Source organism: Bubalus bubalis, chromosome 9 (genome assembly GCF_019923935.1).
Source record: "Bubalus bubalis isolate 160015118507 breed Murrah chromosome 9, NDDB_SH_1, whole genome shotgun sequence".
NCBI classification, from domain to species: Eukaryota; Metazoa; Chordata; class Mammalia; order Artiodactyla; family Bovidae; genus Bubalus; species Bubalus bubalis.
Genome location: NC_059165.1, coordinates 57,920,224 through 57,992,312, shown reverse-complemented (window position 1 = coordinate 57,992,312; position 72,089 = coordinate 57,920,224). Strand labels below are relative to the sequence as shown.

Sequence of the window (72,089 nt, the reverse complement as noted above, 5' to 3'; positions counted from 1 at the left end):
ATTGTCCCTTTTAGTTGATCTTCAGGAGGTAAAAGACTAAGCCAGAGACCCACACCTTTTTCCTTGAAATCTGTCTGTTTTAGAAGAGCAGTTTTTGCCGAAATTCATGTGAAAGGTTGTTTTCTCCTGCTTTCAAGACATTTTTGTCCCTTCCCCAATAAGGGAAATCTAGACTCCAGGTGGGAGGCAGGCTTCTGTTTAGGCAGCTGCTGGGTTAGTATGGAAGGGCTATACCTGGGGTAGTGATGTCTGTGTTTGGAAGGGAAAAGGGAGTGACATTTTTAGGCTGCAAGCCTCTTCTGGGAGAGTTGAGGACAGATCTATTTTTAGAGGCGTTCTCTGCCACCCACAAAGAGCTCAAAAGGTAACCAAGCACCTGGCAGTTTTCCTGTGGGGAAAGTTGTTAAGGGCTGGAGAGCTTCTGCGTATTCTGAGTCATGAAGTTTGACTTCATCATCAATCTGATGCACAGAGAGAACAAAACGCCCCCCACCCCCAACCGCCCCCAGCCTTGTTTTGAATCATATTTGGTTGCATGATGACAGCACACTTGGAGATGGCACAAATTCTCAAATCACAAAAGACTGGGCCTCAGACTCACAGAGAGGCCAAGGTGATGTGTGTTAACTCCAAATGGTAGATAGTGTAGTTCCAACATGGAAGGAATCTTGTATTGGGTATCAGCTCTGCCACTTCCAGGCTATGTGATTATGGGCATGTGACTTAACCTCTCTGAACTTACTTTCCTCATCTGCAAAGTGAAGCATCAAGTCAAATGATTTCTAAAGTCCTTTTAGCCCCAGTCTTCTATGACACACACACAGGCAAGATAATTTTCAGGCAACTTGTTCCCTCATCCATAGAAAAGATGGATATAGATTCTACCTCATGTATTTACTGTGAGTGGAAAAAAAAGATCAGTTCAGTTCAGTTCAGTCACTCAGTCGTGTCCAACTCTTTGCGACCCCATGAATCGCAGCACGCCAGGCCTCCCTGTCCATCACCAACTCCCGGAGTTCACCCAGACTCACGTCCATCGAGTCAGTGATGCCATCCAGCCATCTCATCCTCTGTCGTCCCCTTCTCCTCCTGCCCCCAATCCCTCCCAGCATCAGAGTCTTTTCCAATGAGTCAGCTCTTCACATGAGGTGGCCAAAGTACTGGAGTTTCAGCTTCAGCATCATTCCCTCCAAAGAAATCCCAGGGCTGATCTCCTTCAGAATGGACTGGTTGGATCTTCTTGCAGTCCAAGGGACTCTCAAGAGTCTTCTCCAACACCACAGTTCAAAAGCATCAATTCTTCGGCACTTAGCTTTCTTCACAGTCCAACTCTCACATCCATACATGACCACAGGAAAATCCATAGCCTTGACTAGACGAACCTTTGTTGGCAAAGTAATGTCTCTGCTTTTTGAATATGCTATCTAGGTTGGATAGCATAAGTTTCCTTCCAAGGAGTAAGCGTCTTTTAATTTCATGGCTGCAGTCACCATCTGCAGTGATTTTGGAGCCCAAAAAAATAAAGTCTGACATCGTTTCCACTGTTTCCCCATCTATTTCCCATGAAGTGATGGGACCGGATGCCATGATCTTCGTTTTCTGAATGTTGAGCTTTAAGCCAACTTTTTCACTCTCCACTTTCACTTTCATCAAGAGGCTTTTGAGTTCCTCTTCACTTTCTGCCATAAGGGTCATCTGCATATCTGAGGTTTTTGATATTTCTCCCGGCAATCTTGATTCCAGCTTGTGTTTCTTCCAATCCAGCGTTTCTCATGATGTACTCTGCATATAAGTTAAATAAACAGGGTGACAATATACAGCCTTGACGTACTCCTTTTCCTATTTGGAACCAGTCTGTTGTTCCATGTCCAGTTCTAACTGTTGCTTCCTGACCTGCATACAGATTTCTCAAGAGGCAGGTCAGGTGGTCTGGTATTCCCATCTCTTTCAGAATTTTCCACAGTTTATTGTGATCCACACAGTCAAAGGCTTTGGCATAGTCAATAAAGCAGAAATAGATGTTTTTCTGGAACTCTCTTGCTTTTTCCATGATCCAGTGGATGTTGGCAATTTGATCTCTGGTTCCTCTGCCTTTTCTAAAACCAGCTTGAACATCAGGAAGTTCATGGTTCACATATTGCTGAAGCCTGGCTTGGAGAATTTTGAGCATTACTTTACTAGCGTGTGAGATGAGTGCAACTGTGCGGTAGTTTGAGCATCCTTTGGCATTGCCTTTCTTTGGGATTGGAATGAAAACTGACCTTTTCCAGTCCTGTGGCCACTGCTGAGTTTTCCAAATGTGCTGGCATATTGAGTGCAGCACTTTCACAGCAACATCTTTCAGGATTTGGAATAGCTCAACTGGAATTCCATCACCTCCACTAGCTTTCTTCGTAGTGATGCTTTCTAAGGCCCACTTGACTTCACATTCCAGGATGTCTGGCTCTAGGTGAGTGATCACACCATCGTGATTATCTGGGTCCTGAAGATCTTTTTTGTACAGTTCTTCTGTGTATTCTTGCCACCTCTTCTTAATATCTTCTGCTTCTGTTAGGTCCATACCATTTCTGTTCTTTATCGAGCCCATCTTTGCATGAAATGTTCCCTTGGTATCTCTAATTTTCTTGAAGAGATCTCTCATCTTTCCCATTCTGTTGTTTTCCTCTATTTCTTTGCATTGGTTGCTGAGGAAGGCTTTCTTATGTCTTCTTGCTATTCTTTGGAACTCTGCATTCAGATGCTTATATCTTTCCTTTTCTCCTTTGCTTTTCGCTTCTCTTCACAGCTATTTGTAAGGCTTCCCCAGACAGCCATTTTGCTTTTTTGCATTTCTTTTCCATGGGGATGATCTGGATCCCTGTCTCCTGTACAATGTCACGAACCTCAGTCCATAGTTCATCAGGCACTCTGTCTATCAGATCTAGGCCCTTAAATCTATTTCTCACTTCCACTGTATAATCATAAGGGATTTGATTTAGGTCATACCTGAATGGTCTAGTGGCTTTCCCTACTTTTTTCAATTTCAGTCTGAATTTGGCAATAAGGAGTTCATGATCTGAGCCACAGTCAGCTCCCGGTCTTGTTTTTGTTGACTGTATAGAGCTTCTCCATCTCTGGCTGCAAAGAATATAATCTATCTGATTTCGGCATTGACCATCTGGTGATGTCCATGTGTAGAGTCTTCTCTTGTGTTGTTGGAAGAGGGTGTTTGCTATGACCAGTGCATTTTCTTGGCAAAACTCTATTAGTCTTTGCCCCTCTTTATTCCGTATTCCAAGGCCAAATTTGCCTGTTTGGCAACAAACTCCAGGTGTTTCTTGACTTCCTACTTTTGCATTCCAGTTCCCTAAAATGAAAAGGACATCTTTTTGGGGTGTTAGTTCTAAAAGGTCTTGTAGGTCTTCATAGAACCATTCAACTTCAGCTTCTTCAGCATTACTGGTTGGGGCATAGACTTGGATTACTGTGATATTGAATGGTTTGCCTTGGAGACGAACAGAGATCATTCTGTCGTTTTTGAGATTGCATCCAAGTACTGCATTTCGGACTCTTTTGTTGACCATGATGGCTACTCCATTTCTTCTGAGGGATTCCTGCCCGCAGTAGTAGATATAATGGTCATCTGAGTTAAATTCACCCATTCCAGTCCATTTCAGTTCGCTGATTCCTAGAATGTCGACATTCACTCTTGCCATCTCTTGTTTGACCACTTCCAATTTGCCTTGATTCATGGACCTGACATTCCCGGTTCCTATGCAATATTGCTCTTTACAGCATCAGACCTTGCTTCTACCACCAGTCACATCCACAGCTGGGTATTGTTTTTGCTTTGGCTCCATCCCTTAATTCTTTCTGGAGTTATTTCTCCACTGATCTCCAGTAGCATATTGGGCACCTACTGACCTGGGGAGTTCCTCTTTCAGTATCCTATTATTTTGCCTTTTCATACTGTTCATGGGGTTCTCAAGGCAAGAATACTGAAGTGGTTTGCCATTCCCTTCTCCAGTGGACCACATTCTGTCAGATCTCTCCACCATGACCCGCCCGTCCTGGGTTCCCCTAGGGCATGGCTTAGTTTCATTGAGTTAGACAAGTCTGTGGTCCTAGTGTGATTAGATTGACTAGTTTTCTGTGAGTATGGTTTCAGTGTGTCTGCCCTCTCATGCTCTCTTGCAACACCTACCATCTTACTTGGGTTTCTCTTACCTTGGACGAGGGATATCTCCTCACCGCCGCCCTTCCTGACCTTCAATGCCCCCACGCCCGAGGCAAGGGGTGGAGGCTGGGAGGGCTAACCCCACATCCAAGGAGCGGTGGCGGCGCGGGCACAAGAGGGCCTAGAGGAGCTATCCCACGTTGAAGGTCAGGAAGGGAAAACAAAGATAATAAATGTAAACGCTTGACAAACTCCCTAGCATAAAATCAATACTCAGTAAATGTTATTAAAGCAATGTTCATGTGAACAGTGACATCACAGGGAGTTTTGTTAGCCCAGTGGACAATAAAAAGTGTGCCTGAAGACTTTTTATGGTGACAAACAGCAGTGGGAATTTAAGCTGGTATTCTGGATGGCCTACAGATGAGTATACTGACCATATTTGCCAGTGGAATGACACTGGCTCAACAGGTAAAGCAAAGACTAGGTAAGAGAATATTTGGTGTTTCGAGAGTCAACAGCGAAGCTTCTGTTCCACCACCTGTAGACAGCCAGTTAGACCATTTAAAATCACAATCTGAGGTTTTGTGACCTGTTTTGTCATCGTCAATTCCGGAAAGGCTGTATTCCCAGGGTATCTGCCCACCTAGCACCACCATCCTACTGGAGCACTGCTGACACGAGGCAAGGATTTTGGCACACAAGGTGGCTTGTCTGTTCCATCTACAGGCTGTTGTTGCTGAAGATGTGGTGGTGCGGGCGAGACCCACGCAGGAATAATGTTAGAGAGGAGTTCCTGAATAATTTGGCCAGGATGTCAACACTGCTTAAAAACCAAGGTATTATTCCCAGGTCTGTATGTAATCTAATTTAGAACTAGAGATTCCCTCTTGTACTTTGCCTAAGGCCTGCTCTAAGTCGCCTGGGAAGTTTCCTCAAGACCTATAGGCACCAGCATGCAGGCCCACAAGCTGCTGCTGAGTTTAAACCAACATCAGTGTCTTCCAGAGGGACCGCCCCCCCCCCCCCCCCCCCCACCGCCGCAGGTCGCTTCTCTTTTTTGTCATAATTAGCACACACTGTTTCTCCCCTGACACACCACAGGCATAAATATGAGCTTTAGTATTCCCCTTGTGTAATGGTGTTTCTTATGATACTCCCTAAACACAGTAAGGAAACTACTAGCCTGGGAAATGTGAGAAGCCCTTTTCTTACCCTCCCAATCAGCCTGAGGGTTAGAGATTTAAGCATTTCCCTAATCACCTTGTTCTTTTTTTCAAGGAACTAGTTCATGCAATTGGTTGGTGCATTGTAAGATGAGGATCAGTCACTTGATTTCCTTGTGGATGCTTTGCTGTTCCTCATTCCTTTGCCACCCACAATGCCCCTAAATAAATTGTGAGCCATTTGTCAGGGGAGGGATCACTCCAAGATTTTGTGGGGTCACCTCCTATGGTTGCACAGACTGTATATTGCCCAAATGCAGGGTGGGGGTGTCAACTGCATAGAATACAATGGGATGGCCATTCCTGAAGTGGGGCAGTGCACAATTTGCACAGTCGAGTATAACAGTAAATACATGGACCAGCTGTAGCATCATTCATAGCAGGGAGGATTCCCAAAACTTAAAGCATATATTCTGTTCAGGACAGAGGGGTAGATCAGTTTAGCATCTTTGTAATTAAATATTAGTGAAGGCTCTTGGGAGAATTTTTCCATTGGTTTCAGTATCTTTTGTTTTGTTTAGCTCAGGTTTACTATCAACTGTATAACCAATGAAATCTTCACTATAATTGGATGCCAAATTAATGGTTCACCTATAAAATGTGTATTACTTCATTTTTGGGTCATCCTCATTCTTGATGTTATTTCAATCCTACAAGGGCCTACTATGCATCAGGCTCTGTTCACACAGAGACATCAGTGAACAAGAAGGCAAATTCTGTTTCATGTTGCTACTCTTGTCTTGCTTTTTCTTTCTCATCTACTCTAATCTATGAGTTCTTGCTATACCATAACCACTTAAATCCTTTTTAGATCAAGACAGTGTAAAAAATAAGTGAATACTGTAAATATTCATGTACCTAACAATAAGGCACTAAAATATACGAAGCAAAACTGACACAACTGAAAAGAGAGATAGACAATTCAGCAATAATATTTGAAAACTTCAGTAATCCACTTCTAATAATAGCTAGAACAACTAGGCAGAAGATTAACATGGAAATAGAGGGTCTGAATTAACTGTAAGCCAGCTAGACCTGACACCTGTAGAACACTCCACCCACCACCAGCAGAATATACATTCAAATAAACATGGAACATTCTCCAGGATAGACCATATGCCACAGCATTAAGCAAATCTCAATACATTTAAAAGGATTGAAATAAGGCAAAGTATATTCTTCAACTACAGTGGAGTGAAATCAGCAATCAATAACAGAAAGAAATTTGGGAAATGCACTATTATAAGGAATTAAACCACACATTTCTAAGTAACCAATGAGTCCAAGAAATCACAAGAGAAATTAGAAAATCCTTAGAGATGAATGAAAATAAAGCCATAACATACCAAAACTTATTAGCTGTTAACTAAAATAAGTAAATAACCACTCTTAGCATTTCTTATGGAAAAGGAAATGGCAACCCATGCCAGTATTCTTGCCTGGAGAATCCCAGGGACGGAGGAGCCTGGTAGGCTACGGGTCCATGGGGTTGCTAAGAGTCGGACACGACTGAGCACCTTCACTTTCACTTTTCACTTTCATGTATTGGAGAAGGAAATGGCAACCCACTTAGGTATTCTTGTCTGGAGAATCCCAGGGACAGAGGAGTCTAGTGGGCTGCTGTCTGTGGGGTCTCGCAGAGTAGGACATGACTGAAGCGACTTAGAAGCAGCAGCAGCAGCATTTCTTAATATCATTTTGCTGCTGCTGCTGCTGCTAAGTTGCTTCAGTCGTGTCCGACTCTGTGCGACCCCATAGACGGCAGCCCACCAGGCTCCCCCGACCCTGGGATTCTCCAGGCAAGAACACTGGAGTGGGTTGCCATTTCCTTCTCCAATGCATGAAAGTGAAAAGGGAAAGTGAAGTCGCTCAGTCGTGTCCGACTCTTAGCGACCCCATGGACTGCAGCCTACCAGGCTCCTCCGTCCATGGGATTTTCTGGGCAAAAGTACTGGAGTGGGGTGCCATTGCCTTCTCCGAATATCATTTTAGAGAATAAATTAAAAACTATTCTTTTATAGTTTCAAGTTCTAGGCAGAAAGCCTCAGTACTTGCCCATATTAGTGCTAAATTAATATTTGTTGAATGAATCAATCAGTTGCATTCTAGCGGCCGGAAGGTAAACTAAGGAATCAAGAGTATATCTCATGTTAGATTCCTACTTGACTAACCGTTTTCTTCTGACTTACTTTTTTGCATAAGACATTTACTTTTTAAAAGCTTTTATAAATTCTCATCCTCTTCACTCTTTCCCTTTCTTCCCCATTAGGTCTTCTGCATTACTCTGTGATTTAAACTTCCTACTCAAGTTCTTAGCACAGAAACTTTTTTTTGTTCTACTGTAAGCTAGGGATTGGACAACTGCCTGATTGTTAAATTCAGTCCACCACCTGCTTTTGTATGACTTGCATTAAGAATAGGTTTTACATTTTTAAATAGTTGAAAAAAAATCAAAAGAAGAATATCTTGTATTTCATGTGAAAATAATAAGAAATTCAAATTTCGATGTCTGTCAACAAAGCTTTATTGGAATGTAGCCACACCAATTTGTCCAGTGTTGTCTATGACTGTGTTCATGATACAATGGCAAAGTGGAGTAGCTGTGACAGAAAGCTTGTCACAAAGCCCCAAATATTTATTAGCCCATATTAATATTATTTTGTGTACTCCTGTTCCTAAGCTTTTGTATCAGCATATTCATGACTTGCTATGCCTTTCCCTCTTCCCATCATGACTAATCCTTATTCTCATTCCTTATTCTCATTCGAAAATCTTTCTCCTCAATCCTTACCTTATTATCACACCTGGTTACACACTTCTCTTCCCCAACTCTTGGCATTGTTTAATATAGGCCAACACAACTTGAGATTTTTATATTTAAAAATATGTCTTGAATATGTGTTTCCTACCCTCTCTATCTCATTGTGAAGACTCCAAGGTTCTTCTATGTCCTGTATTTCCCTCCACACACAGAGCAGTGCTCAAGTTTAGTTGTCAGACAGATCTGAGTTTGCATTTTGGTTCCACAACACCTTAGCTGAGCAAGTGATGTACATTTCTTGAATCTCTTCATTTGCTGAGGGTTATGGACCTAACAGAAGCAGAAGATATTAAGAAGAGGTGGCAAGAATACACAGAAGAACTGTACAAAAAAGATCTTCAGGACCCAGATAATCACGATGGTGTGATCACTCACCTAGAGCCAGACATCCTGGAATGTGAAGTCAAGTGGGCCTTAGAAAGCATCACTACGAACAAAGCTAGTGGAGGTGATGGAATTCCAGTTGAGCTATTCCAAATCCTGAAAGATGTTGCTGTGAAAGTGCTGCACTCAATATGCCAGCACATTTGGAAAACTCAGCAGTGGCCACAGGATGGGAAAAGGTCAGTTTTCATTCCAATCCCAAAGAAAGGCAATGCCAAAGAATGCTCAAACTACCGCACAGTTGCACTCATCTCACACGCTAGTAAAGTAATGCTCAAAATTCTCCAAGCCAGGCTTCAGCAATACGTGAACCGTGAACTTCCTGATGTTCAAGCTGGTTTTAGAAAAGGCAGAGGAACCAGAGATCAAATTGCCAACATCCGCTGGATCATGGAAAAAGCAAGGGTGTTCCAGAAAAACATCTATTTCTGCTTTATTGACTATGCCAAAGCCTTTGACTGTGTGGATCACAATAAACTGTGGAAAATTCTGAAAGAGATGGGAATACCAGACCACCTGACCTGCCTCTTGAGAAATCTGTATGCAGGTCAGGAAGCAACAGGTAGAACTGGACATGGAACAACAGACTGGTTCCAAATAGGAAAAGGAGTACGTCAAGGCTGTATATTGTCACCCTGTTTATTTAACTTATATGCAGAGTACATCATGAGAAACGCTGGATTGGAAGAAACACAAGCTGGAATCAAGATTGCCGGGAGAAATATCAAAAACCTCAGATATGCAGATGACACCACCCTTATGGCAGAAAGTGAAGAGGAACTCAAAAGCCTCTTGATGAAAGTGAAAGTGGAGAGTGAAAAAGTTGGCTTAAAGCTCAACATTCAGAAAACGAAGATCATGGCATCCGGTCCCATCACTTCATGGGAAATAGATGGGGAAACGGTGGAAACAGTGTCAGATTTTATTTTTTTGGGCTCCAAAATCACTGCAGATGGTGACTGCAGCCATGAAATTAAAAGACGCTTACTCCTTGGAAGGAAAGTTATGACCAACTTAGATAGCATATTCAAAAGCAGAGACATTACTTTGCCAACAAAGGTTCGTCTAGTCAAGGCTATGGTTTTTCCTGTGGTCATATATGGATGTGAGTTGGACCGTGAAGAAGGCTGAATGCCGAAGAATTAATGCCTTTGAACTGTGGTGTTGGAGAAGACTCTTGAGAGTCCCTTGAACTGCAAGAAGATCCAACCAGTCCATTCTGAAGGAGATCAGCCCTGGGATTTCTTTGGAGGGAATGATGCTGAAGCTGAAACTCCAGTCCTTTGGCCACCTCATGTGAAGAGCTGACTCATTGGAAAAGACTCTGATGCTGGGAGGGATTGGGGGCAGGAGGAGAATGGGACGACAGAGGATGAGATGGCTGGATGGCATCACCGACTCGATAGACGTGAGTCTGGGTGAACTCCGGGAGTTGGTGATGGACAGGGAGGCCTGGCGTGCTGTGATTCATGGGGTCACAAAGAGTCGGACACGACTGAGTGACTGATCTGATCTGATCTGATCTAGCTATGAATGTTGATGATTGTTGATGTTTCATACATCAGAGATGATGTATGAAAAGGTCCAAAACCCAGGAGGTGCTCCACAAGCAGTAGTAATTATCAGTGAATAATTTCTTTATTTGCAATAGCAAGACAATACCTTTGCCCTTAAGGAAACTCATAGTGATGTAGTGAGAATGAAAAGAAATAGTAAGTCAGTAGAAATGGCAATGCATTGTCCTGCCGGAGCCCTGAAAAAATTAACTGGAGATATTCAAGGCCTGAAATGAGATATTAGACCAGTGAGACTTTGTTTAAAATTTAACAAACCCTTCTTGGTTACTCATTGAGCTCAGTACTGCCTTGGACAGGTCTCAGGTGAAAAACAGAAGACTATATATCGTGGAGATTTTTGTTCAAATTGGGGTTCAGTTCAGTCGCTCAGTCGTGTCCGACTCTGCGACCCCATGAACCACAGCACACCAGGCCTCCCTGTCCAATTGGGGTAGGGAAACAGACATGAGCTGTGTTCTTACTTGTCCATAATCTTTCTTTTCTCTCTTAGGATGGATGATTCAGAACCAGCAGTTCACATAAAAAGTATTGCACATGGAAAGTATTACTGCTATTCTGTGGGGAAATAAGCTTCTAAGTGCAGCAATATGAAATTAATAACTTTCTGTGTGGAAACTCTCTTGACAACACCTCGAGATAAAGCCAAAGAGTGCAATTTTTACAGCCTTGGATTATCTTTTCTGTCTGCTCGGCTGGCAGCAGGCATGGATCGGTGAGTCAGAAATTCAGAGTTTTCCCTTCACTGTACAGTTTGCCTGCCAACTGCAGACCTTCTACAGCGGTGACTCAATTTCTCAATTCCCCAGCTCACCCAGCCATTGAATCAACACACATCACCTCAGTTTACTTACAAAAGGCTTCTTTTTTTTTTTTTTTTGCCACACTGTGCTCCTTTTATGGGAGTTTAGTTCCAGGGATCAAATCTGGGTCCTCGGCAGTGAGAGCATTGAGTCCTAACCCCTGGATCTCCAGGGAGTTCCCAGTTTACTTACAAAGGGCTTTGGGGGAACTCAGAGGAAAAAAAAAAACAAACGTCTTAATGGTTAACACAAAACATCTTGGTTCAGGATATCAGAAAAAGAGTAGGAAAGGGAGATTGGAAGCTGAATATCAACTCTTTTTTTTTTTTCTTTTGAGAGAAAATATTCCTGTGAGAAAACCCAGTATTTACCTTACGATAATATGTATGTCCACATGCAGGGAGTATATATTAATAGCTGTTGAAGGAGAAAGTAATTTAGGAAAGAAATAGATGAGAAGGACAGCAACTTCTTTTCCACAAAAGCCACAAAAGTGCTGCAGACACGCATGAAGATGGCAGCTGTTGCTCCAATAGCCATATGTTTCAGCACAGACATCTTCTTTTTTTATTCCTTCTTACATGTAAATTTAGAAAATCTGGGCAAAGAAGTCTGGATTTCTACTTTCCATTGATGAGATTTTTTTAAATTTCAAATTAGACTTTTTCCCCCCCTTATATAAGACCACAAGGTAGGATTATGTTTGGATTGATTCACTGTACATCATTACATTTGAAAGTTGTTTTTCCAGATAAAAAAGAACATTTGTGGGACAGACTAAGGAGCAGACCACTTGGAAACACTCAGATTGGCATTTTGTTGGATTTGGTCACTCTCCCACAGTGAAAATTTGTGAGACCAGTGCTTGGAAATAGGAACTGACTTCTTGGAGTTTGGATACTGGCAAGAGGCGCAAGAGATGCAGGTTCAATCCCTGGGTTGGGAAGATCCCCTGCAGAAGAAGGGAATGGCAACCCACTCCAGTATTGTTGGCCTGGTAAATCCCATGGACAGAGGAGCCTGGTGGGCTACAGTCCATGGGAGTAGCAAGAGTCAGACACGACTGAGCACACAAACAACTCACACGTGCACATGCACACACACAGAATTGGAAGTGAGGAAAAGAAATATACATAATTTTTGTTGATTGTGACTGGCTCCTACATACAGAGACCTCAGGGTAGGCTCAAAACACACAGTTGTGGTTTAAAACATGTAGTTACCTAAATTTGAATATTGGAAGATAAAACAATAGTGATAGTAGTGCCAACTCTAGACTGCCAACTTGGAAAGGCAATCAAGAAGAAACAGGAATAACAACAAGCTTCAGAGATCAAGTATTTTTCTGTGTTGGCCATGTGGGTAGAAGCAATTCCAGATGGCTGGGTATGATAGAAACAGCAGACCTCAAATGCCTGTTCCAGGATCAATAACTATACTGTGCTAGATGCTATGGGAGATACCAAAATATTTCAAAGATAAATAGTGTCATCTTTACAAAGTTTATAATTTGATTGTATGATAATGGTTAAGAAAGCTAGCTTGATGAGTTTATAACCCAACTTTACCCCTTACCAGCTCTGTGTTCTTGTGTAAAATATCTAATGTCTTCAAGCATAACTCCCCCCATCTGTGAAACATCAATAACTGTATCTCCTATATGGCCCTTCCGCTGCCTCCTTTCCGTTCTTCCACAAGGCAAACCTCTCACTTTCCTCACCGTCTTTGCATTTATGTTCCTCCTGGAAAGCTCTTCACAAGTCTACATCTTTGAAGTTTTGCCTTTCATGACACCTCCTCAGAGAGCTTTGGTTCAGAAAACATCGTGTCTATATCCACAGAGGCTGTTAAAACACTAAAGGACTACATAAAAATAGCGGATGCTATTATGATCACTCAGGGGTCAAGAAGTTTTCCAGGATTTAGGGTCAGCAAACTTTTTCGATAAAGGGCCAGATAGTAAGTAATTTAGGATTTGCAGGCCATAATAAACAAACGGGAGCGGCTGTGTTCCAAATAAAACAATTTATGGACACAGAAAGGTGAATTTCACATGCTTTCCACAGTCATTGAACCGGATTTAGCCTCTGCCCTGTAGTCAACTGACCCCTAGTCTACGGAGGATGGCAGACAAGAAGGAAGTGGATAAGAACTGAGATACTGCAGCCAGATAGATACTAGGGGTCAGATGGCTGCTGTGGGAGACTGTCAATCTCCCTGGGCACCAACGACCTCTAAAATGGGGCTGTGGCCTCTGTCTGGGGTGTGTGAGGAGGGTTCAAAGTAGCACGCAGAGAAAGCTTGGTGCTTAGAACCAGGCACCCATCACCAGCGTCGCCCTCTCTGCGGTGACCTGCGACCTGTTTTGGAAGGAACCGACTCCGACGCCTCAGCCTCGGGGAGCGGAACGACGGGCGGAGCCCACAGGGGGCAGCTGCACCGCCGGGCGAGGCCGGGCCTGACGGGCCGGGCTGCGCGAGTCGGGGGCGGGGCGGCGGCGCAGCGTCGTCGTCGTTGTCCCCGCCTCCTCCCCAGGGGCCGCGTCTGAGCCTCAGCGGCGGCGGCGGCGCTCACTACCCGAGGAGAGCGGCTGGCCTGGTAGCGGCGGCGGCCACCGAGACCCACCCGAGGCGCGTCCCAGTCGGCCTCCCGACGCCCCCAGGCCGCAGCGCCCGCGCCCCTTCAGCTTGCTCGCTCGTCCTCCTTCCCTGCAGCCGGCTGCGCCATGGCGTTGGCGTTGGCGGCTCTGGCGGCGGTGGAGCCAGCCTGCGGCAACCGGTACCAGCAGGTGAGCAGCGCCCAAGTGCCCCCCCCCTCCCCCGGCCCTCCCCGACCCCGGCCCGGCCCTGCCCGCTGGCCGCTTCAGGCCTCTTCTCCGGCCCCGCCTGTAGCCAACTCGACTCCGCGGCTTGCCAGGCCGCGCTGGGCCTGGGCCGGCCGGGCGGGCCCCGGGCTTGGATTCGAGGCGGCCGCGGGCCGGGACCGTCCCTCCGCGACGCGGGGCGGGAGTCGGACGGTGGAAAAACCTCCGCCCTGCAGTGTTTTCCGCATTTCCCACGGCGGGCGGGTCGCCGAGTCAGAACCCGACACCCTCCGGAGGCTTTGACCTGAGGGCATTCAGTTTGCCTTTTTCCACGTTGAATTTGATGTCACTGGAAAAGGGGGGGAAAAAAAACCACCAAACCAAAAACGTGAAATGTAAAGGAAATTAGGTGGAGAGAAGATTAAAATCGCTGCTGCTGCTGCCGACAGCTCTCCGCAGTGAGATGCGATTACTCAGGGTTTCAGAGCCTAGTCTGCTCGTCAAAACCCATTCCCCTCGCTTGCATTTAAAGACAGAAGTCAAAATGATACGAGGGACAAGTCCCAGTTCGCAGTAGATTTGGGAAACGCGATGTTTAACTAGTGATGCCCCTAAAATGTCGAACTACGTAACGTTGCAGGCTGCAGGGCGTGTGCTCGGCTGTGTGTTTTCCAAGCTTGGAAATGACGTTTAAAGAAATTGAATAGCATAGCTGGGGAGAAAATGTATAGAGGATGGGTGGATTATTATCTCGGGTATAATTTCTTAATTGAAGCCCTAGGGAAAAAAGCTGCTTGTTTTACTCGCCTATCTGTAGCCTGATTTCCCTCGGAAATTCGAGGGAGACATTTTGCAGGGTTTTTAGAGGTATTTAACACATCGTAATTGTGGGAATTGATCCAGGTGGCTAACTGATGTTAGCCACCAGGTTAACCTGATGGAACCGCAGGTATCTGCGTGCAGTTTTTTCAGATGCTTTCAGTTTAATTTGCATATAAATGGAATTGTGCTTTTATGAAATTAAATGTCCTATCATAGATGATCTACAGTTTTATGTTTTATAAGTGAGGAAAACCAATATGATTAAAACATGTAGATTAATCCTGGTGGGGCCAGTTGCTGGGTTTTTTTTGCTATCATCAGCTCTGTGTTGTAATTTCCTCCCTCCTACAGCCTGACTCCTCATATGACTAATTTTAAGAATTTAGCTTTTTGGTTTCATAAGCACGCTCAAATTGTGGCAATGCAGTCTAGTCCTTAGTTCTCTCACAGCCTGGGCTACGTGCTTTTTTGTATGACCTTGGGCAAGGCCCTGGGTTCCTCTCTGCTTTAGTAAAATACAAATGACAGGTATCACTTAACTGTCACCGAGGTGTTCACAGATCACATGTATCGCATATTGTGATCTAGTTCATTCTTTCATCCTGCCTAGGATAAAGCAAACAAGCAAAAAGCTGAGGCTTTTCTTTGTACTGCCATCTTCTTGAGCTATTAGGTAATGTTGACATACTGCTAGAAACAAAAAATGGTGAAGTATTAAAATTACGTATTTCTTGGTGTAGTGGTTAATAGCTTTAAATATGCAAAATTGAGGTATCTTAAGGACAGGCCATCTTTTTTACTTAAAAAAAAATCATTGTTTTGAAGAAATCTTCAAAAATAGAATGAAAAAAAGAACTGACATTCCTAGAAAATATGCAAAATACGAAAGCCAAAAAAAAAAAACACCCCAAAACAAAACCAAAACCCCACACCAAAAACCTATCACCTATAGATAACCAAAGTTAATATTTTGTGTATCTTTGTGTACTTACAGCTGTGTAAATATACACAAGGGTAGATCAGTGTACGTGTCCAGATAAGGAAAGTTAATATTGATTGAGCATTTACTCTGTGCCAGTCATGGTACTAAGTACTTTACATCCATTATTTCACTTAATCCTCACAGAACCCCTTTGAGACAGTGTTTGATGTTGTATAGATGACGTTAAATGACGAAGTCAAGACTCTCTGGAGGCACGGTAACTTGCTCAAGGTCACCGCTTCTAAGTAGTGATTACAAGGGTAAATACACATTCAACTACTTAAACACAGGCTTATGGCCCAAATATAAGCATGTACATTAGCAGATATATACATATACATTTGTATTGTCTTATGCACCCATACATACGTACACAGGCACATCTTTGTACATACATGGCAGTTTTATGGGCCTCTGATGATACTTTCACACACTTTGTGCATATGTGTACATCTGTGTTTACATACCCACATGTTCCGAAACACATTTGCCTTCTCAAGTTTTCATGTGTATGTATTGAGCACCTGTGTGTAAAAAGGCAGACACTATAGCTGTATAATGAGATGGGTTCATATTTTAACATCTGCATAGCATGCAATTGTATGGCTAGACCATAATTTAATCAGTTGCCTATTGTTGGTCTCTAAGGGTGTTTATAATTTTTTTCAATCACTAAAGTTTCTTTTACATCTTCAACTATTTCCTTAGTATAAATTTCTAGTGGGTGGAAATGCTTGGTCAGAGAATATACATATTTAAAAGGCTTTCGAATTATGGAATGTTGTTGAATTGTCTAGGCAGCCTGATAGCATGGTACTTTTTGGTTGTCACAAAGGGACCTCTGACTTCTATTTCATATGGTTAGTCAAATTGAGCTGGTCTTCTAATGAAGTAAATGTAGGAGAAAACTATGATTCATTCGTAATTGCAACCAGTGGTTTTGCCTTTATGGTCTTTTGATTGGTAGAGCAATATGTCCCTAATTGGAATTTAGCATCACCCCAGACTACACAGATAGTTGGGGCTCATAAATTTCCTGTGGCTTTATTTTTTTCTCTTTTTGCGATTTGAAACATGAGCTTGTGTGTCCATACCTTCTGAAGCGCTGTTTCAGGAAGCTCTAGGGAGGCCTAGTGTTGAAAACCTTGTTGTGTGCTGCCCTCTCTGAGGCCATTTACCCTGTTCATCCATTCCAAGCTACGTTTGCCTCACTGTAGTAGATCATGGGCTATGTCGTGCATCTTCCCAAATACTTACTTCCTGATATGTTTAGAGATATTTGGATTTAAAACCAGTGAAAGTAGGCAATGATGACACTGCTGTATCTGCTTAAAAACAGGCTGCAGAATGTTTGTTTTAGATGACTCCCTGCCTGCTAAATAAGTGAGTTGCTTGTGGCATCACTCATAAGTGTGTATTGTAGTCTGCTGGCGTTGTGGATCGGCTTTGGGTACGTTCTTTCAGTATTGTGAAGGAAGGTTTTGAGAAATGAGGGAAAGAATTTCATCTCGGGCAGGCCAAACATTTTGAGAAATGAGGGAAAGAATTCCATCTCGGGCAGGCCAAACATTTTGCATGTTCAAGTGTAAAATGACGTCATGATTCTGGAGGAAGGGGTGAATGGTGCCTCTGTGGCTCTTTTTTTAATTTTTATTTTGTTTAGTATACTCACGTTGTGCAGCCTTAATTTCACCACCATCCATTTCCAGAAAATCCTTACCCCCTTAAACAGTAACTGTCTTATTTCCCCCTCCCCAGCCCCCTGACAGCCACCATCCTGCTTTCTATCAGTGAATTTGATCACTCTGAGTACCTCATATAGGTGGAGTCATACAGTATTTATCCTTTTGTGACGGGCTTATATCACTTAGCATAATGTCCTCAAGGTCCATCCACATTGTGTCATGTGTCAGAATTTCATTTCATTTTAAAGCTAAATAATATCCATTGTATGTGTATACTATATTTTATTTCATCTGTCAATACATTTTAGCCATTGTGAATAATGCTGCTGTGAATAATGGGTAAATAAGTTTCAAAAGAGTCCAAGCTTTGAGTTCTTTTAGATATATACGCAGAAGTGGAATTGTTGGTTTACATGGTATTGCTTCCTTGGTAGCTCAGCTGGTAAAGAATCCACCTGCAATGCAGGATACCCCAATTTGTTCCCTGGTTCAGGAAGGTCCCCTGGAGAAGGGATAGGCTACCACTCCACTTTACTTGGACTTCCTTGGTGGCTCAGATGGTAAAGAATATGCCTGCGACGCGGGAGACCTGGGTTCGATCCCTGGGTTGGGAAGATCTGCTGGAGAAGGGAAAGGCTACCCTCTCCAGTATTCTGGCCTGGAGAATTCCATGGACTGTACAGTCCATGGGGTCACAAAGACCTGGACTTGACTGGGTGACTTTCACTTTCACTATGGTATTGCTATTTTTAATTATTTGAGAAACTGCCATACTGTTTTCCATAGCAATGCACTGTTTTATATTCCCACCAGCAATGCATAAGAATTCCAGTTTTGTCACATTCTCATCAACATGTATGCTTTCTGTTTGTGTTTTGTTTTTGTTTTTGATAAAGCCTGGGTGTGAAGTGGCATCTCATAATGATTTTGGTTTGCATGTCCCTAATGATTAGTGAAACTGAACATCTTTTATGTGCTTGTTGGCCATTGGTACATATTGGAGAGATGTGTATTCAGATCCTTTGCCAATTTTTGAATTGGGCAAATTCAAACATTCAAATTTTTTAATTGTTGGCTTTTTGTTACTGAGTTGTAGGCGTAATTTATTTCTTTATTAAAATTGTAATTGGTTTACAATGCTGTGTTAGTTTAAGGTGTATAGCATAGTGGTTTGGTATTTTCTCAGATTATAGTCCATTATAGGTTATTACAAGATAATGAGTATAATTCCCTGTATATGTATATTCTTGTTGCTTATTTATTTTACATATAGTAGTTTGTATCTATTAATCTCATACCCCTAGTTTGTACTTCCTTCCCTTTCCCCTTTGGTAACTACAAGTTTGTTTTCTAAATCTGTGAGTCTGTTCGTTTTGCATATACGTTCTTTTTTATTATTTTTCAGATTCCACATGTAAGTGATATACAATATTTGTCTTTATCTGACTGACTTCACTAAGCATATTATTCTCTAGGTTCACCTACTTGCTGCAGATGGCAGTATTTCATTCTTTTTTGTGGCGGAATAATATTCCATTGTGTGTATATATTAAGAAGGTGTGGGGGGTGTGTGTGTGTGTTTGTATCTCACATCTTCTTAACCCAATAGTTGATGAGCATTTGGGTTGCTTCTAGGAGTAATTTGTTAGTATTTATTTATATTGTCAACTTTTTACTTTGTAAAATTTCAAGCATACAAAAATTTAGTGTAATAAAACTTATGCACCCATCACTCAGCTTCAACAATCAACAAATAGTTAACTTTTTCATTTATACTGTCTATTATTTTGTAGCAAATTCTAGAAATCACGTCATTTCATCCATTAATATTTCTGTGTGTAACTCTAAAAGGCAATGGTATGATATTTTAAGCATATATTATCACATGAGGAAATACGTCATGAAAGCACTTTTGTATAATTTGTCATGAATGCAGAACCAGCATTTGTGAGTGACAGGAGCTGCAAATCTTCAACTCTCCGTTGTATCTAACTCTCAGTGAAGTACTCTAGGAAAATCTGGCATTGCCTAAACTGATGCCACCCATTGGTTTCCCTGCATATAACTTCAAATTACTTTATCCTGAACACTACCAATATTACATTACTCTACATTAAATTAGATTATAAAATAACCCTACCATGAGAGTGATATTGTATTTTGCTAATTAAAAGAGGAAAGACTTAGAGAAATTCAAGTGCCATTCTCTGATTTACTTGTTCTTAGGGCTTTAAAATGATTACTTCAGGTTCTTAATAATTTATTCTTATATTATCTTTGAACAGTATAACTTTTTAGTGGAACCATATTTTTATAGTAATGGATAATGCTCATTTAGATAAAACAACTTTTAACACTTTAATTAGAGATTGATGCAAAGAATCAACTTGGTGATCTCATCCTTATTCTCGTTACTTTTGCCAATATACCAGGCAGTTGGTGAATATCATGTATTGAATCTGTTGAATTTTACACAGTCCAGTTGTAATTAATTGCTTCTCATGGCTGTGTAGATAGATGTATAGTGTATGTTGTCACCTTCACCAACTGAGTGTTAACAGACTTCACTTTGCACGTCCTGCTATTACAATTAGACTCATTTTTTTTCCTGAATAGCACAATTTAAAGTTTTAGATACTAGCTCTCAGTATTGATCAAATTTAAGAACATTTCTAGTGAAATATTTTCTTACTGTATTATATATTTTCCCCTAGCAGTTTAGTATAATCTTTGACAGTTTTTCTTTTAAATTTGTGTATTGCAGTATTATCAGTTGGTAGTTAATCAGTGGCTTGAATGTGATTTGGAGGTCTTTCTGGAGATTGGATAGTCTATGAATAGAAACATAAAGGTTGATGGGACTTCCCTGGTGGTCCAGTGGTTGAGAATCTGCCTTTCAATTCCGGGGGCGCGTGTTGGATCCTTGGTTGGGGAACTAAGATCCTACATGCTGTAGAGTAACTTAGCCTGCACACCGAAATTCCTGAGCCTGCAGGCTACAACTAGAGCCCTTAGCCACAATGAAAGATCTCCCGATGCAGCGAGGATACCTCTTCCTGCAGCTAAGACCTCATGCAGCCAAATAAATCAAGTACAAAGGTTTAAGGAGTGGTTTCTGTTTAATAACAATTTCATTTTATTTGTCATTCAGTACTTAAATGTGGCAGTAACGTTGAACATTTCTTGTTACAGAATAGCACACAGATACATTCTTCATATTCTAGAGTCAAATAGTAACTTGTAAAGGAAAGCTTGACTTCCCTCCCATTCTTTTCCCCAGAGGCCTGACTGCTTTGCACGTTTGGTGTGTGTTCTTTAGGCTTTTTTCCTTTCCTTAAAAAAAAATGTTAAAAATATTAAAAAAAATAAACTTTACTTTTTGTAACATTTTTAGATTTTCAGAAACATTGAAGGTAGTATAGTTTCTGTATACACCAGACCCAGTTTTCCCACTAACATATTAGTATGGTACATTTGTTGACAATTAATGAACCAATTGGAGAAGGCAATGGCGCCCCACTCCAGCACTCTTGCCTGGAAAATCCCATGGATGGAGGAGCCTGGTAGGCTGCAGTCCATGGGGTCGCTAAGAGTCGGACACGACTGAGCGACTTCACTTTCCCTTTTCACTTTCCTGCATTGGAGAAAGAAATGGCAACCCACTCCAGTGTTCTTGCCTGGAGAATCCCAGGGACGGGGGAGCCTGGTGGGCTGCTGTCTATGGGGTCGCACAGAGTCAGACACGACTGAAGTGACTTAGCAGCAGCAGCAGCAGCAGCAGCAGCAGCAATGAACCAATATTATGTTATTATTAACTAAGTGAAAGTGAAAGTGAAGTTGCTCAGTCGTGTCCGACTCTTTGCGACCCCATGGACGGTAACCTACCAGTCTCCTTGGTCCATGGGATTTTCCAGGCAAGAATACTGGAGTGGGATGCCATTTCCTTCTCCAATTATTAACTAAAGTCCATACTTTATTAAGATTTTCAGTTTTTATCTATGTCTTTTTTTCTGTTTCAGGAGTCTGTACAGATTCCACATTACATTAGGTCATATCTCCATAGACTTCTCTTGGTTGTGACAGTTTCTTAAGTTTTCTTTGTTTTTGATGACCTTGACATTTTTAAGAAGTATTAGTCAGTTATTTGTAGGCTGTCCTTTCTTTGGGATTTGTTAGATGCTTTTCTCATGATTAGATTTGGGGAGGAAGCCACACAGAGGTAATCTGCTGTTTTCATCACATCATATCAAGAATGCATACTGTCAACATACTATCATCAACTTATCACAGTTGATGTTGACCTTGATCACCTGGCTAAAGTAGTGTTTGTCAAATCTCTCTACATAAAATGACTCCACCTTCCCCCTCCCCTTTTGTACTGTGCTTTTTGGAAGGAAGTCACTCTGTTCACTATGTACAGCTTATACTTAAGGATTGGGGAGTTAAGTTCCACCACCTCATTGAGGGTAATGTGTCTACATTAAGTTATTTGGAATTTTTCTGCATGGGACATTTGTCTCTTCTTCATTACTTTATTTATTCATTGATACTGGTATGGGCTCATTAATGTTATTCTTTGAATTATAAGCCAGCACTATTTTGTTAGGTTGTTCTAGCTTTTGCCATTAGGATCTCCTTCAGTTGGTACTTGTATCTCTTTGACAGAGCTCCATCTTTGTGGTTTTTAAAGCACTTCTTAACTTTTTGGCACCAGACTTACCATGTATAGTTCCTGAGCCATCCTGGAATCAGCTGTTTCTTCAAAGAACCCTGGTTCCTTTTATTGGAGAATGATGTTAGAAACCACGGTCTGTGTTCATTGCACCTGAAGACTCCTGCTTTTTTTGTTTTCTTTCCTTCCTTTTCATCCTTCCTTTACTCTTAGTGACGAGCACAGTTTTCTGTATATAGTAACTATTCATTAAATACCTATTGAATGACTTCAATCCCTGAGAATGTATTATGGTATGTAATATTAATTACATTAATTAAGAGAATAAGATAGTGGATAAATGGCATCATTTTGAGATGGAAGTGATCATGTCTTCCAGAGACTTGCAGGAAGCTTCTGAGAAGATGGAGCTTGAGCTTGGCCTTGAAGGACGGGTAAGAGGTAGGTGGGGAGACCAGGACTTGGGAGAAGGGGGTAGAGATGGACTTTCATGATTTGTTGTTTACCTGGGGAACTTGTTTCACTTGCTAGAAAAATCACCTATCACCTTTTCTGGTCAGGAATCGTCCTCTTCCTCTACCTGGAATGCTGCCTTCTTCCCAGTGCCCCTCTCAGTTTAGGTAGTCTGTCCTAAGGGGAGTTTGAGTTCCTCCCCTCTCTCTGTTTGGTTAGTTTCCCATGAATACTAGATTCCCCTTTCATGACACATTTTGTAACCACATTTTAAACCTTTTTTCTGTTTATTAGGTTGATACAAAAGTTAATTGTAATTTTGCATTGTTGGACTTTGCTGTTTGATATTGGAATACATTCTTAAATGTGATTGTTATAAATCATTTTAATGTACATTTTGCACTTTATATTTTTTTGCTAATGATACTGCTTGCTGTTTATTTTGTATTTATTTTAGACTAGGAAAATGATGTTAGACAAAATGCAAATTCAAGCTATTTTCTTATTTGAGTTCAAAATGAGTCATAAAGTATTGGAGACAACTCACAACATCAGCAACATATTTGACCCAGAAACTGATAATGAATGTGCAGTGCAGTGATAGTTCAAGAAGTTTTGCAAAGGAGATGAGAGCCTTGAATATGAGGAGCATAGTTTCCAGCCGTTGGAAGTTGACAACGACCAACTGAGAGCAAGCACTGAAACTGATCCTCTTTCAACTACACGAGAAGTTGCCGAAGAGCTCAGTGTTGACCATTATATGGTTGTTCAATGTTTGAAGCCAATTGGGAAGGTGAAAAAGCTTGATAAGTGGGTGCCTCATGAGCTGATTGCAAATAAAAAAATTGTCCTTTTGAAGTATTGTCTTCTCTTATTGTACACAACAACAGCAAACCATTTCGCTATCAGATTGTGACTTGTGACAAAAAGGGATTTTATGCAACCAATGATAAACAGCTCAGTGGTTGGACCTAGAAGAAGTTTCAAAGCATTTCCCAGAGTCAAACTTGTACCCCAAGAAGGTCATGGTCACTATTTGGTGGTCTGCTGCTGGTGTGATCCACTACAGCTTTCTAAATCCCAGCAAAATGATTACATCTGAGAAGTATGCTTAGCAAATCGATGAAATGCACCAAAGAGTACAATGCCTGCAACCAGCATTGGTCAACAGATGCTGGGCCCAGCAAGGGCCCAGTTTTACCGCATGACAATGCCTGACTGCATGTCACACAGCCAATGCTCCTAATGAATGAATTGGGCTATGAAATTTTGCCTCATCTGCCATATTCACCTGACCTCTTGTCAGCTGACTACCACTTCTTCAAGCATCTTGACAACTTTTTTGCAGAGAAAATGCTTCTACAAACAGCAGGAGGTAGAAAATGCATTCTGAGAGTTTGTCAAATCCCAAAGCACAGATTTTTATGCTACATGAATAAACAAACTTATTTTTCGTTGACAAAAATGTGCTGATTATAATGGTTCCTATTTTGATTAATAAAGGTGTGTTTGAACTTAGTTATCAGTTCAGTTCAGTCGCTCATGTCCAACTCTTTGTGACCCCATGGACTGCAGCATGCCAGGCTTCCCTGTCCATCACCATACTCCCGGCTTGCTCAAACTCATGTCCATTGAGTTGGTGATGCCATCCAACCATCTCATCCTCTGTCATCCCCTTCTTCTCCTGCCTTCAGTCTTTCTCAGCATCAGGGTCTTTTCCAGTGAGTCAGTTCTTCACATCACGTGGCCAAAGTATTGGAGTTTTGGCTTCAGCATTAGTCCTTCCAGTGAATATTCAGGACTGATTTCCTTTAGGATTGACTGATTTGATCTCCTTGCAGTCCAAGGGACTCTCAAGAGTCTTCTCCAACACCACAGTTCAAAAGCATCAATTCTGCAGCGCTCAGCTTTCTTTATAGTCCAACTCTCACATCCATACGTGACTACTGGAAAAACCATAGCTTTGATTAGATGGATCTTTGTTGGCAAAGTAATGTCTCTGCTTTTTAATATGCTGTCTAGGTTTGTCATAGTTATAATGACATATAACTATATAGAACTTAGTTACAATAATTTAAAATTCCTACAGTCCCAACCTGCAATTACGTTTGTGTGTATGTGCTCAGTTGTGTCTGATTCTTTGCGACCCCGTGGACTGTAGCACACCAGGCTCCCTTGTCCATAGGTTTTTCCAGGCAAGAATATAGCCCTGCAGTTACATTTGCACCAACCTAAATATTTTGTTTTCGTATCTTACATACAGTTCTTCTTACATATAGGTTAGAATCAGATATTACAGGCTTGTTACAAAAAACAGCAGTCTCCTGCTTACTTTTGCCTGTTTCTTAGCTCTTTCTTTTGCTGTTTTGTTATTATTTGTGAAGGTAAAAACCATAAGATATTACTTCTTCATTTCAGTTTTCAGCATTTTAAAAATTGACCACTAGGAGATTTAAGGGTTTAGCTCTGGTTTACCACAACTGCATATGCTCCCATTTCCTGTCTCTATATCTTTCTAGTATCAGTTCAGTTCAGTTCAGTTCAGTCGCTCAGTCATGTCCGACCCTTTGCAACCCCATGAATCGAAGTACGCCAGGCCTCCCTGTCCATCACCAACTCCCGGAGTTCACTCAGACTCATGTCCATCGAGTCAGTGATGCCACCCAGCCATCTCATCCCCTGTCGTCCCCTTCTCCTCCTGCCCCCAATCCCTTGCAGCATCAGAGTCTTTTCCAATGAGTCAGCTCTTTGCATGAGGTGGCCAAAGTACTGGAGTTTCAGCTTTAACATCATTCCTTCCAAACTGCAGATGGTGACTGCAGCCATGAAATTAAAAGACGCTTACTCCTTGGAAGGAAAGTTATGACCAACCTAGATAGCATATTCAAAAGCAGAGACTTTACTTTGCCAACAAAGGTCCATCTTTCTAGTATAGTTATAGCCATATTGTAGTTAGATCAATATTCAGTATTTACAGTATTTACAGTAATTTATTTTTTTTAATTTTATTTTTATTTTTAAACTTTACAAAATTGTATTAGTTTTGCCAAATACCAAAATGAATCTGCCACAGGTATACATGTGTTCCCCATCCTGAACCCTCCTCCCTCCTCCCTCTCCATACCATCCCTCTGGGTCATCCCAGTGCACTAGCCCTAAGCATCCAGTATCGTGCATTTAAAATAATAATGTTCACAGCTGAGATATATTGTATGCTGTGATTAGTTTTACTTGCTTAACAGTACCTTATTTTCCCTAAAGTTAACCACAATTTTTTTTGTTTGCCTAATTTTCTGAGTATATATCATAAATTGCTTATGGCATGAATCATCCTCAGACTCTCACTTAATCTTAATTTTTTGATATATTCAAACACATCAGGTATTTTATTGATTTCATTGTTGGGTGGGGGATGTGTGGCTCCTTTTGGGTTGTTTTTGGCTGCATGTGGGTATTAGTTCCCCAGCTAGGGATCAGATCCAGGCCTGTGCGGTGGAAGCATGGAGTCTTAACTGCTGGATTGCAAGGGAAGCCCCTCTTTCCTGTTTTTTGACCTGTACTATAAGACTGCTTTCAAGGTCTGCGGTTGAGTTGTCATCCTAAGACTTCCTTTTCCAATTTTTAGAATTGAAGTCCCCTGCCTTGATTCACACTTTTTTTTTTCTTGATTTATTGTCTCATTTCTATAGAACACACCCTCTAGTACTTTTCTGAGAAAGAATGCATGAGTTAAACTTTTTTGTTGTTGTTGAGACTTTGAACATCTAAGACTTTTTTTTTTAGTCTGTACCCTTACTTGATTTCTAGGCTTTTAGGTTGAAAATAGTTTCCTTTAGAATTTTGAAGCCATTTGTTCCATTGCCTTCTGGGTTCCACTATTAGGAAGACTGAAGCCAGTTGTGACATCTGATTCTTTAAATGTGACCTACTTTCTGTTTTTCTGGAAGCCTTTAGGAACTTCTTTTGTTCCCAGTGTTGTTAAATTTCACTGTGTACCTTGGTATAGATCTGTTTACGTCTGTCGTGCCAGGCACTCAGTGAGCCCTTCCTTTTGGTCTAAAAGCTGATGTCCTTCAGTTCTGGGAAATTTTAAAAAGTATTTGGTTGACTTTTTTTTCTCTGCTTTTTTTCTCCCCCTTTCTCTCTTTGGATCTTGACTCTTTTATACTGATTCTTAAAATTTTTTTAAACTCATATTTTTCACTTTTTTCTCAGCTTTCTATGGGATAGTCTCAATTTTATAACTCTTAGATAAAATTTTAATATTTTTTTAAAATTTTCAAAACTCTTTAATTGCCCCTTCCCCCCCCTTTTTTTAAATTTAATTTTATTTTTAAACTTTACATAATTGTATTAGTTTTGCCAAATATCAAAATGAATCCGCCACAGGTATACCTGTGTTCCCCATCCTGAACCCTCCTCCCTCCCCATTCCATCCCTCTGGGTCGTCCCAGTGCACCAGCCCCAAGCATCCAGTATCGTGCATCGAACCTGGACTGGCGACTTGTTTCATACATGATATTTTACATGTTTCAATGCCATTCTCCCAAATCTTCCCACCCTCTCCCTCTCTCACAGAGTCCATAAGACTGTTCTATACATCAGTGTCTCTTTTGCTGTCTCGTACACAGGGTTATTGTTACCATCTTTCTAAATTCCATATATATGCGTTAGTATACTGTATTGGTGTTTTTCTTTCTGGCTTGCTTCACTCTGTATAATAGGCTCCAGTTTCATCCACCTCATTAGAACTGATTCAAATGTATTCTTTTTAATGGCTGAGTAATACTCCATTGTGTATATGTACCACAGCTTTCTTATCCATTCATCTGCTGATGGACATCTAGATTGCTTCCATGTCCTGGCTATTATAAACAGTGCTGTGATGAACATTGGGGTACACGTGTCTCTTTCCCTTCCGGTTTCCTCAGTGTGTATGCCCAGCAGTGGGATTGCTGGATCATAAGGCAGTTCTATTTCCAGTTTTTTAAGGAATCTCCACACTGTTCTCCATAGTGGCTGTACTAGTTTGCATTCCCACCAACAGTGCAAGGGGGTTCCCTTTTCTCCACACCCTCTCCAGCATTTATTGCTTGTAGACTTTTGGATCGCAGCCATTCTGACTGGTGTGAAATGGTACCTCATAGTGGTTTTGATTTGCATTTCTCTGATAATGAGTGATGTTCCCCCCTTTTTTTTTTAGTAGCAGGAAATGGCAGCTCACTCCAGTATTCTTGCCTGGAGAATCCCATGGACAGAGAAGCCTGCCGGGCCACAGCCCATGGGATCACAAAGAGTCGGACACGACAGTGTCTGAGGACAGAGAATGGAGTTCAGCATATAGTAGATGCTCAGTAAATGTTAGAATCTTTCCTTTAGTAGCACACTGTCCATGTTTTATGGTTTTAATTTTTTTCTCTGAATAATTTCTCTGAAAATTTCTCTGAAATTATTGAAATGTTTTTCTTTTTAAAGTTTATGCTTTTCTGCATAGTTCTTTCATCTGTGTTGCATTTATTCTCCTTGCTTTGGTCTTTTATGATCTTTGAGTTAGAAGTAGGTGATCTTTGCCTGCTTGGTTAAAAGTACACAGTTGGTAGAGCAGTTTGGAAGCTCACTATGGGTGATGGAGCTTCTTGACAGGCCTTATTACCTTTTAATCTAACTAGATTGTTTCTTTGAGTGACAGTGTTTTTCTCTCTTCTGTCTGTCCCCAGAGCTTAGGCCTGGCTGCTACTATTCTAAGAGCTGATTGGCAGAGGTAGACTAGGAGATCTCAAGGTTTAGTAACTAAGTCTCTCACTTAATCACTCCTTTCCGACAATCCATTCTTTATCCAAATCTCTGGTGTCTCCGGTCCAGACTTCTACTGCCTCACACTCTCCAGAGAGTAAACCTCCAGTCTCTTAATGGGGATTCTGGGAGCTGTGTGTTTAACTGGGTCTCCAACTTCTCTTTCTGCTTTTAAATCTCATTTTCACTCTTACTTTCTCTGGTACCTGCTGCCACCAGTTCTTAAGCCTTGAGAGGGTACAGTGCAAGAGAGGTTGCTTTCCTGCTTTCTGGTTTAGGATTCAGGTTTCTTGGGTCTGCTGTGTAAGTTCTCACCTATCCTGCTTCTAACTTGCAGGATTTTATTGCTGCTTCCTCTCCTGTTAGTAAAGTTTTGTTAAATTTGAGGCAAAAAAGAAATTAAAAAATGACTGACATTTACATTTGAGAGGGTTTTGGAAGGGATAAAGGGGCTTCTTTGGTGGCTCAGATAGTAAAGAACCTGCCTGCAGTGCAGGAGATGCAGGTTTGATCCTTGGGTCGGGAAGATCCCCTGGAGGAAGAAATGGCAACCCACTTCAGTATTCTTGCCTGGAGAATCCAGTGGACAGAAGAGCCTGGCGAGCTACAATCCATGGGGTTGCAGAGTTAGACATGACTGAGCGACTAACACTTGCGCTTTTTTTGAAGGGATAAGAGACAGATCTGTGTGTTCAATTTTTAACTGGAACCTTATGGTTGTAATTACTTGTTTTGATTATCTTTTCTATGATAAGTTTTTGATTTAATGAGGTCAAAAGCATCAGTCATGGCCTGATAAAGTCTTTGAGTGATGTTGATTATAAAATGCAAGCAGTTACACACTTGCATAGTAGAACATTCTGTGGTGAGGTAAAAGGAAAGATATGAAATGCTTAATGCATTTCCCTCTTGGTTCTCATTGTTCTTCCAAGAGAAGGGAAACTCCAGACGAGGCCTAAATTACAGCAAACTCTTTTCCCATCCATAATCTCTGCCCCATTGTGCTCTACTCTAAGTGTCATCATCTGATAGTAAGCAAGCATAACTGAGAGAACTCTGGTAGCTCATGAGGCCAGCAGAGCCAGGAAGGCTGCAGTTAGCATGAGTCTCTGGATTCTGAACATGTCTGTCACTTTCAGGGTTTGTGTATTTGACTATACTCTTTAATTTAGACTCCATTTTAATTTAATTCCATTTTTTGATATACCAATTGGTTGTTTTTAGAACAGAAGACTTTCTAGGAATTACAGTGTGATCAATTACCAATTTTCCTTCATATGTACCACAAACGTTTATTGAATACCTAGTTGTACCCAATACACTATGCTAAATATTTTATTTCCAAAGATTGGAGAGGTTATTTCTCCTTTGTTTCTTATTTTTGTTGCATGCATGGTAGGTTGTTTCAGTCATGTATGACTCTTTGTGACCCTATGGACCATAACCTGCCAGGCTCCTCTGTCCATGGGATTCTCCAAGCAGGAACACTGGAGTGCGTTGCCATGCCCTCCTCCAGGGGATCTTCCTGACCCAGGGATCAAACCTGTGTCTCCTGCATTGCAGGTGGATTTTTTACTGCTGAGCCACCTGGGAAGCCCCATATGGCTTAATACCTAGCTTTGTATTTATTTGGTGATTTGTAAAGTAATATGAATACTTTTCGAAGAAGGCGATGGCACCCCACTCCAGTACTCTTGCCTGGAAAATCCCATGGACGGAGGAGCCTGGTAGGCTGCAGTCCATGGGGTCGCTAAGAGTCGGACACGACTGAGCGACTTCACTTTCCCTTTTTACTTTCCTGCATTGGAGAAGGAAATGGCAACCCACTCCAGTGTTCTTGCCTGGAGAATCCCAGGGACGGGGGAGCCTGGTGGGCTGCCGTCTCTGGGGTCGCACAGAGTCGGACACGACTGACGCGACTTAGCAGCAGTAGCAGCATGAATACTTTTAAATAAATACAAACTAGTAAGTTAAAATGGCATTAAGATTAGCTGTCATTTCTTTAGGTAGGTTTCTGTTAAAGTTACACCTCCATGCCTGATTTAGTCAGCATGTGCTAATAAAGTATCCATGCTGTGCCACTCCCTGTTAAGTGCTGGGGTGAATACAGTAGTGAACCATGCAAAGGTCCCAGTCTGCAGAGGGCTGACAGTCTACTCTATTAACTGTTAATCAAGCAAGGGTGCATGTTCCTGTGGTGCAGAAAGTGAGGTTCTGACAGTGGGTGTTTACAGAAAAATAAAGGTTTATTTACAGGTTTCAAGCGAGGAGAACTGGGTAGCTTATGCTCAAAAGATCCAAACTCCCTGATGGCTTTCAGGCAAGGCTTTTTAAAGATACGTGTTGGGTAGGAGGGTGGTTGGATATGTATGTGATTAGATCCTGGATCTCCTTCTGATTGGTTGGTGGTGAGGTAGCAGTGATATTTTGGGAATCTCAACCTTCTTGTTCCAATTGGTTTGGGGTCTACTACCACAGACTCTAATGTCATAGTCACTAAACTCTACTAGTTTCTGCAGAACAGCTCAAAGGTATGCATCAGATTGTTATCTATATTCCTTCAGGAGGAACTAGGAGTCCTTTGACTATTCTCCTAATCATTAAATGCTTGAGTCTGGTCTTTGGAACTTCGGGAAGATCTGGGAGACTAAAACCTTTCTACAAATAAGAAACAGGACGTAGAGAGGGGCTTTTGTATCTAGAAAGGCCCCACAGGGTCCCGCTTGTTCCATTCCCCCCATTTATTTGATAGCCCTAAATTCTGAGAGGAATAGAGGCAGGATAAGAAATAAAGTTTAGGAGAGAGATTAATCATAAACTGAGCAGAGGCACTCAGTTTTAGGGGGACTCAGTTTCATAAATCCTCTGCTAGTCTCCTTTTCTCAACCTTTCTGGAATTGTTAGTGTGATTTATCTGCAGAAACATGCACAAATCATAAGTGTGTCTTGTAGCTCAGTGAATTTTCACAAGCTAAACATGCACATTAGCTGGTACCCAGTTCAAGCAGCAGCATTACCAGCACTCCAAAAGCTCATTTCAAGTGCCCTTCCGGTTGTGCCCCTACCCACGGTAACGACTCAACTGGCAGATTAGATTTGCCTGGTTTTGATCTTTATTATATAAGGTGTAGTCACACAATAAAAGCTCTGTGTCTGGTTTCTCTTGCTCAGCATAATTATGTTTATGAGATTCACCTGTGATATTATATGTTGTTATAGTTTGTTCATTCATGTGACTGTGTGATATTCCATGGTGTGAAGTTAACATGATTTAGTAACCCATTCTGATGTTAATGGGCATTTGAGTAGTCTCCAGTATTATGAATAGTGTTTCTTTGAATAACCTGATAACATCTTTTGGTGAATGTATGTGTTTCTGTTGGGGTATATAACTAGAGTAGAATTGCTAGGTCATAGAGTATATATGAATTCATCTTTAGTAGATATTGCTAAACAGTTTTCTAAAGTGGTTCTACAATTTTACATTCCAAGTTTGAGAGTTCTGGTTATATATATGTGTGTGTATAAAATCTTAATGGAGACCAGAAGTGTTCTGTATGCCAAGTCCAGAATCCTTTCATTTCTGTTGTGAGTTTATAAGTAGGAACAAACAATTTTTTAAAATTGTTCTTGAAATCTAAATAGATGCCACTTATAATCCATATTCTTTTGGGACAAAGTTTTTTTCATAAAGCATTGCTTAATACATTAATTGATGAATGATTAAGAGTTCATTTTTTATTTCATAATGGTATTTTAGAGAGAAGACAACATGAGGATTTTAAAAACACAAAAGAATATTTACCATTCACGGACTAGATTTTATATAAATTATTTTAAATGTGTGCTTGGTTGCTCAGTCATCTCCTACTGTTTGTGACCCCATGGGCTATAGCCCGCCAGGCTCCTCTGTCCATGGGGATTCTCCAGGCAAGAATACTGGAGTGGGTTGCCATGCCCTCCTCCAGGGGATCTTCCCAATCCGGGGATCCAAATCAGCTCTCCCGCATTGCAGGTGGATTCTTTACTGTCTGAGCCACCAGGGAAGCCCATCTTAAAATGACTCTTGTCTAATTCCTATTTTCATATTGTTTATTCTGTAAGCAAAAGATGAACTGTCCTGTCAAAGGCAAGGAAAACAGGCCAGGAGCTTAGTCTCCAATTCAACTTATCTTTGCTGGGACTTTTAATTCCTTCTCCTTTCTGGAGCTCTGAACTAAGAACCGAGTTTTCATATGGAACTAAAAAGTGGAGAAGAGGTAGGACTCAAGACATAATTGGATGCCACTTCTTAAAGGATGTTATGTTCAGAGGTAGAGGGGCTTACCTAATTGAAAGCTGTGTGATTGTTCCTTATTTCCCCAATCTTTATAAAATCATGAAGAGTAATAAGGAGTGGGGGGCACTTATCGCTAACCTGGAAGGCTCTTTCTTAGTTGTAGACTTTGCCTAAGCTAGGTGACCAGAAATATTGGACACCATTTACTTGACAGGGTCTTGATGAAGCCATCAGTGGTGAAAATATTTCAGTTGGATGTAAGATGTGGATCCCAGGGGTTGGCAGGTTGATGGCAGTTTTCTGGTGCCACCCAAAAATCTCACAATGTACTTCCCAGGTGGTGCTGGTGGTAAAGAACCTGCCTGCCAGTGCAGGAGACATAAGATGTGAGTTTCATCCCTGGGTGAGGAAGATCCCCTGGAGTAGGAAACGGCAACCCATATTAGTATATTTGCTTGGAGAATCCCACAGAGGAACCTGGTGGGCTACAGTGCATGGGGTTGCAAAGAGTTGGAACATGACAGCGCACAGAGAAGATATGGATCCCAGAGGTGGGCAGGTTGATGGCAGTTTTCTGGTGCCACCCAAAAATCTCACAGTGCCACTATCCTAGCCATAGTTGGCTAGTTTAGTGCCTTAATGAATGAGGAGTTATTTCTCCTAGTGCCTTGGCTTCTTAAGAAAGTTGAAGGGACTTCCGGGTGGTCCTGTGTTTGGGAATCTACCTTGTAATGCAGGGGACTTGGTTCGATCCCTGGTCAGTGAACTAAGATCCCACATTATGCAGAGCAACTAGACCCGTGCCCAACAACTGCTGAGCAGGCACACTCTGAAACCTGTGCGCCACAACCAGGGAGAGTCTGTGCGCTGCAGCGAAGACCCTGTGTGCTGCAGCTAAATTAATTCATTTAAGAAAAGAATTGTTAAAAAGTTGAAGTTGGAGATGAGTGGCTACCATCTTGCCTTCCTCTTTTCTCTCTCCATGGTATGCCTTCACGTGTTACTTGGACCTCAGGTGAAAAATAGAAGAAAAGCCATCGAATTGATGATCATAGTTCATAGCATTTGCTCTCATTTGTAAGGACTAATGTAAATATTGACTTGGAATATTTTCTCTCTTTCCAACCAAATTGTATTCATCAGTTGTTTTTATACATGTTAGTGGTGATAACCACAAAAATCTTTAAATAGAAAGCTTTACAAACTGGTGGCCGTTCTAAGAAAATTTTACTGTGGTATTCTTTTCATCTGTTATTGCCATTGTCTTATTTAAAGCATTATCCTAATTACTTTGCTTTGCCTTTGCTTTGGTGAATTTTGATTTTTTATTTATGTTTTTATCTTCCTACTAAGAGGATTTGCATTTTGTGTTTTCCCTCTGCCATTAAATATGTTATGGATAGTCTAGATCTGGTGGTGATTTGTTTTTTAAATTATCTTCAGGTAAACAACAGAAAAAAATAATGTTTATTCTTTGCTCTTAAAAGACATTGTTGGTCAAACTCTCTTTTAATTTCCTGATCCTAGTATTTTTCTTTTCAGGGAAGGAACATATTAAGGGATTTTTTAAAAGCATGATTAGTTTGCAACTCAGTGGGTTATTTTCCTTTGTTATTTTTATCCATTCACTTATAGGTGTACTGTGTTAAACTCTGAGGATATTGATGGGATCAGGACGCACCCCCTCCCCTTAGGGGACATAGACATTGATTTAGCAAGGAAGTACTCATTTGGAATAGTTGGTTTTCAGTGTCCTTTTAAATAAATTATACATTATACAGGTTTTCAGTTTTAATATTAGAAAATACTCTTCCTTTTTTGAGTTGTAATCCACATGCCATATAGTTCATCTTTTTACAGTGTACAGGTCAGTGGTTTTTACCGTGTTCACAGGTTTTGCCACTGTTACTGCTGTCTAATTCCAGAACATTTGAATCACCCCCAAAAGAAACATAGTACTAGCAGTCAGTAACTCCACACTTTCCATTCCCTAGCACTTGGCATCTGCCAGCCTTTCTGTCTCTATTATATTTGCCTTTTCGGGAGAAATTATATAAATGAAGTCATACACTATGTGGTGTTTTGTGATTGGCTCCTTTTTCTTAGCATAATGTTTTCAAAGTTCACTCAGGTTTTAGAATGTATCAGTGCTTCATCGTTTTTGTTTCTTGATTTCTTTTTTTGGTTAGGATTATTTATTTCTGTCCATCTTTTTGAAAGTGTGTGTGTTAGTCTCTCAGTCGTGTCCGACTGTTTGCAACCCCATAGTCTGTAGCCCCCACCCCCCACCAGTCTACTCTGTCCATGGAATTTTCCAGGCAAGAATTTTGGAATGGGTTGCCATTTCTTTCTACAAGGATCTTCCCAACCCAGGGATTGAACCTGGGTGTCTTACATTGCAGGCAGATTCTTTACCATCTGAGCTACCAGGTAAGCCCTTCATTTTGAATGGATATACCAGATATTATTTATCCATTCATCATTTGATGAACAATTTGACTATTATAAATAACGCTGCTATGAACATTTATATACAAGTTTTTCTGTGAAGATATATTTTCAGTTCTCTTGAATATATGTCTTGGAGTGGAATTTGCTGGATCCTTTTTTAATTCTGTTTTTAACTTTATTTTGAGAAATAACCAAACTATTTTCCATCTTGTGTATGAGTGTTTTAATTTCTGTGCATATTCAGCCCATTTGATTTTGATTTTTTTTTCCCTTTTGTTTATGGCCATATGCTTGGGTGCAGTGTGATATCTTGTGGCTTTGATTTGCATTTCTTGATGACTAATAATGTTGAACATCTCATGTATACTGGCTATATATCTTCTTCAGAGAAATATCTTTTAAAATTAGATGGTCTTTTAATTATTGAATTTTGTTGTCAAAATTACCTTATATAAATATCATCCCCTAGTTAATAGTAAGTTAGTAGAAAACTATTCTTGAATGGATAGAATTTGGTGGTGGTGGAATAATTTATAGTCAGTATATTATATACAAATATAAGGTCTGCAAACTGGTGGTTGCCAGAGGGGAGGTGGATTGGGGGGCAGGTGATTAGATGAAGGCGATTAAGGGGTACAGAGTTCAAGTCATGGGGATATAATGATAGGGAATACAGTCAGTAGTAGTATAACAACTTTGAATGGTGACAGATGGTAATTAGATATCAGTGATCGTTTTGAAATGTATATGAATATTGAATTACTATAAAGTGTACCTGAAACTAATATATGATGTTGAATGTCAATTATACTTCAATTGAAAAAAAAACTAGTCTATATACAATAGAAAATTTTTACTTCTCACAAACTTTGTTTCTGAACAACAGAGTAAAATAGCACCCCCAGTGGTTTACCTAGAGAAATGTGCTTTTACTTTCTGGTAATTATACTGTCTCATTTGTTGGGATTTAAAGAGTATGCAAAAATAGTGGGTTGATCATTAGAGGTTTAAAATATTGCATTTTAAGGTAAATGTTTTAGAAGTTAACACTAAAATTATAAGTGTAAATAGCATTTAAAGCTAAAGTTTAGGATTTTCTGAGACTGTTACTACTTAAAGGAGGTATCTAAACTTACCAGAATTTTCTTGCTGTTTAAATAGGATTCACCCAAGAAAAAAATGAGTCATGAAAATACTGTAACTTTATGGATTTATAGGATAAGTTCAGCATTATTTCCACATACTTGTTATGTTTGTGTAAATTATGAGGTATACTTTGATAGCTTTTCTCGTGGATTTACGAGTTTTGGGGTTGATCTTCTCTTTGATGTTTAGTAGAATTTTTTTTAAAAATTGTTCTTCCATTCTTAGTAGAGAGAATCCAAGAATGACTTTATGTGCCTTTAGGTACTGCCATCCTGTACAGTTGTAAATGTTGACCTTAGTTTGGCCTAATCTGAGTCCTTGCTCTTCTGTTGCTTAAAAACAGCTCATTTCTAAATTGAAGCTCATCTTTAAAACTACTGGGATTTCCCTGATGGCTCAGTTGATAAAGAATCTGCTTGCAATGCAAGAGACCTGGTTTTGATCCCTGGGTTGAGAAGGTCCCCTAGAGAAGGAAATGGCAACCAACTCCAATATTCTTGCCTGGAGAATTCCATGGACAGACCATGGGGTCGTAAAGAGGCGGACATGAGTGAGCTACCAACACTTGCTTCAGAACTGCTTTTGGGAGGGTAGCGAGAAGCCTTTTTACTATGGCTGGAGCTCAAATAATTTAAACTTGTAGGGTTTGTGTCTTTAAACTTGTTAATTGAAGTATGCTTCTGTTAGAACTTGAGTTATGTATGATTTTTTTATGGGAGATTCTGTTGTTTAAAACACCATGTATTTATTTCTGATAGGAACAGTGTGGATAGGATACAGAGGAAGGTAGTAACAAGGAAAAACATCCTTTATTTTAGTTGTGCTGTATTTCATAGGCTTAATATACAGGACAAAACATTTCAGCACCTGTTGGTAGGTGTTTTTTTGTTTTGTTTTTTTTAAACTGAGGGATTGAAGGTAAAAGGAGAAGGGGGTTGCAGAGGATGGTTAGATAGCATCACCGACTCAATGGACATGAATTTGAGCAAACTCTGAAAGATACTGGAGAACAGAGAAGCCTGGCGTGCTACAGCCCACGGGGGTCTTGAAGAGTCGGACACGACTTAACAAGTGAACAACAGTCAAGGCTAAGAAGTACCTAGAAGATTGTACCATATAAAATGGGGACGTGGAAGAGTTTTAGGGATCTTCTGGGGAGCCATAACAGAGTCTGCTTATGGTATAAGGAGGAATGCAAGTAATCAGGAAATAGGAGTGAGGGCACTGTCAGGAATGTGGTGAAGAGAAAGACCATCTGAAGTTTCACGATTCAATTATTCCTTGATCAGCAGTGAAGATGCAGTTTTATACTCAGTACTTTATATGGCATGTATAGGTAATTGTATAACCAAGGGAAAACCACAGTTTAAATCTTATTTGGAGATAAGTAAAATTGATGAGAATTGTTGTAAAAAAATGATGTGACAGAAAAGAATCCAGAGCCCCAAAGGTATTTATTAACTGTCACAATTTTACAATTAACCACCCTCTCCTGCAGGAGCATGGAGAAGGTGATGGCACCCCACTCCAGTACTCTTGCCTGGAAAATCTCATGGACGGAGGAGCCTGGTAGGCTGCAGTCCATGAGGTCGCTAAGAGTCGGGCACGACTGAGCAACTTCACTTTCACTCTTCACTTTCATGCGTTGGAGAAGGAAATGGCAACCTACTCCAGTGTTCTTGCCTGGAGAATCCCAGGGACGGGGGAGCCTGGTGGGCTGCCGTCTATGGGGTCGCACAGAGTCAGACACGACTGAAGCGACTTAGCAGCAGCAGCCTGCGGGAGCATAGTGCAGGGAGAGGGCAGAAGTCCCACCACTTTTCAAACTTGTCTCTCCATAATCCCTACAAAGGAAATCTGTAACAGGTAGGTTGTAATCAGGCTTCCACTGACCCAGTTGCTAGAAGAGACTGGGCATCTTTCCAGCGGCAGCCTCAAACTGACAATGACACTTATTCTCTTAGAGAGCCCTGGGAGAGCCTGAGGATCCCCGAGCCCCAGGGATATTTAGGGAGGACTGCATAGGAAAGGTTTCCAAGGACGGAAGAGGAGAACCTTAAGAATACATTATGAAACCATGTAACCAGTCTCACAGCCTTATGAGCTCTAGTGCAGTATTTTCCAGTCCCCCCACAATCCCTGTTAGTGAGTGTCTGGCTTGTTTGGCTGGCAGAACCAAATTAATGGCAGTAGATGCCCCCAAAGTGTAAAAAGATGTACACCTAGGGATTCTGTTGTATAGCATGTTATTATTCACACTCTGGTGGTCACTAATACTTCTTGAAGGTGGATTGCCTCTTTGCCTCCAACATTGTAGTGTTTTATTTTAAACACCTTTCTTGATGGAGCGTAAATTTATCACCAGCATTATAGAAAAGAAGTCAGAGTTGCAAACCCTACAGTGAGGTCCTGAGATCTTCCTAATACGGCGAGCCTCCTTAATCATAGTAGGTGTCTTTGTTGGTTGTTTTTTCAGCTAGAAATAATATTAGTATGATTGATTACTAATAATTACTTACTATTTATTAATTAATGATTCAAAAGTGTTGAATTTTAATGAAGTAAAAAATTTTACCTGGAAATGTTTCTTTTTTCCTCATTAAAGAGAAAATGGGGGTTTCTGACTCATTTGGAATTTCTTTGCTCTGTTATCTTTTACCCTGGTGTGGGATGATCAAATTTCACATTTCCAGGTTGCTAGGAGACAAGCAACCTATCTTGCAGATACAGGTGTTAAAACTCCTTATTTCTTAGAATTCTGTATTTCTTAGAATTGTCATGCTTTCTTTCTAAAATCTTAATTATGCAGAGGTAACGGGATTATTTGACCAACCTCAAGAAATAGAAAAAAAATCAAATAAAAAAGGAGAAACTAGGTTTAAATAAAGAACATGGCTGGCTATAGTAAATTAAGACAACATTCGTAAAACTCTTACTTGCCTTTGCTTTTGCTGCTGACTTTTGCTGCTTTTTGTAGCTTTGTTTTTGCTGGGGCTTTTCGCACTTTCTGCAGTGCACAAGAGTGGTAGGTTGGGAATAAACTGAGAATGCTTTGTCTAGAGGTTTGCAGGCATTAAAACTGTTCCAAGTGAACCTGGCCGCAGGAACTCTATTTGAATAATTTACTGATTTGGTCTCCCAAAAACATTTGGATTTACTGTAGCTATTTTGCCCAGAAGCCCTTCTTCTGAAGGGCTTCCAGGTGGCTCAGTGGTAAAGAATCTCCCTGTCAATGCAGGAGATGCGGGTTTGATCCCTGGATTGGGAAGATCCCCTGGAGAAGGAAATGGCAACCTACTCCAGTATTCTTGCCTATAGAATCCCATGGACAGAGAAGCCTGGCAATCTACAGTCCATAGGGTCACAGAAAGTCAGATACGATTGAGCATACATGCATGCACCACTTCTGAAAAGAAAATTCATCTTACATTACAATGCAATTATTTGGGGAATGCCTTAAGTTTAATGTTCGATAGGTAGTGTTAAAAAAAAAAATGTGCCCAGATGGTAGATGTTGATGACAATTTGGCAGAATTCACTTGAAATTGAATGCTTTGCAATATTAGCCTCCCAGGTAACGCTAGTGGTAAAGAACCTGCCTGCCAACAGAGGAGACTCGGGTTTGATCCCTGAGTCAGGAAAATCCCCTGGAGGAGAAAATGACAACCCACTCCAGTATTCTTGCTTGAGAAATTGTGTGGACAGAGGAACGTGGTGGGCTACAGTCTGTGGGGTCATAAAGAGTCAGACATGACTGAAGCAACTTAAAACGCACACATGCTTTGTAGTATTAATCAGAAAGGTTTTGTTTGCTTCTAATTTTGAATAGCGTGGGAATTGGAGACTGAGATCTTTCAGATTTAATATCTGCTTCATGTGAGGACAGGTCAGCCCTTCTCTTCTTATGTTTCAATTCAAGATAGAGTTCTTTGCAGCAGTTGGTTTAGAAGGATTTGTATTTTATCATTGGCTCAGTTGGCTCTATATGTCTTTTTTTAAAAAAAAATTTAAAAGATATGGGCCGTTTTAAAAATTACTTATCATTTTATTTTTGGCTGCACTTGGTCTTCGTTGCTGCATGCTGGCTTTACTTGCAGCTTGTGGGGGCTTCTTCTTGTGGTGGTTTCTCCTGCTACAGAACACGGGCTCTAGGAGTGCAGGCTTCAGTCGTGGCACACGGTCTCAGTTGTCTGCTGCATGTGGAATCTTCCCAGTCTAGGGATCGAACTCGTGTTCCCTGAATTGGCAGGCGGATTCCTATCCACTGTACCACCAGGGAAGTCCAGCTCTATATAGCTTGATGGTATACATCTGGTACCCAGACTCCCAAGTCAGTTACACTGATAAATACTATGTTAGTACTTTACAGATTGACTCCCATTCTCTACCAGTTAATCTTTTTTTTTAATGTTTTTAATTTTTTCTTTAAAATTCTTTTATCAAATATAGACACAGAAAACTGAATAAATCACATATATTTATGTAGCATTTACTAAACATGAATGGAGTTGACATTCACAAAACCAACACCCAGATCAGGAAACAGTACTTCCATCACCTCTGAAGCATATTCTCACCTACCCACCGGTAGACTGACTCTTAGCCAGTTCATCTTTTAAATGAGCTGTATTCTGTTGTCACAGTGGAAAATTAAATCACTTGTCTTTGTTTATGAAGATGAGTTGGGTAGATTGGTAGTGGCAGAAAGACACTTTCAGTGTCAGCTATGTAAAGTAACTGGAGCTATAGATTTGGCCAGTGAGAAAGTTACTGATACAGAAGAGGAAGATGTATTGACAGAGATTGTATGTAGAATTTTATGTTTTTGAAAATATCTCAATTATTTAAGATACAATCTGTGACAATCTGTGCAAACTGAGTAAACCTTAGTTTTACTGTGATTAGTCTTTGTCTTAACAGATTTTTATTATTCTAACTGGAAAAATTATACAAGCGATAGATGTTCATTACAAAACATTAGAACATACGTATACACAAGGAAAAAAAATCTCCTCTGATGCATCTCCTGAGATAAACAATGTAAACTGTAGATATCTATCGTAGACCTGCTTTCCATCACACAACTGTCTTTCAAAACCAACTTATGTGATTCATATGGTTTGATAGGAGAAGGCAATGGCACCCCACTCCAGCACTCTTGCCTGGAGAATCCCAGGGACGGGGGGGCCTGGTGGCTGCCGTCTCTGGGGTCGCACAGAGTCGGACACGACTGAGTGCCATAGCAGCAGCAGCAGCATGATTCGAATAATTTAGCTTTTCTATGTAACAGTACAACACAAATCTTTCTGTTCAAGTCAATGAATTTTCTTCATTTTCATTTTTGTGGTTACTTAGTAATCCTTTGTGAGGTGAACTGTAATTTATTTAATAAGTCCCCTGTGATTGGTATTTAGGTTGTTCCTGAATAGCATTTATTTGCTACCTTATTTGCCTCTTTCTGATTATTTCCTTAGGATAAATCCTGGGAGTAGACTACTTCGTAAAGGATCTGCACATTTTAACACTTTTGAAACCCACTGCCAAATAGCTTTCCAGAAAAGCTATTCCAGTTTTCAGGTTTTCCTCTAATTGCCTTTATGCTTGCATTAAAATGTGAAATTTTTATTTAGTTGCAGAATGAAGAAGAGCCTGGAGAACCTGAACAGGCTGCAGGGGATGCTCCTCCACCTTACAGCAGCATTTCTGCGGAGAGTGCAGGTAGGTAACAGGGTGAGATGACTGCTGAGCTCTTGAAATGCGTTAGCCAGAGACTTTTGGCTACTAAGTATTTGTTGTTGGTATTTGCTTCAGCTTTCTGTAAGAAGTCTTTTTGTAGTTTGTAACCTGAGGTGAAAAAAACTCATGTTACTGTTCTGAAAAACAGATAAAGGCCCCATTCCAATGTGGCTTTTTTATGGAACTTAATTTCATTTCAACACTCTTAATATAAGGATAGAATTCAGAAACCAAGTGATCACGTTTTTTTCTTTTGTTCTTTTTAGTTTTCTTGTTAGTTGTTCTGCTCTTTGATTCTAGTACCTATGACCTGGAATATAATATGTTCGATTTCTTTTATAATAAATAAAAGGCTGATAAGTCCTTAATTAAAAAAAGCTAGAAGTCTCCCAACGTTTTCATTTTCTTCCTCATAGTTCAGACCCTCCTTAATTAATTTTTTTCTTTCCATCCTATGCCAGATTATCTTTATAATTTTCACACACATGTTTAGAAGAGATGGGGGAGAAGAAAGAAAATTGTGATAGTTTAGGACTTTTGGTAATTAGATCTTTGTGATACCAGTTCTGCTTTAATTGCTGAAAACTGAGCAGTTTTGATGGAACTTCTTCCATATTCTCTGAAACAGAACTGTGACAGAGTGGCAAGTACGTGACTGATGGTTAGAAATAGAGTGGTGCACACATGTTGGTAGGGGGAAAAAAGTCAAAAATCACTGTTCTGTATATTCAGTTTACCTGTTTTAATTTGTGGTATATAAATTGTGGTAAACAAATACTGGATTTTGTTTTGAATGTACTAAATTAGAAAAGATTGTCATTAAACTTTTCATGGAAACTTAAAATTTTATGTGAGGTGTCTATATTGATGGATCCCATTTTTTAAAAATCCTTTGAAATAGGGAAATATAAATATTCTTGATTTCCCTCAACTTAAGGTAGTAAGGAGAGTTCCCTGGTGGCCTCTTGGTTAGGATTCCAGGCTTTCACTGCCATGGCCTGGGTTCAATCCCTGATTGAAGAACTGAGGTCCTGCAAACTGTGTGGTGTGGCCAAAAAAAGCTTTCCTTAAAGTGGTAGCTGTCAGTTTTGTTCATGTATTCAGAATTACTGTGGCATGGGCAATTCAGATTGTACCCATCAACTTGTAATATGATTTTTAGTGTGATTTAATTAAAAGTAAAAAAATTTTAAGGAAATTATATATGCATGTATATGTGTGCATCTGTTAAAGTAGTTATTTTGACATAGAGAAAAACAAGTTTCTTGAATTGGATTATGTGGCAGCTTTAGTTTCAATAATACATTTTCCTTATTTTATTCTAAAAGCTTTGATATTTTATTTTTCTCATTTACATAGGTCTGCATTCCATCTGGAATTTTTTTTTTCTGTGTAGTATGAGGTAGTGGTCAGGATTGTTTTCCCTTACAGATATCCATTTGGTCTCACATCATTTATTGAAAAGACCATTTTTCCTCTACTGTACTGCAGTGTCACCTTTGTCATGAATCAGGTGGCCATATATGTGTATGAGTATCTGTTTTCTGGACTCAGTACTTTTCTTTGGTCTGTTTATTCACCTTTGTGCCTATACTCCAGTCTTAATTCCAGAGCTTTATAATCTTGATATCTGGTAATTAGGTCCTTTAATCTTTTTGTTGTTCAAGATTGCTTTGGTACTTCTTGGTGCCGGGGTCCAGCCCCGGCTGATCCAGGGTATTCGAAGGGGAGACGGCGTCGGCGACTATTTACATATTCATCAAAGATATAAAGAGCAATAGAATGAGGATAGCTCAGTAGGAAAATTCAGTGGAGAAAAGAGGCTGAGTAGCTTGGTTTACGCAGGAGACCAATAAAACTTCAAGACAAGAAGTTTGCACCACTTATGTAGGCTGCAGGCGTCCTTCCGTTCTCCTGAAGGAGAGGAGACATTGAGGCCTCTCTGGTCGGATCTTAGAAGCCCAGGCATAATTAGTAAGCATGGCGGGTTCCGCGCTCCAGATGGAGACTCAGCCAGAATTTGAGAGAGAGAGCGACATGGGGAGACCAGTATTTCGAGAAACTGATCCCCATTCTTTATTTTCCAGGGTCTGTTTTTATACACTGAGGTGTTATACAAAAGTCATGCGGGGACAGCAGTCCTGACTTTTATTAAAGTCAGGTGCTTCATACAAGTGTATACAGAGGTCGTAGGGGTGTTACATCATCTTCTTGCCAGGGGGCCTGCTGACAATTTATGACCCTCTCCTTGTGACAGCGGTCAGTCAACCAGGACACTTCTCCAGGGGTGATTATTTTTGAAACAGACGCCACCCAAATAAAGTTACATTCCTATAGGGTGAGGGTGTAGTGGGTTTTAGTTAAGGAAAGAATTTACTTAGCCTAAGGTCCAACGTGATTAATATCAAAGGTTAATACTTATTTCTTCTATATATTCATTAACGTGTATAAGGGCAGGGGATGTGGAGACTTAGCAGTAAACATTGGCTCAACAAATGAAAAACTCTTCACCAATACAATTTCTAATCAGCCCACTATACTTATACTAATAGTTTTCTAACTTCTCTAAAGAACCTGTTTTTAGAAGGTTTAAAGCATCTCGTGCCTCTCACGGTTGGGAGGCTGTGAGCAATCACATGTGGCTGGACAAGCCTGTCAGGCAGGCCAGAGAACCTTCAGAGGAGTTTGTAGGTTAAAACACTCTTGTCACGCCCAGGAGTTTTTATTAACTGGAGCTCTAAGTTAACTCCTTCTCCAAAAGAGTTAAAGGTGGGGGACAGCCCCCCTAAAGTCAGAGGTGTAGGTGAGAGCACAAAGTAGTAAAGTAGGCAGGCTCTGGTTATGGGGGTAGATGCTTGAGGATTTCCGGGGGGACTCCTGAGGCTCGATCCCGCCTTTGCGTATGTCGAGCCTGCTTCCTCATGACCTTTGCCACGGGCCGAGGGCCTCACTCTGGCCCCCAACATCTTGGCTTTTGCATTTTCATTTACAGTTTAGAATCAGCTTGCTAGTTTCCATAAAATGGAAAGAAATAAACAAAAACTCTGCTGGAAGTTTAGTTGGGATTGCACTAAATCTGTTTATTAATTTGAAGATAATTAGCATCTTTATCCGGAGAAGGCAATGGCACCCCACTCCAGTACTCTTGCCTGGAAAATCCCACGGACGGAGGAGCCTGGTAGGCTGCAGTCCATGGGGTTGCTAAGAGTCGGACACGACTGAGCGACTTCCCTTTCACTTTTAACTTCATGCACTGGAGAAGGAAATGGCAACCCACTCCAGTGTTCTTGCCTGGAGAATCCCAGGGACGGCGGAACCTGGTGGGCTGCCGTCTATGGGGTCGCACAGAGTCGGACACGACTGAAGCGACTTAGCAGCAGCAGCAGCATCTTTATCATATTATGTCTTCCAGTCTGTGTTAAACCCCTCCCATTTATTAAGATTTTATTTAATTTCTCTGAATAATATTTTGTGAGTTTCAATATAGAGACCTTGCATCTTGTTTCTTACATATTTTTTTCTTGCATCTTTTTAATTAGATTTATTCATAGGTATTTGGTTTGTTTTGGTGCTGTTGTAAATGGTCCATGTATAATTTTATTTTCTGTTTGTTACTGATATATGAAAATATAATTGATGGTTTATATTAACTGTGTGTTCAGAGACTTTTCCTAAATTCATATATTAATTCTAATCATTTGTTTGTAGATACTCTTGGATTTTCTACATATGTAATTATGTCTTCCATGATTAAGGATAGACTTAATAGACTTATTCTTTTCCAATCCTTTTGTCTTGTATTCTCTTTTCTTGCCATACTGCATCAACTAGTATTCAGTTCAGTTCAGTTCAGTCGCTCAGTCGTGTCCGACTCTTTGCAACCCCATGAATCACAGCACACCAGGCCTCCCTGTCCATCACCAACTCCCGGAGTTCACTCAAATGCACATCCATCAAGTTGGTGATGCCATCCAGCCATCTCATCCTCTGTCGTCCCCTTTTCCTCCTGCCCCCAATCCCTTCCAGCATCAGAGTCTTTTTCCAATGAGTCAACTCTTTGCATGCGGTGGTCAAAGTACTGGAGTTTCAGCTTTAGCATCATTCCTTCCAAAGAACACCCAGGGCTGATCTCCTTTAGAATGGACTGGTTGGATCTCCTTGCAGTCCAAGGGACTCTCAAGAGTTTTCTCCAACACCACAGTTCAAAAGCATCAATTCTTTGGTTGGTGCAAATGTAGTTGCAATTTCAGACCGTGAATTTTAAATCATTATAACTAGGCTCAAGCACATCTTTATTAATCAAAATAGGAACCATTATAATCAACAGATTTTTGCCAACGAGAAGTTTGTTTATTCCTGTAGCATAAAAATCCTTGCCTTGGTATTCGGTGAAATCTTGGAAACCATTTTCTGCCTCCTACTGATTGTGCAAGCATTTTCCCTGCAAAAAATTGTCAAGATGCTTGAAGAAGTGATAGTCGCTTGGCAAGAGGTCAGGTGAATATGGTGGATGAGGCAAAACTTCGTAGCCCAGCTCATTCAGCTTTTGAAGTGTTGGTTTTGTGATGTGCGGATGGGCATTCCTGTGAAGGACTGAGCCCTTTCTGTTGACCAGTGCTGGCTGCAGGCCTTGCAGTTTTCGGTGCATCTCATCCATTTTTGAGCATACTTCTCAGATGTATTGGTTTTGCCGGAATTCAGAAAGCTGTATTGGTTCGGACAGGCAGCAGACACCAAACGGTAACCATGAGCTTTTTTTGGTGCAGTTTTGGCTTTCGGAAGTGCTTTGGAGCTTATTCTTGGTCCAGCCACTGAGCTGGTCATTGTTGGTTGTCATATAAAATCTACTTTTCATGGCACATCACAATCTTATTGAGAAATGATTTGTTGTTGTGTACAGTGAGAGAAGACGACACTTCAAAATGACAATTTTTTGATTTGCGGTCTACTCATGAGGCACTCACTCACCGAGTTTTCTCACCTTTCTAATTTGCTTCAAATGCTGAACAACTGTAGAATGGTGGATGTTGAGTTCTTGTGCAACTTCTCGTGTAGTTTTAAGAGGATCAGCTTTGATGATCCTCTCAGTTGGTCGTTACCAACTTCCGATGGCCATCCACTGCTCTCATCTTCTAGACTCTCATCTCCTTTGCAAAACTTCTCGAACCACCACCATATTGTACGTTCATTAGCAGTTCTTAGGCTGAATGCACTGTTGATATCATGAGTTGTCTCTGCTGCTTTACGACTTGAGTAAGAAAATCGCTCGAATTTGCTTTTTGTCTAAGATCATTTCCATAGTCTAAAATGAATATAAAATACACAGCAAGTAATAAATCATTAGCAAAAAAAAAAAAAAAAAACCAAAGCAAGAAATGCACATTAAAATGATGTATAACATGACTACATTTATTTAAGAATGTATTCCAGTATCAAGGGCTTCCCTTGTGACTCAGCTGGTAAAGAATCCGCCTGCATTGTGGGAGAGCTGGGTTCAGTCCCTGGGTTGGGAATATCTCCTGGAGAAGGGAAGGGCTACCCACTGTAGTATTCTGGCCTGGAGAATTCCTTGGGCTGTATATAGTCCATGGGTTTGCAAAGAATTGGACACGGCTGAACGACTTTCACTTTCCAGTATCAAACAGCAAAGTCCAACCATGGAAAACTGCAATTACTTTTGCACCAACCTGATAGTACTTCTAAGATAATGTTTGAATTGAGGTGGTAATAATGGGCCATTTTTGTCTGATTTTCTAATCTTAGGGGAGAAAGCTTTTAATAACTTACCATTAATTATGATACTTACTCTAGATTTTTCTTAGAGATTTGTGAAAAGATTAAGGAATCAGTTTTAGGTATTTTATCAATCCTTTCTTCTGCCCATGTGAAGACAATAAATTTTTCTCCTTATTTTTGGTTAATTAGGTGAATTCTATTGATTGATAATTTCAGTAATATACTACAGTAAAATTGGGAGTTAATTATAGTTAAGCAAGGTGGAGAAAAAATGTTAATCTTGAAGCATAGGAATTTTTTCAAAATTCTTAAGTTTTAAAAAAATTGTGTAGAAAATTTAATCCATTTGTAAATAGATCTGTTCTAATAATGCATATTGAATCTATTATAATAGAATTCAGTGAGAATGAAGATGTAAATTTAAAAAGAGGTGATGCAAGATTTCACTCAATAACGATTCTCTAACTGAACCTGTGATTACCTTAGGCATGTCATAGGAAACAATCCATGGTAAAAATAGTGTGAAAGAATCAAAGTGCAAAAATCTATGAAATATTAATTTTAACCTTGTTTTCAAGTTTATTTTGATGTTTATAAGTGGGAGGAAACCATGGTACAGATTTCCAAACACACAGGTGAACTATTTTGAGCTTAAACTTTACCTTATGCTATTATTAATATTGTAGGTTTTTGTGAACACACCACACGCGTGCTGAGTTGCTTCAGTCATATCCAACTCTTTGGGACCCCATGGACTGTAGCCCAACAGGCTCCTCTGTCCATGGGATTCTCTAGGCAAGAATACTGGAGTGGGTTGCTGTGCCCTCCTTCAGGGGATCTTCCCCACCCAGGGATCAAACCCATGTCTCTTATGTCTCCTGTATTAGCAGGCAGGTTCTTTTAGCACTAGTGCCACCTGAGAAGCCACCACATAATGAGCCAGAATAAGTGTTCAAAAGCACTTGGCAGGGAAAGTAAAGTGAATCTGGAATTTAAATAATTGAAAAGCCAATAAGTTTAAAAATTATTCCGAATCCCATGTTCATCTTTAAGTATCTTCTGATTCAGTTATTCTGTATATAATGTTTGAGGAGGGCTTCTCTGGTGGCTCAGTGGTAAAGAATCCACCTGCCAATTCTGAAGATATGGGTTTGATCCCTGGGTCAGGAACATCCCTTGGAGAAGGAAATGGCAACCCACTCCAGTATTCTTGCCTGGGAAATCCCATGGACAGAGGAGCCTAGTGGGCTACAGTCCATGGGGTTGCAGAGTCGGACTTAGTGACTAAAAGAACGGCAAAATTTTAGAGAAATGGTTGGTTTTTGTTTGCCAGAGTTAGCAGAAATCCTTTTTCCTCATTTCAGCTAATCACTGGGTAATTGTGACTTCGTTTTTATTTTGCAGCGTATTTTGACTACAAAGACGAGTCTGGGTTTCCAAAGCCCCCTTCTTACAATGTGGCTACCACACTGCCCAGTTATGATGAAGCTGAGAGAACCAAAGCTGAAGCCACTATCCCTTTGGTTCCTGGAAGAGTAAGTCCAATTTAGACCTTGTTATTTGGTACTAGTTTATGGGAATTAAGTTCTTTGCATTATCAACTTTGTGATATTACTTAGATTAAATTGATTAGTAAAAGTACAACTAATCTTTAAAATCAGATACATTTTTCTTTTGGGATAATAGACTCTTATCTTTTCCTGAAGATGATGGAGGTAAACAGTATAAAAGAGCAGAAAAATCACTAGTCAAACCAGCTCATTTCCCCTGTATTTCTACTACTACCCTCACTTTCTCAAGTCTCCTTTCATGGCTGAAACATCTTAGAGCAGAGCTGATATAGGAATATACCAATTTTGCCTTGATTCTGCACACTTAATATTTTGGTGTTAAGTAGATAGCTGCTTAGGAATTTGTGGAGAGAATAAATAAGTGCAGCTTCATAACATTAAACTCAGAGGGGCTCTAACAATCATCTGGTTGAACCCTGTGCCACCAGACGTCCAGATGATGCCATCTGTGGAGGCATAATGAATTCACATTCTGTCTGGCCTGATGTTACTTCTTGGGACTGGAGGTGGGATGTAATGAAAACCAGTGGAGAATTTTGGGCACTCATGATTCATAATGTCAGGCCTATAAAGTGATACAATTGTGGTATCACATGTATTCATTCAGGTTGAAGCTGGTGCAAGTGGGACCTTGGGCCTCATACTGAGAGAAAGGAGAGCGGGATCCAGTCCCTGGAAATGGGGCAGTCAGGGCTCCAGACCCTAGGCCTGGCAGGAAGCTAGAGTAAAATATAAGAACAAGAATATAAGTTCAGTCTGGGCAGTGCAATAACACAAGACCCAGAAGTTCAGGCCTTAGGATGGTAGACTGTTTGCAGGTCACATCTTCCATGAGGGGTAACATTCCTAAAACCACTGCTTGGCAGAAGTTACAGTTGATGAGCGTAGTCTATGCTGATTCTGCATGGTGACATGCATTCACTTCTTTTTTTTTTTTTTTTAATTTTATTTTATTTTTAAACTTTACATAATTGTATTCGTTTTGCCAAACGGACCTAATTAACCTTAAAAGCTTCTGCACATCAAAGGAAACTATTAGCATTCACTTCTTATAGGCGCAAGGAAGAAGAACCCTCATGGAGCTCATTGTCTAAAGAGAAAACAGTGTTTATATAGTTAACGTGTATTGGAAGCAAACAACATGGTTGACACTGTGTTTCGTGCTTATATATATAGTATATATTATTTTCAGTCCTCACAATAACCTTGCAAGGTAGAGATTATATTATCTCCATTTTACAGATGCAAAAATTGAGACCCAGAGAGAGTAAATGTTTTAGAAACATTAACCTGGTGACAATTTTAGGAGGAATTTTGGGACTAGAGATACCAAGATAGAAAGAATGGTTAGAAGACATTTATAGTATTACTAGGCATTACTTCCATGTATTTTGGTAGTTTATTTTGAATAGTTATGCACAAAACAGTTTCTCTTTTTGTATTTTATTTATCTTTATTTTTGGCTGTGCTTGGTCCTCGTTGCTGTGCCGGCTTGTCTCTAATTGTGGGCAGGGCTGCTCTCTATAGCAGTGCACAGGCTTCTCATTGCAGTGGCTTCTCTTGTTGCAGAGCATGGGCTCTAGAACACATGGGCTTCGGTAGTTGTGGCCCATGAGCTCAGTAGTTGCAGCACCTGGGCTCTGGAGCATAGACTCAATAGTTTGGGCTCATGGGCTTAGTTGCTCTGCAGCATGTGGGATCTTCCCAGATCAGGACCAGAACCCATGTCCCCTGGATTGGCAGGCAGATTCTTTACCACTGAGCCACCAGGGACGCCCACAAAACAGTTACTTTCTATTTTGGCAAAGCCTGTTCTTCCTGCTAATATGAATTCAGAATACTAAGTATTTCTTATTTTTAAAAATATGAAAGAACCCATTCTTGTATAAATTTCAAACATTAGAGGAAAGATAGTAAATTAGATGAAGCTGCTACTTCCACTTCTTCTTTGGTTCCCCTTCTTCAGGGGAATGAGTTAACAGCTTATTAGAAATGTCCCAGGCCCTTTTCTATGTAGGGCAAGTTTTGGTTCTCCGTAAAGTTTTCTTTATTTGTTTGTTTATTTTTCATTTGAGGAACCCTCATTGGACTGTGTACAAGTCTACCACTTTAAGTGTGTATTCATTTTTTTTTTTTTTTTTTTTTTTTCAATATTTCAGCACATACCTACAATTAGTTGAAAAGGTAGGGAACTTTCCTGGTGGTCCAGTGGCTAAAAATCCACGTCCCAGTGCAGAGTACGCAGGTTCAGCCCCTGGTCTGGGAAGATCCCATATGGTGCAGGCAAACTAAGACTGTGCACCGCAGTTGTTGAAGCCCGCGCACACTGAAGTTCGTGCTCAAGAGAAGAAACAAGAGAAGCCACCGCAGTGAGAAACACATGCATCTCAACGAACAGTAGCCCTTGCTCCCCACAACTAGAGAAAAGCACGTGTGTAGCATCGAAGGCCAAGCACAGCCATAAATAAATAAATTTTAAAATTAAAAAAAAAGAAAAAGGTAGGCTACATATGTTGGTGTCAGTGTTGGTCAAGATCATGTTCCTTCTAGACTTGCAACACTATGTTTTCTGGTTAGGATGGAAAGGATTCTCTCTGCCAATAAGATTGGAAGTGAGGTTGTTTCAGACCAGTATACCGGTATAAACAAATAGTTCTGGAGTTGAGCATGGGCAGCACTGTTAGACTCTTCATATATGATCACAGTATCTTCTTCCATCTGCCCCCACCAAGTCAGTTTCATAAAACTCTTGAGCTAATCAATGGTATTTTCTCAGTAGGTCCAGGATTACTAATATTCTGGGCTACACAGGCCCTGGATTACTGATATTCTAGCATTTAAGCCAAATATGTAAGAGAATTTTCTTTTTCTTTGTACGTATATTTCTTTATGTTTTTATATATATGTGTGTGTGTATGAATAAGGAAGAGTGAATAGTTCTTTGTGAACTTTATAATTTTTGAAATATATTGTTAAAGAACTTGGCTTAGAAAGGGAAAAATTCCTTTCATTTCAGAAAAAATTTTATCTTAGAAGACCAATGAAAAATTTAACATATACTAAAGCTTAATGCTCTTAGTTTTAAATTGAGCCAAAGCAGTACGTTTTCCCCTTGGAAGTCACTTTTGTCCTTTCTCAATTTTTTTTGATGTCTTTCCTTTGCCTTGAAATAATTTATTGTGAACTTACCTTTTCTTTTCATTTAGGATGAGGAATTTGCAGGCCGGGAGGAGTTTGATGATCCTGACCAGATGAGGATAGGAAACGATGGGATTTTCATGTTAACTTTCTTCAGTAAGTATATACACACAGCAGAGCCCCTTCCCGCAAACCAGAGTGCTTTAGATTCAGAGTGAATATGACTGAATTAAAAGAACTAATTGAGATAATATTTTAATAATTATATGTATTTGATGCCTTTTACTGACACATTCAAAGCACAGTACACTTTCATCTTAATTTCCTGTCTCTGTCTTCAATTTCTGTGAATAGCTATGGAAAATATACTTAAAGCAGTTATGGGGGATGCTACATTTTTACTTGAGCTGAGCTTCATTTTTCTGATCTTCAGAACCCCTTAAGCATTCCTCCTACTCATTCTTGACCAGTAAAATAGGAAGTAAATGCCTTTGTCTGATGAATTCTGTTTTGCACGCTTCTATTTTCCAACACATCAAAGTCAGCCTGATTTTTCCCCCTTGATGTTATTTTGCATTTAACTTTCCATATGCCTGACTTGGGAGTGAGCAACCATTTCAGAAATTTTATTTGCTGTATTAAAAAGATATGAAGGAAATTCAGTGCTTTTAGAGGTAACGCATTATGTAAGCTGTCAAAGTTTACAGAAGCAAGAGGATGAATGACTTGAATCAGAGTATTTAGGGGCATTGATTTAATGTTCAAATAATGTTTAATTACTCAGGTATAACACATACAATAAAGGGTGCAAGTCATAAGTATGAAGTTTGGTGATATTAAGTTATTTCTTAAAGTGTATAGCAGTAGATGTAATAATAAAACACCTGATATTTAGAGACTGTGCTTTCTTGTTTGCTTTTGGGAGGAAGACAGAGGATGGCCATTTTGGGGAGGTGAGGTAAGAATTGTGGAGGGTGGGCTCAGCTCGTTTATCCTTGAGAAAGCCATTTAAGCAGGAGTAAATCCAGAGTGCACCCTTAGAACTCTTGCTCCTTGGATAACAGGATGTGTCTGACCTGCCTCTTTTCTTCTCTTGGCTTTTACAGTGGCATTCCTCTTTAACTGGATTGGGTTCTTCCTGTCTTTTTGCCTGACCACTTCAGCTGCAGGAAGGTATGGGGCCATTTCAGGATTTGGTCTCTCTCTAATTAAGTGGATCCTGATTGTGAGGGTAAGTTAAGTTGTACACCAGCAATGATAGTCTCTGGAGAAGAATGAGTGGAATAATTTTGAATATTTGACTTTGGAATTATCTCAACATTTAAAATGATTTTCTGTTTGTCTTTGTCTGGTTTCAGGAAATTGAACCTAGATCAGTTGTAGTTGGTTCATGCACACAAGTTTTGTAGTCAAATCTACAAAATATCAGTGGCCCTAGGATATCTATCCTTGTTCAGCTGCTTTCTCTGTTTTTAATGTTTATAATGTGATACTACATGTATTTGTTCTGAAATTAGTTGTTTTTATAATAAGGGTCTATTAACTTTCTGGTATCTCATCAAAAGCAGACATTTCTCTCATTAATGCTGCTGAAGTTTGAGTCCTTCTTCTCTCTTCCCCTCTATTCTTTTCTCCCTCCTTCCTCCCTCTCAGCCTTCCTCTCTTCCAAGATTGGTTGTAAGTAGCATCTTTGGTTATGCCAGGATATTTGGAGAGCCAAGAACTGTTCAACAAGCCCTACTCCATTAGGGGCCCTTATCTCTAAAGTAAATAAGAGAGAGATCTTAAGTGATGTAGGAGTTACCAGTTAGTTAGAATTGCATGAAGTAATTTAAAGTTATAAAAGATCTAGTTTCTTAAAGTGTCCTCTGATTTGAGATAAGTTTACTGCCATTGTTAGCTTTATAATATAAAAGCAAGGTGTTTATCATAAACTGGCATTATTAAACTAATGGGTGTTGACTGAGCCATGGAGTTTTTCAAAGTTATTTATTCTACGGCTGTTAACATTTTTAGAATTCCAAGTTCCTTTGAGAATCTGATAAAAATTATGGGCTTTTCTCCTAGACAACTAACATATACTCTCCTAAAACATGGTCTTTAGGTTATGAACTCAAGCCATAAAGAAGTTTTTCATTCCTTCTCTAAATCTTATTAATCAAGAAGTAAAACTATTTGAATGCTCAAACTGTGCTAAACTCTAGTCTTCAACAGAAAGCAAGATCAAAGTAGTTACCAATCTTTTTATTTATACTAAATTTTTAAAAGAATTAATCAGCTTTTGGATGGTCTTTGGAGTAACAGAACATGTAGCTCAAAAATGGCTTAGAAAACATTGGGGAAATTTTGTTTCCAGTGAAAATAAGTCCTGACGTGGAGGTCAGTTAAATGTTTCACTGATATCAAGGACAGCCGACAGGTGGCTCAACCTATCGGTATAGCTGGCCATGGCAGTTTCAGGCATCACATCAGAAACACAACAGTGCTCAGCAGACGAAAGGAAACTATTTCCTCTCCCTTTCTTTTTAAGAGCTAAGAAGCTTTCCTCACAGCCCTTAGTTCCCACTGGCCACAATAGTATCATGTGCTATATAGTCCCTGGCAAAGGAATGGGATTATCATCATGTACATGGTAAAGCTTCCAAGGTCAAGGCATGGCTGAAAGGGTAGGAACAAAATCAGGGATCATTAGAAAGGAGGCCAAATATAATTGAGTTTGGCACTATGTAAGCAAAATAAAAGTATCATCAAGACATATTTCTGGGGCTTTCCTGGTGGCTCAGTGGTAAAGAATCCGTGTGCCAGTGCAGAAGACACAGGTTTGATCCCTGATCCAGGAAGATCCCACATGCCACAGAGCAACTAAGCCCATGTGCCACAACTAATAAGCGTGTGCTCTAGAGCCAGGGAGACTCAACTACTGAGCCCCCAGGCCACCAACTACTGAAGCCTGTGTGCTCTCGAACCTGTGCTTTGCAACAAGAGAAGCCGCAACAGTGAGAAGCCCGTGCGCTGAAACTGGAGAGCAGCCCCAGCTCTCAAAACTAGAGAAAAGCCTGCACAGCAGCGAAGACCCCGCAAGGCCAAAAATAAATAAAATTTCTTTTTAAAAAAGACATATTTCTAAAAGAGGAAAAATATTTTTAAAAAACAAACAGGTTTGAGCACTTTCAAAACAAGGTGTATGTAAAGCTGAAAGCTACCATATTTCAAGATTGCTTTTCCATGAAAGGAAGTTTATTAGCAAATATTGTAATCATTTCAGATCTGTACTATATAAAATACTTTGACTAAATTTTTAGAAATTTTTGTAAGACTAAATGAGCAACAGCATTTGTGTACAAGGTAAAATCTTGTGTTTTATAAACTCTTAAGCTAAAATGTGAAATAATATCTGCAGAGGTTCTCTAAAGTATTTTGCTTTATTTTTCAGTTTTCCACTTACTTCCCTGGATATTTTGATGGTCAGTACTGGCTCTGGTGGGTGTTCCTGGTTCTAGGTAAGTGCTTTTAAAAAAGACAAAGGATAGAAAAGATTATGTTAAATTTTAGAAGTAAAATTACTTTTAGTAAACCTTCATCTCACTTACTACTATACAGTAATATATTAGTGATAATAAGTATAATTTTAAAAATATGTCAAAGGTTAGGCTGTTATCACCATCAGAGTAACATACATATTCATAGACTGTCTCTTAGTGGTGGTAAATTTTTCCTAACCCATCCATACACACTTCTCACATTTTCCATGTAGCCAGAGGGGTGTACCAATAAGATGACTTTTTATAATCCTTAGATTTTTTCCCGCCTTGTGAGTTATTGCCTCAAAGGGTTCACAAGCTCAACCCCAAACTGCTTATAGGTATACTGTTACCTACTGAACTACTCATGAGTGTATGTGGCCTATCTTCAGTTGAATATATCAGTAGAAAACAGAAAATATATTGTCTTGCATAACTTCTGGAAGAACCACCATTGGCTGTCCAGAATTCTTTAGTTTGCTCTTGATGAGAATAAGATTTTTTTTTTTTTTTAAACATACCAGCCATTTCAGGTAGTTGGTCTTAAGATTGTACTTATTAGTGTAACTTTTTTCCAAGACATCTTAAAGAAATGAGCAGTGTGGTGAATACTGTTGGCTTCCTCATTCTTTGTAGAGAAAATTTGTATGATACAATAGCAGACCATCGTCATTGCTATCATTCTACAAGAAAATAGAAGGGGCATCTTGTGGCTGTTAAGGGTGGTATAATTGTCTCACTCTGCTTCTTGGCATCATTTTCTCCTATCCTAACATTTCTTCTGTCTCAGGTCTTTTTGTTATCTCCTCAATTTGGATCTTTGGTTCCCAGGGTTGCTAATGGGTCTGGCTAGCACAGTGTAGAGCCCATGACCAAAAGCTGCTTAATATATTCAGGGCCTGCCTGCCTTGCCTTGGGTAACAGAGTCATGCACTGATGACTCTAAATTTTACTTAGAGAATACTAGTCATTCATGATGCCATCCCCGGCCTCCCCAGTAGCATCATTTTATTCTACTCTTAGTCACAGCATTCCAAGGAAAGAGACATAGTGATTTTTACTTCTTCTCTTGATTACTGAGAAACTTAATAATTTAAAAAAACGAATTTAGAAAGATGGTAACAATAACCCTGTGTACAAGACAGCAAAAGAGACACTGATGTATAGAACAGTCTTATGGATTCTGTGAGAGAGGGAGAGGGTGGGAAGATTTGGGAGAATGGCATTGAAACATGTAAAATATCATGTATTAAACGAGTTGCCAGTCCAGGTTCGATGCACGATACTGGATGCTTGGGGCTGGTGCACTGGGACGACCCAGAGGGATGGAATGGGGAGGGAGGAGGGAGGAGGGTTCAGGATGGGGAACACATGTATACCTGTGGCGGATTCATTTTGATATTTGGCAAAACTAATACAGTTATGTAAAGTTTAAAAATAAAATAAAATTAAAAAACAAAACAAAACAAAACAAAAAAAAACAAAAAACAACCTACAGGAGAGTCACTCTGGAGAAGTCGTTCCTTGACTTGCTTATTCTCCAGACTGTATCTTTAAGAGAAAGTCTGACTCCTCATCTTCTCCCAAGCCCAAAGTCCAAGCAAATCCTGAATAAGCCAAAGAAGAGCCATTAAGCATAATTTTAGGTTGATTGTTGACAACATAGATAATTTTAAAAAATCTAATAGGCTGATTTCCTTCCTATATTAAAGTTTCATGGGGGATGAGTTTATAATACTTTGTAATTGATCATTCTTGCTGTCTTACTGCTTAGTGGTAAGCAGAGAATGGTGAGACTTCAGATGTACTTCATACATTTGGATCCAATGTTTGAGTCATTTTTAGAACTCCTTGCAGAGAGAATCTTTTGTTGTTGTTGTTACTGTTTTTTTTTTTTTTTAAGGGGGATGGTTTCCTGCAAAGACCAGGTCTATGAGCTGGCAGCTCATAAACTACATCTAGCCTGTAGTTGTGACTTGTATGTTCTATAGTTATTTTCAGAAGTTATTTTTTTAGTTGTCATTATAAATGGGCTTCCCTGGTGGCACAAGTGGTAAAAAACCTGCCTGTCAATGCAGAAGACCAGAGATGTGGGTTCGATCCCTGGGTCAGGAAAATCTCCTGGAGGAGGGCATGGCAACCCACTCTAGTATTCTTGCCTAGAAAATCCCATGGACAGAGGAGCCTGATGGGCTACAGTGCATAGGGTTGCAGAGTTAGGCATGACTGAAGTGATTTAACACACACACTTAGCGCACACACATCATATAAAAACCAAGAACTTTCACATAAAATATCTGAATTTTTTTACCTTTTTAAAATTGAAATATCTAGCAAAACTGACCTATGTTCCCACATGGCACCTATCCTTTGACTGGAGTTAGGTTGTATTGTCGCTGATTTTGATGCCAAACAGGGTAGTTTTCACTGTGCTCAGTGCTGATGACTCTTGGTTGCTGCCAGAAATCATTTCTGACTGAGTGCAAAGCATCTTCCACTGCTTGAGTATATTTTAAAATATATCCAAAAGAAAGTTATTGCTCAGAGCTGGTGAGATGGGAGGAGGGTAGGAAATGGGGAGTGGCTACTTAATGGGTACAGATAGTTTTAGGGACGATAAAGAATTCTGAAATTGGATTAGAGTTCTAACTACTAAAAGCCAGTGAATTGTACACATTAAATGGGTAAGCTTTGTGATATGTAAATTATATCTCTATAAAGCCATTTGAAAACAATGTGTCTTAAGACCAGGGGCCATCTCTGGAGGAGGAGGGCCAGCAGTGTGTGAGCTACCACTGGAGGGAGCTCATCATCTTCCCTGCTGACTCCTAAATTAAGAACAGAGAAATAGAATTTAGAGTTGAGACAGAATTCTTGTAAAGGTAAGGACAGCCTGACATCTAGTGGACAGCATTGTGTACTGTTGACAGAAAAAAAAGCCATAACAAGAAAGGATGAAATTTTTTTATTTGAGAAAAACACTGTTTATAACCTCTCTGTTTTTAGTGTTAATTATCTTGGAACACTTTTTTGCAATTCAGAAGGTTTTGGAATCCCTGGCTGTCCATTGGTTAGGACTCTACACTTTCACTGCTTAGGGTACAGGTTTGGTCCCTGGTTGAGGAACTAAGATCCTGGGGTGGGTAGGGAGAGTAGGTTTTGATGATGCTTCTCAGTGAGGCTTCCAAAAGTAAATGATGTAAATGTTTGGCCCCATCTTATTTTTTGTTTTCTTTTACACAAATTAGATTCTGAATGTGCAAAAGAGACTTTATTTGGCTCTTGAGATTGTATGTTCTCATTGAGAAATAGAAAACTTGGTGTAAAATCAAATCCTTTGAAATTTTTAGAGGAAATTATGTTTTGATAGCTTTTCTAACAGAAAAATGAAGTATTTGGTATCAGGAGGGATATTTCTGGGGACTGGGCTTAATATGAGAATTATAAACTCATTCTTGACTTTTCTTTTTTAAATTAGGCTTTCTCCTGTTTCTCAGAGGATTTATCAATTATGCAAAAGTTCGGAAGATGCCAGAAAACTTCTCAAATCTCCCCAGGACCAGAGTTCTCTTTATTTATTAAAGGTATTAAAGAAAAAAACTTTATTCCAGTCCCAGTGTAATCATGTGATGCATGGGTAGATTACTGTTCACATTTAGAGTAGAATATACAACCTGTGGTAGGGGATATAGAGACAGGAAGCCATCGTCTTTGCCTTTTAGTTTCTAGTTTAGTAAGGAGTGTTTCTATGAAAAAACTATCTTAAAAGGCAAGTTAGAAAAACTACCAGAGGAGACAACATTATCTCATGTTTGGACAATGCAGAAGAGACTTGACTAGGACTCAGGGTTCTTAATCTTTGAATCATGAATCCTGAAGCCACTGTTTGGGTTGTACTAGTTCCAGAGGTAAGTAGTGAGAAGGAACCTTTCAGGCCTAATCACTAAGCTCTGTTTGGTGGGGCCCCTAAATCCAGAGCTGGGAGAGTCCACAGTACTTGAGGAACTCCTTTTGGCTACTGACAAGCCTACCAAGGCTTCCATCTCCTAAAATCAATGAGGGGCTTTCCTGGGCATTTTCTTCAGGTTCACATCCTGATGTTACCATTCTGGTGGGAGGGTCAAACCCAAGGAAAGAAAGGAAGGGGAGAAAAGGGCCTTTTCCCTGCCTAGAACAGGAGGACTAAGCCTTGCCAAGGCTGTTTGGTTCCCCCATGGTTTTCCCCAGAGGCTGGCTCCGTCTTGCATCACCAGCTGCAAAAAGGAGGAGACAGGGAATCTTGAGAAAGAGTACACCAGAGAGAGATCTCTAGTAACAAGGTCTGATGGGCCTCCTTGGAACTGATTCTTTGTTCCTTAAGACTGTTGAGGACAAGTAGAGCCAGGCTAGTTGAGACATCGGCAAGGATTTGTGAAGATTGTAACAGCTGAGATAAACCTTGAGATAAACCTAGAAAGTATAATATGGAAAATGTTGGGTGGGTAAGCCTTTTAGAGCCACCTGAGGCAGTGTTGAATAGGAAGAGAGGTAGGGAAGTATGCAGCTGGCTCAAAAGAAGCAGTTTGTAACATAAAGGAGTGTTGAGGATTAAGGCTGAAAAGTCAATCTGAGAGCATTCTCAAATATCTTAAGCACTAAGCCCATTAGCAGTGGAACTCACAGAGCAGCCCTTTAAACCCAGTCACATATTGGCTCAACACAAGGCTGATTCCATGTGAGCCTGTATTTGCTGTTGGGTTATTTCATAGTTTTTGTAAGTAATCATATGCTAAGAGTGGAGTTTTCAATTTTGAAGATTTGTTGTGGTCTTAGGATGCAGAGTAGCATTCTCAGTTTTGAAGATTTCATGGTAGTCTCAGAATATATGCTTCTAGAAAAGAAAATACCTATCATATTTAATTTGCCAGGTTGTGAGAGGGTGTTGAAAGTCTTTAAGCAACAGAATAATACGATAACTTCTTAAGTGGAATAAAAATTTTTCAAGCATGGCATAATAGTAATAACTAATATTTGCCAACTTTTCAATATGTCAGATACTGAATTAAGCATTATACATGTACTTGTGCATATACATGTACAATGTGCTTGTATAAACAACAAAAGGTTATTAGTGACAGATAAGCTCAGATACATGCGTGGTAGAGTATATTCATAAGGCATTCTTATAAAAGTTAAAGCATGTAAAGAACCTATGTTCTTTTGGTTAAAGTCAGTTTCTTCAAAAGAGTGTGTACTTTTATTTGCGAGACTGTTTTAGTCTTTAAGATAACCACTGTTTTGGTTTTTTTTTCCCCCAAGAAAAGGAATGTTTTATTACATGTTTAAAATGTCCTGAGAGGTGGTGTGTCCTGAATTTGAATTGGGTTACACAGTCTGGGTGCAGATGGACATTGACACGCTTACCTGGGCCCTAACCCCTGTGATGTTTCTGTTACACTTTAAGAGGTTTGTCAGATGTTTTGTGTGGTTTTAGTAGTTTATGTAGTTACCATTGTCATCTTTTTTCTCCTTCTGTGTGTCTGATTATAATTTATAGTTACTTCTGATCCTTAGCTTTAACTCTTACCTACCATAGGTTCAAAGTTAAGTCTTTGGTGTAGTCACAGTTCTCCTGATGATGAGCTTCTGAACCCACCTCCACAGTTCCCCTCATCCACTGGTGCCCACAATACCCTGAGAGGACAGATCCCTCCCTCCCTCTCTGCCTGCCTTCCTTCACAGATTCTGTAGGTCTGGTGTATTGGCTTTGAATTTCTAAATGACTGAGGCCACACCTCTGTCTCATCACTTCATTCATCTGGTTGAAGGCAGCTTCTGGCTTCATTAGGGGATGCATACCTTCTTTATCTTGCATCTAATACAGGACAGGTTGATGTGACAATGGAAGTTGAGAGAAAGCCTGAACTTCGCAGTTTTCCTGTTGTAAAATTTGTTGTTATTGTTTTGACTTCCTAAAATTTCTGAAGTGTTTTATGGGTATATTCTAAATGTAAAACAGCGCACCTTTAGAGTTATGATTTCAAGTAGGCAGCCCTTAGTTAAGCAGTAATGGCGTTGGAGCTGTGAAGGGGTATTACAGACCTGGTGCTCTCTGTGTTTTGGAGTCAGAACCATTACAATGCTTTAGGAGTTGTCAGAAACTTAGAGGTGTTTCAGTGGAGGGCATAATGGGGTTCGTTGCTTTCCTGTCTGACTTTGATATCCTAGTTGATTTGAAATCATCCCTGACATGCCTAGAGGACTCAGAGCTCTAAATTAGGGGTTTAGAGACTTAGAGCAGCATTTAGAATTTTAATGACTTCCTTACTAATTTTCAGTATCCCCAGAAGGAATCCACAAAGCTATAATATCCCATGGGACTGAATTTCCTTTATTCATTGACACAGGTAGGAACTGTTCATCCAGAACCAGAAATAGAATGTTTTCTTTCTCTAGTTCAGAGGAAATTTAGTTTAGTTTGAAGATGTGGTAGAAAACCATTGTGTAAGATATAAAGATTTTCTTTCACTGAGACCTCTTACTTTGTTTACTGGAGGTATCACTGGTTAAAAGCTAGCTGTGGGCTTACTTTTACCAGAAAGCCACAGATAGGAAATTGCTAAAATAACTTTACTGTAGATAAAAATAATTCAATTCCCATGCTAAGGTCTGGCATTGTACTAGAAAAATGTATAAGAATAGTGACTTTTCTATTTAGACTGCCCAAAATATAGAGTACGCACACACACAAGGCTGCCCAAAATATGGGATACACACACACAAACCTTGAAATACCCTCAAAAGATCTTTCTTACCAGCCATAGTAGGTATTATAAGAGCTGAACACTAAAGCTCATATACTACTGTCATAGGGTGGCTCTCGGGTTCCCTTCTGGAGCTCATTTAAGCGTATACAGGAAATCTGGTTTCCTGCCTCACAGCAAGAAAAGCCAAAAGACACTGCTAGAGTGAGGCACAGTGGCATCAAGAGGTGTGTGACTATGAGGAAGCAGGAAAAACAATATGTTCCTTCTATGTTGTATGAAAAGAAACATATCCCTTTTAGAAACATCTTTATCTGAAATGGTCAAAAATATAAAGTGTCCATACTTTATCTTATTTACCAGTTAACTGGAAAATAAATTTTCATCAAGTTCCACTTCCTCTGATGTTGCCAGATAGTTGAGGAGTTAGCTATACATAGTAACTATAAGGTGGTAACACAGTTAACCTGATATCTAACACTACTCCAAAAGTACTTATATATACAAAGTATAATGGATCTTAAATATGTTACCTTCACTACTTCTGAAATAGGAGGGGAAGAAAGTGTATAATCCCTGATAGCATTAATGAGATGGGGCCCTTCATAATTAGATAGAGATTGCTGTGATCTGGTGAGTTATACATTCTGGGCATCAGATATCTTATCTTTTTTGCATATGATGATAAATGTTTTCATTTTCTTTTTTTCTATAATATTCCCCCTCCTCCTTAATACATCTTTATTTCCAATTCACCTCAGGTTAGTTTGACTTATTTGGGCTGTGTAAAGTAGCAAGACAGTAGAAAATATTGCCAGTGGAATTTTTGCTTAAAAAAAAATCACACAGGGTCCAAGAAGAAATTGTGTAGGCTATTGGATTCCCTTGTTTCTTAAGTGATCCGATCTAAAGCTTAGTGGTGATATTCACAGTCCCTAAAACCTGTCTCTTTTCCAGTTTACATTCCATCATTGTTTTTGTAGCAACCTGTGAATCAAATTGATCTCAACCGGCCTGAGTCGTAGAGAGCAGTGAATGCCTCTATAGCAATGTTTTTCATTTGGAGTTTGTTTGATGAATGAGATCACCCATCAGTAGACCTATCTAGGACCTTTTAATGGATTTTTTTTTAATACTGGAGAATAATTGATATACAGTGTTGTGTTATTTTCAGTTATACATACACATATATCTATTATTTTTCAGATTATTTTCCCATATAGAATATTACAGAATGTTGAATAGTGTTCCTTTTGCTATACAGTAGGTAGGACCTCTTAATGGATTTTTTAGTGTCTTTTGGGTGGCTCTGACTTTGAGGGATCTGCTAAAACTAACTTATCTCCATGCACATAGCGTGAACTTAGTGGCCTGGTAGTTATCTGGACTGTATCTCATATTCTTGCAAAACTCTAGTGTTTTGACCTAATAGTAATTATTATATCAATTTTTATTTATTAATGGTAACTGATAAAAGTGAATTTACTTAGACTTGTAATGAGTCTAACTAGCCTCATTGCAGAAATCTCTATTTGTCATATGCCTACCAGACAGATTTTATTTTTGGTTCTACTTAGCTTCAGGAATCCTTATATTCTTGTGTCTTTGTCCTTGCACATTCTGAAATCTCCCTAAAGAAGAGTTGCTCTTATATCAGTATCATTGGTTTGCTTCAGATCAAAACACCAAGTGAATTTGGAGTTTGGGAAAATATTAATGTTCAAAAAGAATATGTTGATTTCTTCCAGAGTTGTAGCTTCTCTGCATCTTGTCAACTTTTTAAAGATGTATGCAGTAGTCTAATCGGTCTATAAAAGGGCTGCTTGTGGCTTTTACAGTAATTTTGAAAGATGGAAGGGCCTAGGTATGAGCCCATCCAACTTTCACTTGGTGTAGGGTACCACAACATAGTTTCTCAATAAGCTTTTGTTAAGTGTTAATGTATCTCTTTTTTTTTTCTTTTAATTTTTTTATTATTATTATTTTTTTACTTTACAATATTGTATTGGTTTTGCCATACATCAATAATGTATCTCTTTAGAGTATTTTTTTTGACACTAATACAGGGAATTATTTGTATTTTTTCCATGAGAACCAAACCAGTTTATATGCCAATACAAAAATTCATCAAAGTGTTATATGAAAATTGCATTTATAATAAATAGATGGACATCATTTTGAGAGTATTTATGTCAGTCATGTAAATTGCTTTATAGAATAGGGGCTGCATACACTTTTTTTTGTCTACCGGAGATACCTCCCCCAAAATACAGTAACTTTTTTTCCCCTAATTATTGGGAAGAAGTACCTGTGGTTCCTATGAGTTTACAGCTGTTTTCTAACTTTGCTGTGCTCCAAGGGTAGCATGACATCACTGGCATCCTTATTGGAAATCTTTCATGTGAGATCTGGCAGGGTAAACAGCTTCAAGTGTGTTTGGAAAATTACCTACGCATTTGGATTCTGCTGTCTCTTTGTCCCCAAGTTTCAGTCATTGCCATTGGTGTTAAGTGTGGGATGAAGTGCTCCTTGAATTCTGTTCTTGTGTTAGGTTTAGAGAAAGAGATCCCTGACCTCATGGGATTTAGAGAAAGCATTGAAGTCTTTCCTAGTTCTGGAGACCTTGATAATTTTAAGAACCAAAAATGTAATGTTTTTTGAATATTATGATGTCAGTGTATAGTAATCTTAAAGCTATGTTAAAATGTACTCATGTCTCCAAACATCCTGCCTTCTTTTGTGACTACATCCTTCTTTTAGCCAAAATAACAACCTAACCAGAGTTCCAATATTCAATATCCTTCTCTGGCAGATGTTTTCTGGCAAAGGCCTTCCTGCATTTATGAATTCTCTCCCAAGAAGCAAGAGAACACCTGCAGGAAGTGAATCAAGATGCGGAACACAGAGGAATCATCACCTGCTTTAAAAAAATAAAGTACTGTTGACAAAGATCATTTCTCTCTATTTGTTCCTAGGTGTAAAATTTTAATAGTTAATGCAAAATTCTGTAATCATTGAATCATTAGTGGTTAATGTTTGAAAAAGCTCTCGCAGTCAAGTCTGTGATGTATTAATAATGCCTTATCTATTGTTTGTAGTCATTTTAAATAGCATGAGCCTTGTCCCTGTAGTCAGTAGGGGGCAATCTTGCTTTTATTCATCCTCCATCTCAAAATGAATTTGGAATTAAATATTTTAGTGTAAGATATGTATAATGCTGGCCATTTAAAAAGGGGGTTTTCTCAAAAGTAAAACTTTTGTTATGACTGCATTTCTGCACATAATCCATTTTGCTGTTAAAATTAATCTAGAAATTTATTTAATTGTACTGTGAACACCTGGAAGCAAAATCATAGTGCAAAATACATTTAAAGTGTGGTCAAGAATATGTTCTTAATTGGTAAAAAATAAGTATTAATTTCTTATAGTCTGTATTCTAATTTTGCAGTACCTTATTCTGTGTTGTGTACCTAAGGGATTGTAAAGGTGTTGTCATTGTGTAAAATAGAAAGGACAAGGACAAATGCAGCATAATGACTAATAAATTGCAATTCTCGACACTTTCTATATGATTGGAATCCCTGCCCCCTTTTTTCTTTTTCTTTTGTCTCCTGATGATTAGGCCAGGGGCTAGGAGTAGAGAGGGGATTAGGTACTAGGAGCAAAGAAAGAATTAGCGTGGAACTTTTGAGATTATCCCTAACATACTGTACTACTTGCTTTTACAATGTGTTAGCAGAGACCAATGTGTTATAAATGTTGAGTGACGTGCTTTTTGCCAAGTGGTAATTCACCCTGGTTTGCTATGTTAAAGCTGTAAATACAACAGAACATTAATAAACGTCTCTTGTGTAGCAACTTTTGCTGTGGATTACTATTTAATTTCTTGGTTTGCACTTATTAATTGCCAAGGCAGTTTTTTCTAATCTTCATTCATATAGATACATACACAATCATTCAATAAACACAAAAATTGATCTTGGACCAGTTTTTTTCTTTTTTAGCACGGGATGTTACTTTCATATCATATTCAGTATATTCCTAAAAATGTATTAGTTCTTCAAAAGACGATGGGCTAAAATAAGGGAGGAGTTGTAGAGATTGCAAGTCATTCTGGAATTCCAATTATGCTTCATTTTTAGACATAATCTTAGATAATTTATTTCTAATGTTTTCTGCATGTTCTCTGCATTTGCCCTTTTTCTCAGTTGAACACAATCAGCTGGTTTAAGTCCTGTGAGCAAGTGCCCAGGTGAAGCTAAAGCTTTCTCCTTCCTCCTGATTTTCTCTTCTTGTCTCAATTGTGTTAAATTTAGAGACCAGTGGTTTTTATAATATCAGTTGTTTGGGTTTTTTCCCCCTCCACTTAATATATAAAGAAAAAATGTAGCAAGATGGTTAAATAACTATACAAACCAGCACTAGCATGGTATGATAGCTGCAAATGTTCATTTATTTGCTGCATGTGAACATCCAGGATCAGCTTAGGAAGTGAGTGTTCAGGGGTATCGTAGGTAATGCATAGAAATGTGCATTATTTGAAAGCCAAACAGGAAAACTGAGTGCCTCCTGGAACAGTGTTTCAAAGACTACTTATTCTAACTCATTTATTGATTACCGTAAGTATAACTCATTTATTGATTACAGTAAGTAATAATATAACATCATGTTCTTGTTTACAAGTTATATTTTACAATGGATACAGTCTTGAAAGTCTCTGAAAAATTTTTTAATATTTTGAATTAGATTGTACCAACCATAGACTTCGGAGGAGTTTATAGCCTATCATATTCTAACAGTCTGAATAAATTTGGACATTGCAACAGAGAGAGCTATTTAAATTATCTTACAGGACAAAGTAGAGGGGCCCTAGATCACATTAACTAAAACATTGTAGTTTTGCTTTGTGTTTACTCTTTAGGTCTTATGCCTTATTTGACTTTGTGTATTTGAGGGCTGAAATATTTGGAATTCTTAATTTCTGCATATTTCTGCAAAGTCCTTAAGACTTTGTTATACATAAACCTAAGGTTGGTATGCTTTAAAATTAATTAGGATGGTGATTTCTGTCTTTCTTAAATGTTCTAAAAATTCAATTCTTTGCAGATATACAAGTTACCTGGGGTCCTCAGTGTTAGGGTGGAAATGTTTGTTCTGCAGTATTACTTTTTATTTTTCTCTCTTTTCTGTCTCCCTTTGGTGGGTTCATTATTAAGAATAACCCTTTCAGATAAAGGAGAAGTGTTTAAATTATTTGAGAGAGAATACTGAGGAACCACTGTTATTTGCACAAGGTTATGGAATAAATTGGCTTTGACCTTGGGCTGAGGGACAGCTGGGGCTCGTCTATGACTTCAGAGGCCCCTCTTGTCTCTGACTGACTGTTGCCAATTGGAATGATGCAAACAAAGTTATCTGACTTGAGCTGTGTCCCGCTGTGGGTTATTAGTAACCCAGATGAAACTTCTTTTGGCCTTCATTATATTCTTACACTATATTTAAAGGTAGAAAGAACTCCTGAAAGGGAATTTCAGGGCCAAAGGATAGTAAGTGGTTGCCTGAGGTGTCAGGGTTCTAGGTAAGAATCAGGAAAAATACACCCAACAAATGGAGTGCTGGCCTCAGCTTTGAGTCCAACTCTACCACCTCTTACGGATGTCTGACCTTATTGAGGGGTTGGATGGTCCATATTGAAAAATCACCTGTTCCTAATACTAGTAAACACCGATAATCAAATTTTAACTTAAAACATGCCAAGAATAGACACAGAACTGTATGTTTATGTAAAATACAAGAGAATATGAAAAAGTAATATGGGTCCTACTGCCTACCTGAATCTGTTTTTTTGTGAAACCTTAGTGATGAATACAGGAAAACCATGTATGAATTTAAGATGTAGCTTAATAATTTTCAAGTTTGGCTGATGTTTTTTAGCTAGTTAGATTTTCACCTTTTCAGGCTTTCTGAAGATAATTTGAGGGATGATGAGAGGTGTAGCAAAATGCAAATATGTTTCTGTAGATGGTTTGTGCGTTTAAGAAAATTCTTGCTTTGCACATTATTAAGCCTAAATAGCAGTTACAGTCCCTAAGGCCGATGAGGTGAGATAAGGGAGAGCATTTGGTGCACCACCAGTACTAAAGGTAAGTACTGGAGGTGTAACTTTGCTATACTGTGTGGTTGTCCCCATTTAGAGCACCCACAAAAAGTGCTGTTTGACAGGGAACTTCTGAGTATTGACTCTCTATGTTCTGCTGCTGAAATGCAGGACATCTCAAAGAAAGACACCAAAATTCTTTAAGGGAAGGGTAAGTTCAGGTCGAGAATAAAAGACTTTCAGGAGGAAAGGAGTTACAGAAACTGATTTTGTATTCTAAAAAGGGGTTCTTTGATAACCCAGTTCCTTTCTTAAGTACAGCTTTATGACCTATAGAAAACATGCTCTTTGGACAACCTAAGTGGAGAGCTGTCCTCCTGAGGACAGTTTCTCTGTCTAGAAATTTGAAATAGTCCCATCTGCTTCGTGGCATTTTGGTCCCCTCAACTCTCCAGTTAGTCTCAGATTTTGTCACTTGTAATATAGATACATTACTTCAGTTTTGTTTTGATGCCTCTTTTTGCTTTGTTTTATTTACCAAAAAGCATTGCATTCTGATTTTGAGAGTTTTAATTCAGTTGGCAGATTTGTAAGATGTAAACTTAAAGGCAAACCTATTAAACCTGAATATAGAATATGTTAAATAATGAGAATCATCTTATGTTTATGCAGGATTTCATCCAGGTCAGAAACTGGGATGTGGTTTTGTGAAATAGACATCTCCCAACCCTGCTTTGTATGTTGTTGATTCTGCTCTAAAAGTGATTCGTTTTTACCAGTTATGTGAGAAATGAAATATTTTACAGACTTTTTCCCATCTTTATGTGATTGCAGGTTTATAGACAACAAAACAGAGAAAAGCAGTTTCCCTAAATCTTATACAAAGATTAGTGCGGAACTGCTGAGAAGTCCGTATTCATTGTTGTTCATTAGTTATCTGGAAGGTTCACCAGTGGGTCAAAACCCTAAAAAAAAAAAAAAAAAAAAACAAACTCAGATATAGGGAAGTTGATTTCTCGCCATAAAGTAATATCAGCTAAACTATAGAACTAAGGGAGTGCTGCCTTCTGACTCAGACCCAACCTCTCTTCTGAAATTCATCCTGCACTGCACTGATTTTTCACCTTGCTAGTTAGGGTTTGCATTCACATCCCCTACTGAGAGCTGCTTCCTCCATTTAAGCTAGTTACTTCCTGAGCCAAGGAAAGAGGATTGGAGCAACCTATTATCATAACTCGGCTAGAGTTACACTTGATGAAACATTCTTCTTTTCATTTGCACAAGAGTCCGAAATACCTAAAATGTCCCCTTAAGTGAGATTTTAGAAAGAATTTTGCCATCTGCTTCCTGATTCCACATTTTATTTTGACAGAACATTTCTTAGGCTGTATGTGGCAGTCACTAGGTTTAGATGTCATTCTGGTCATTTTAGTATATTGGGTTTTTTCTCTGATTATCGATCGACATTGAGGGGTTTTATACTCGTGGTTTTTTTTTTTTTCCAGTTTGCTTTTTAACTAGGATTGCCAATAAATTACTAAGTGAGCCACTGGATAGATGAATATTTTCACCAATCCTTTTATTACTAGCATCATTTGGTACTGTGTGTGTAGTTCTTTTAAAAAGTGATTACTGGTGGGCTACAGAAGCAAAAGTAGCTGTCTCTTTTTGGGGGGTGTGGGTTTGGCTCAGTGAGTGTCTAACCCTGGATTCCTGTAACCATGGTCATGTGTATGAGAAAAGCCCTTTTTGGGATAGTTGTGTTTGTTTTCCCTGTGGCTATATTTGTGAGATGCATTTTAATCTGTATGTAGGTCTCCCAATTATTTTTGTCCTTAAATGCTTCTGTGATTTAGCAGTTCTCTAAATTTAGGTATTAAAACTTAACTTGTTTTTCTAATCCTCATCCTGTGGAATTTACAAATGGTCGGGCTTGGTTCTTGCTGCAGTTCCACAGAGCTTCCGAATAAGGATAATGGGTAAGTACTCATCTCAAACCTTCACTTTTCATGGAAGAAACCTGAAAAGCATGTATTGTTGTTGTTTAGTCGCTCAGTCATGTCTGACTCTTTCGCGACCCTATGAACTGTAGCTCCCGGGCTCTTCTGTGCATGGGATTCTTCAGGCAGGAATACTGGAGTGGATTGCCATTCCTTCTCCAGGAGATCTTCCCAACCCAGGGTTGGAACCCATGTCTCCTACAATGGCAAGTGGATTCTTTACTTCTGAGCCACCAGGGAAGCCCAGAGCATGTATACCTACACTTAAAATTATGAGTTAATTTTTCATTAGGGTATTTTCATGGCACTGACTGTTCAGTAAAATTAAGAGTTATTTTGTCTTCATGTAGGTCTTCTCAAAGCTCATGGCTACCATATTTTCTTCTGTTTATGGCAGCACTATGGGAAGGAATGTGTCGGCAGATCCATGGGGAAAAGCCATAGGGAAAATAATTTCTGAATATTTGGCTGTCTAAAAGTGATCATAGACTCTTCCTTGGAGGTCTTAAAAAATAGGGTCAATCCTTCTCTGGAATGGCTTAAGGGTAAAGGAAAAGGAATGGATTAGCAGGCCCCTGAAAGTCCCCGAGAGCTCTAGAGGTTTTTATGTGGCCCATGTCCGTGACAGATGGAAGAGTAAGTTCGACAGATGTCACGTCTGCTGTTCCCAGGCTATACTCTCTTTAATGTCGTGACCTTCTGTGAACACTGTCCTAAATAGCCTGCAAGAAGGAAGGGAGTGTGTTCAAACTTCTGGGAAACCTAAGTTGGGTGGCTTTTTACCTGCTGCTACAGTTTAAGATCCAGTAATCCAAAAATTGTACTTTGTCAGAATCCCAAAACGAGGACTCAAAAAAGCACACTCTAGTTTCCAAATTCATTTTCAACCTTTGCATATTCTGAAGGATTTTAGTTAAGATGGCATTCCATAATGTTACCTTTAAGACTCCTTTTCCTAAAGGACCATGGGAGGAAGAAAGAAAGAAAAGATTAGGTGGGTAGGGAGGGCCCTGGAGGAAATGAAGTCTGATTTGTTAAGAGAGGAGACCTGCAGAAGAGTGTAGCAAATCCATTCCTTTTGTTCTTTGCTTCTGCTTTAATCCTTCAAACTCACAGGATAAGATTGCCAACTAATTGCTGGGAGCCCCCTATAAAAGAGGATTGGTCTAAATTGAAGAATAAAGAGTGACTAAAAATTTTTTAAAAAATTTCTCTTTTATTCGAGTTTTTTTTTTTTTTTACATATGATTATGTCTCCAAGAAGTGGTTAGATACCTTCTTGAGAGGTTTTCTTTAAAAGAGAAAGAAAGGGAGAAGAAAATGTTTGAAATTTCAAAGACTCTTTCCCCCCCTCCACTGTAGGATTTATGTAAGCGTGTGATGAACTAAATTCATTAGGCTGTAGTTTAAACTTTAAGGAAAAAAAAGACTAATGTGTTTTATGGTGGCATTTTTATACAAGTTGCTCACTGGTAGAAGTATGTTGACCATTTTAAA

General features: G+C 39.6%; 1 protein-coding gene across 3 annotated transcripts; it reads left to right on the top strand.

Annotated features, from left to right (window-relative positions):
* Positions 1–13,471: 13,471 nt before the first annotated feature.
* On the top strand, positions 13,472–66,353 carry NDFIP1 (Nedd4 family interacting protein 1). 3 transcript variants are annotated; one of them, XM_006062638.4, is made up of 8 exons: positions 13,473–13,752; positions 41,681–41,768; positions 48,927–49,057; positions 52,300–52,387; positions 53,338–53,462; positions 55,665–55,731; positions 59,231–59,336; positions 65,308–66,353. In XM_006062638.4, the coding sequence occupies exons 1-7, from the start codon at positions 13,690–13,692 to the stop codon at positions 59,332–59,334; spliced, it is 666 nt and encodes a 221-aa protein (XP_006062700.1). In that variant the 5' UTR covers positions 13,473–13,689; the 3' UTR covers positions 59,335–59,336; positions 65,308–66,353. The 3 variants fall into 3 exon arrangements, with proteins under 3 accessions (XP_044803486.1, XP_044803485.1, XP_006062700.1); XM_044947551.2 differs by lacking the exon at positions 59,231–59,336 and having other exon boundaries at positions 13,472–13,752; XM_044947550.2 differs by lacking the exon at positions 65,308–66,353 and having other exon boundaries at positions 13,472–13,752; positions 59,231–59,340.
* Positions 66,354–72,089: the final 5,736 nt, after the last annotated feature.

Excerpts from the sequence above, each read along its gene's own strand:
- NDFIP1 (XM_006062638.4), top strand. The coding sequence starts at position 13,690 with ATGGCGTTGGCGTTGGCGGCTCTGGCGGCGGTGGAGCCAGCCTGCGGC. Across the intron at positions 41,769-48,926 it reads CATTTCTGCGGAGAGTGCAG|CGTATTTTGACTACAAAGAC; the intron begins GTAGGTAACAGG and ends TTTATTTTGCAG. Across the intron at positions 55,732-59,230 it reads GTGGGTGTTCCTGGTTCTAG|GCTTTCTCCTGTTTCTCAGA; the intron begins GTAAGTGCTTTT and ends TTTTTAAATTAG.